General features: G+C 40.1%; 1 protein-coding gene across 6 annotated transcripts; it reads left to right on the top strand.

The window, feature by feature from the left end:
- The first annotated feature begins 24,890 nt into the window (after nucleotides 1-24,890).
- On the top strand, nucleotides 24,891-58,673 carry Clxn (calaxin). 6 transcript variants are annotated; one of them, XR_007340530.1, is made up of 8 exons: nucleotides 24,902-25,128; nucleotides 29,640-29,798; nucleotides 30,505-30,609; nucleotides 31,349-31,500; nucleotides 31,868-31,972; nucleotides 34,834-34,916; nucleotides 37,312-37,360; nucleotides 55,307-58,673. XR_007340530.1 is itself a non-coding variant. In XM_048782884.1 (7 exons), the coding sequence occupies exons 1-7, from the start codon at nucleotides 25,071-25,073 to the stop codon at nucleotides 38,438-38,440; spliced, it is 726 nt and encodes a 241-aa protein (XP_048638841.1). In that variant the 5' UTR covers nucleotides 24,899-25,070; the 3' UTR covers nucleotides 38,441-47,124. The 6 variants fall into 6 exon arrangements, 4 of the variants coding, with proteins under 4 accessions (XP_048638843.1, XP_048638841.1, XP_048638842.1 ...); XR_007340529.1 differs by lacking the exon at nucleotides 55,307-58,673 and adding an exon at nucleotides 38,343-38,420; XM_048782884.1 differs by lacking the exons at nucleotides 34,834-34,916; nucleotides 55,307-58,673 and adding an exon at nucleotides 38,343-47,124 and having other exon boundaries at nucleotides 24,899-25,128.
- Nucleotides 58,674-65,759: the final 7,086 nt, after the last annotated feature.

The raw sequence follows: 65,759 nt of genomic DNA, 5'->3' as shown, positions 1-65,759 counted from the left end.
ATATATATATATATATAAAATTATTTTTCAGATACCTAGATTTTTCTGTTCACTTTGCAGAATGAAAGTTTTCTTTCTAATGCATATAATCAGAGAAACCAAATCTGTACCTCAGCCAAGAAATAAAGTAGTCTACAAACCAGACTCAGAGCTGGACCTGGTGCTCAAATAACAGTGTATATATGTCTGCTGAAAACACTCAGCAGAAAGCCCTGTGGAAACAGAACATTCTCTTTGCCCAAAAAGCTCTGTCCACATCCATCTTCCAAGGGAAATAGCTCTCTAGGGACTACAGGCTGATAAGAAATGGCAAGTGATAAATGAAGCCCTGGCGTCAAGGACGAATGGCCCCATAAGAATGAGAAAAACAAAAATTTTAATGGGGGTTATACAGGCTAATACATGTATTTCCAAAACACCATACACACACACACACAGATGCACACACATGCACACACACACATGCACACATGTGTACTTGCGAGTATAATGAACACCATACATGACCCAGAATTCATCATCAGCCAATTTGGAAGGGAAAACACAACCCCTCTAACTTTGAGCTCCACACTTTTCTATCTTGTAACTAAGCAATTCAACCTCTCTGAGCCTCAGTGTCCTAAAATGTAGGGCAGATAAAATAGTAGTGATGACTTTATAAGGTCCTCATGAGAATTCCTTTAATACAAAACAATCCTGACCACAGAACCCAGCAAACAAGTACTTACTAAATATAGTTTGCACTTAAGATTGAAGTGTGGATTGCCTTTTTTTTTTTCTTTTGGTGTCTACCCTCTATCTCTAACGTTTTACTTGTTAAAATTTGAACACCTGATTATGAATATTGGCAAATTCCAATGAGACAAGCTCAAAATTGGTTCTTCAGACAGTCTTGCCAAGTTACCTCAGCTGTGTTTTCAGATGCTCGCTCAACATTAGCAACCCCAACTTCAGGGAAGAAAGGGGAGGAACCTCCTTTCCTTCTAGTCTTGTGGTCCCTTTTCTCCCAGGCATCAATATCTGGGCACTAGTAAGAGTAAGAAACCAGGTCCCAGCGGTTCCAGAGATCTCCCTCCCACGCACGCAAGCCAGTGAATCCCCAGCATGAGGTGAAGAGTACCAGCCAAGTCTCCCCGCTGGAAAGGCACCAGCTGTTTTTGAAACAAAGCACTTCCTGGCGACCAAGAAAGTCCATATTAGTAAAAGTACAGGGAGCTGCCTCTTGGCTCTTCCTAGAGAAATCTCCCTCTCCTTGTTATTTTTAGGAGTTCCTTTCTCCCTGTAGAGAGGATTCCCTGGGTAATACCTCGAACCTCACACCTTCTGCTTCTTCTGGGACATGGGACATCTCCTGGCCACAGAGGGTCCCAGAGGAAGGCTGTGAGTACAAAGCCCAGCTCTGCCACACGTGCCTTCCTGGGAAAGTCACTTAATCTCTGGGCATCCATGTCCTCACTCTGAATTGCTGTTCTGAATGAAACCACACAGTGGATAAAAGGTCTTCCCGATTTCTGCAAAAAAAGTAAGCCCAAATGTAGATTATGTATTTGGTAGTAGCAGTAGTGTCCTGCTGGGTCATTACATTCCAGGACCCCAATGGATGCTTGAAACCACAGGTGGGTACTATATCCTAAATATACTGTTTTCGTCTTTGCATCCATGATGTAGTTTAATTTTTAAATTGAGACATCATAATATATTAACAACAATACTAATAAAGTAGAAGAGTTATAACAATATACTATAATAAAAGTCATATGACTGTAGTCTCCCTCTCCCTGAGTCTCTCTTTCTCCTTCTCCCCCTCTCACCCCACCCTCCCTTTCTTTCTCTCACAATATCTTGATTCCCTTCTGTATCTCTACTATATAGTGTTAAGGTGCTTTTTTAAGGTTACACTCAACCATGAGTAAATGAAAACTTGGAAAGTGAAACTGCAGATAAAGGGCTTACTCTCCACGACAGAATCATCCCTTCATATCCCAGGGGTTTGACTCCAGGACCCTCTATTAACACCCAAATCTGCAGATGCTCATGTCCCTCATATAAAACAGTGTAGGATTTCTATGTAACCTACATGTATCCTCTCACACACTTCATGTCATTTTTAGCTGGATTATTTCTACACAAACATCATGAAAATCTTATATAAATAGTTGGTTTACTGTCCTTTTAGAGAATAATAACAAGAAAGAAAAGTCTGTATGTGTTTAGTACAGATGTATTACTTTAAAATAATATTTTGAACTCATGGTTGGTTGACTCCATGAACAAGGCGCTTGCAGACACGGAGGAGGGCCAGTGGTCTTCACTGAGGCAATCTATTGCCAATAGTTTTGGAGATTCTCTAATATAATTTTCCAGAACCTGAAGAATGATGAAAACAGTGACAGAGTCTCAATAGGACCCAGCAGACCCATAGGCTTAGCTCCGGTTGTTCCTGGATTTTGTCATCCTAGTTTACTCTTGGAGCAGAAAGTCTATAAAGATGGCCATGGAGATTCCCCCCAGCCCCTCCAAAGTTGCCCTTCTTCCCAAAGAAGAAAGCAACTTCCCACCCCTGGCATCTGGGTTGGTCTTGGAACTTACTTTAAGAAGTAGAATGTGGGGCTTTGGGGACATGTGGCTTTCAGGAGCCAGCAGCGGCCACTTGGGCTCTTCCTAATATAGAGAAGCCTGAGCTGGCTTCTTTAAAGATGAGGCACGACCTGGTGAGAAAGACCACCCAACAGCCTGATCTAGCCCCTGGAGGAGCCACTCGGATCATCTCCCAGCTGTAGAACCATTGGTTCACCTGAGACCATCAGCACGGTCCAGGTGAAAGAAGTCCACATTGCCACCCCGTGGAACTGAAAGCTATAAAGGACTGTGACGTGAGCCACTAGATTCCGGGGTGGTTTGTTTTGTAGAGCTAGATCACTGACACTAATGTTGCTTTGGGTGCAATGACCTCCTTGTGGTTTCTCAAGCTTGATGAGCCTGACTCAGAGCCTTGCTCCCAGCTCCTCCTGCTCCCTCAAGTAACTTCTACTCATATGTATTCTATGATTAAATCCTTTGTGGGCCTAAGGAATTTGCTCAGACCTTTTTCCAGTGATCCCTAATCCCCGTCTTTACTACCTTATCCCAGGACACTTGTCACTTTACAGAATACATGTTATATTCTCTGGCTGTTTGCGGAAAGCCTCACACAGAAGACCTCCAAAAGGGAGGCTGCCATGGGTCTGGTCCTAGAATGCCACCTTCTACCATAAGCTACATTAGCTGAGTATTATGGTTCAGATCTGAGGTATCCCCAAAACCTCCTGTCAATGCAGGAATGTGCAGAGGAAAAATGATAGAATTGTGAAAGCTGTAACCTAACCAGTCCATCCTAGTTTGAATGGACTTACTGGGTAGTAACTATGAGCAGCTTTCCTTGTCCACCATGGTTTTCTACCTCACCTCAGTCCCAGAGCAATGGAGTTGATTGACTATGGACTGAACCTCTGAAACCATGTTCCCAAAATACACATTTTCTCCTATAAACTGGTCTTGTCTTTTAGTTTGGTCACAGCGACAAAAAGTCAACTAACATATTCAGGAAAACTTAGCTGCAATAACGAAGAGATTCAACAATAATCTAGTGACTTAACGTAGATTAATCATTTCTCTTGCATCCAAGGTGAATTTTACAAAGTGACAGGTAGCTCTGTTCACAAAAGCCTTTGGGGAAGGACTTAAAATCAGCATACTACAGCAATGCAGCCACTTCAATGTTTGCAGCAACTTAATTCCTAATAGCCAAGCCATGAAAATAACCAAGATGCTCTACAATAGATGAATGGATAAAGAAAACATGGTATATATACACAATAGAATATTACTCAGCCATAAAGAAGAATAAAATTATGGCATTTACCAGTAAATGGATGGATCTGGAAAATATCATGCTAAGTGAAATAATCCAGTCCCCCAAAATCCAAAAGCAGAATATTCTCTCTGATATGTGGATGCTAACCCACAACAAGGGAGGGTAAGATGAGAAGTTCATGGGACTAAACAAAGGGGAAAGAAGGGGGAATGGGAATAAAAGAGACAGTAGAATGAATTAGACACATCTTTCCTATCCTTTTATATGAGTATGTGACCAATGTAACTCCACATCATATACAACCACAACAATGGGATTAATTCTATGGATGTATGGCATGTCAAAAAACACTTTACTGTCATGCATATCAAGAAAGAACAAGCTAATTAAAAAATAAACAAGGGCTGGGGGCATAGCTCAGTAGTAGAGTATTCACCTAGGCTGCATAAGGTCCTGGTTTCAATCCCTAGCACCAAAAAATAAATAAACAAAGAAATAAATTTAAATTAAAGGAATTATAAACATCAACATCCAAAAACCTTTAAGGACCTGAGTTCCTCCATGTGACTCTTCACCATATCCTGTAAGGTTGAGACTTGGCAGAAAATCCCTTTTTCTTAGCTCATGAGAAGGTACAGGGAACTTGCTTGGATATCTTGAATCTCAGACTCACAAAAAAATCCTGCTCTTATGGCCAACCCTACCAACAAGGCAATATGAGGCCAGAATCTGGCTGGGCATCCATGTACCCAGTCACAAGCTCAGGAGCATGTGGAGGAAATCGGTTTTCAAGTAACAGCAGGAGACGTGGCCACAATTTCATCACAAATGGATAGCTTTCCCAGGAATAGTTCTATGGAACTTGTACCAAAAGAACTAGCATTGGAATTCATAATAAGCAGAGGAGATAAATGATGCTCATGCACCCTCTTTTCTGAGGTTCTTTGGGTTTAACTGCAAAGTGGATTAGCTAATGCGATCCACAAAAAATCTGCAGAGAGAAAAACAAGCATACAGACTTGCACAGGACAGAAATCAGGAAGACGGAGATATGAGGCACGGGAATATGCAGTGGATGAGGAACACTATTCCTGCTTCAAGTCCAACTATGCCACTGACTGATGGCTTGTGAACTAATTGATTCTGATCATTAGCTTCTTTTTCTAGAAAATCCCCCAAATAACTTTAGAAGGTATCTTTGGGAATTAAATTATGAATATGAAAGCAGACAAGAATTCCAAAGGCAGAATAAATATTGGATGTGATTTGAGCAGACAGGAAATGGCACTAAAATATGGCCCAACAACTCAGAGCTGGCTTGGGGATAGAGAGCTCTGGCCATGCCTAAACCATTGACTATGCAAAAATTAAACCTAAGTCTTGTTGTAAAGAAAAGGAAATAATAACAGCCTCACCAGAGCCAACCAGTGTGGAGACTCCCATCATGAAGAAATCATGGTTACCATTTCCCTTCAGAGGTTCATATTAAATAACAACTTTTCAGCAGAGTAACCTCAAGTGCTTCAAAATGCATCTGTTCATACAAAACTAATAATTCTACCACTAAGGCTGGCATTTATTTTCCAAATAAAGTCTTAGAGACGATTGTATGCAAAACCTAAAGTAGGGATTCTGTACATTTGTATTATTATAGGGCTTTTATAAGTCAGTTACCCTTTGTGTTGTATTTGTCTATGATACAGCACTTTCCAAATAAAAATAAGACTTGCCTATCTGGTATCTGGTCAAATTCCTATACAAGATGTATGTGGATATATACACACACATTGTGACAAAGACATTTTAAAACCTGAAATCCAGGACACAAAACACTGAGGATTCAATCAACATGAAAGACTTCTACAATACAAGCTCAAATTTCTTTTTAAACTCTGATCACTATAAAGTGAAAAAAATTAAGTTCCTAGACTGAATTTGAAATTATAGGATTCCCCAATTAGCTGACTCTAACATGGTTAGATTGTGAAGGCCCTAGTTAACAATGAGCCATTTAGTGTCCCCAAGTAGACATTATATTGAATCATTTTCTTTATATTAAGGGTGACTAGTCTCTTCTATTTCTATGGAAATTAGTAGTCCCATAAAAATTCCTAAATTTCTCAAGAAACCACACTTTCCACCTTCCATAGCTAGCTTTTCAAATGCTTCATCACCATCTGCAGAAATCAATCAATTAATTAATTAATGCCATAATAATTATAAAACAGCACTGCTTAATCAGTAGCTCCCTTAAGTAATCTTTTGCAGTTGTCTTGTTAACTATGCCATCTAAAATCAATATCAGTCATACTTTGTTTTATAGAGCCCTGGAGTGAGTGGTGCTCTTTCAAAGAAATCCAGAAAGACACATCTAATGTGCTGTTTCATTGACACAGAATGAATTGATTTACATTTTCCACACACTGGAGACTTTGGCAGAAATAGCAGAAACATCAACCTTTGTATGTTGTATTAGTCAATTGTTTTTTGTTTGTTTGTTTTTTTGGATGTGACCAAAAGTCCTGAAAGGAACAATTTCATAGGAGGAGAAAATTGATTTGGTACTCATGGTTTCAGAGGTCTGGGTCCTTGGATAGCTGACTTCATTCCTCAGGGCCTGAGCTGAGACAGAACATCATGGCAGAAGTGTGTGGTGGAGGAAAGCAACTGAGAGCATGGCATCAGGATGCAAAGAAAGAGCTCACCTCACCATGACAAATTTAAAACACAAAGTCATGCCCCAGTGACCCACCTCCTCCAGCTACAGCCTATCAGCCTACAGTTACCACCAAGTTAATCCCCATCAGAAGATCAATGTACGGATTAGGTTTAGTTTTTGTAACTTAATCATTTTTCCTCTGAGCTTTTCTTATATTTTTCTCCCAATAAGCTTGTTGGGGACACCTAATATCTGAACCATAAAAGCCCCCCAAAGTTTATTCCCATCTTGCAATTCAAAATGAATTTAGTCCATTTGAGGAGTCCCATAGTCTCAACAGTTTCAGGATTACCCAAAAGTCCAATTCCAGAGTCTCATCTGAGACTCAAGGCAAACTCTTAGCATGTGCACCAGTAAAATTCAAAAGCATGTTACACATATTCAAAGCATGTTACACATATACAAAGCATGTTATACATATACAGTATGTAAAGGTACATATTAAACATTTCTATGTGAAGAAATAGGGGCATAGAAAGAAGGAATGGGACCAAAGCAAGATGGAAATACAGATGAGCAAACAAACCCTATACTTCCATTCTGGCATCTGGAACCCATGGCATAGTGATACTCTCTCCAAAGGGCTTGGGTAGCTCTGCCCCTGTGGCTTCACTTGTTGCTGCCCAGATGGCCTCTCTCTTGGCTTGTATGTGCTTTATTCCTGCAGCTTTCCTCAGCAGACATTCCGTGGTACTGACATTTATTAATTTGGGGAGTCACCACTGCAGCTTTGACTTCCTTTTCACATCTGTACTCATTGCCCTATCAGCAGCAGCCAACAGGGGCTCTGACCTAATTGCACTTTGTCTGGTTTCCCAGGCCTTCCTTTAAAATCTCCATAGAACGCCCCCATGACCCTCTGACTCCAGCATCTTGCATTTTTGCAGAACCAGTACCACATGGTTGCTGCCAAGGTCTGCCACCATCTCAAGAAGTAGCCAGTCCTCCAGGGACCACAGCTACAGAAACTCTGAATGCCTGAGTGGTTGAGCAGGGTGAAACAACTTCCTATAACCCCCCCAACCCCCACCCACCTCCTTCTCCACCCCCACCCCTGCGGCAAGTAGGGTGACACACTGGTCTCTTCTTAAAACAATTGTTACTTTAAACCCTTGAGGGGGAGATGGGTGTGGTCTTGCCAATTCCTGAGATGCTCTCAAGCTATCTTTCCTATTGATGGGGTAAAGCGTTGGGTAAAGTATTCATCAGTGTCTCTTTAATGGCTGTATCTTTAATAACTGCAACTTCCTTAGCCCCAGTTTTGCTCCCACTTTTCAAATCCAAGTTTTTCGAATCTCTCCACTCTGTTTTCTGCTCCTTATTATCACAACAAACTTGGCTAGAAGATTCCAGCAGTATCCATGCCAACACCTGAAGCCTATGCTACTTTGAAATGTCCCCACTAGATTAATTAGCCCATCACTTTTAAATTCAGCCTCACAGAAAGTCCCAGGAACAGACAACACATAGACAACTTCTTAGCCAGAATGTAACATGAGTGACCTTCAGTCCAATTTCCAATAGTATCCTCCTTCTGGTCCTCCATCCTCACAAACCCTGTCTTTACTGTCCATAGCCCTGTGGGCATTCTGGTCTCCTAAGCTCCCACCGGGAGAGCTCTCATCCGTTAAGCTCTACTTACAGCATTCTAAAACTTCTCCAGGGTTCATCTCTAAACTTTCCAAAATTCTTCTCACAATTTTCAAAGAGTTCAAAAAGCTTCTGAACCACATGGTGAGGATAGTTAGAGCAATGACATCACTTCTGATTCCAACTTCTGCTTTAATCAGCTTTTTCACTACTCTGACCAAAATGCCTGACAAGACCAATAAGAGGAGCGAAAGTTTATTTGGGAGCTTACAGTTTCAGAGGTCTTTATATGTAGGTAGCCAACTCCATTGCTCTGGGCCCAGAGTGAGGTAGAACATCATAGTGGAAGAATTGTGCCAGAGGAAAGTGGCCTAGGGCAACCAGGAATCAGAGAAAGACTTTGTTCATCATATACAATATACCCAAAGGCATATCCCCAATGACCCCACCACCTTCAGCCACACCCTACCAGCTAGTTAATCCCTACCAGATAATTAATTACCGATTAGGTTAAGTCTCTCATAAACCAATCATTTTACCTATGAGTTTTCTTGCATTGTTTTACACATGAGCTTTTTGGGGACTCCTAATGTCTAAACCATAACATACAGTAACCCCTTGCCTACTGAGATGCTTGAATAATCATGGACCTGCAATCAGAGGTTTAATAAGACTGTTATATTTGCCAAACTAAAACCTGGACCTCAATCAGGAACTGATTCCACCAGGGATAAATGAAGAAGGAGGAAGATGTATTTGATTCTTACCAAGCTCTCCCAAAACAAACTAAGGTCATTGTGTGGCCCCTATAAAAATCAATACTTTATTAAAGTAAAGAATCTCTCGGATTTAAGTCTTCAAGTGTAGCTCAACTGTTTGTCCAGTGAAAGAGAACAGAAGATGAATAATGTTCTATCTGTTCATTATAAATTCAGTGGGGAATATAAGGTCCACTTGTCTAGAGGCTGAGTTGCCACCAAGGCTTAAAAAGAAGGATGTACAGTCATAAAACTGTAGGAATCTTATTATCCACAAGTTCAAACCCAACTTTGACCTGTTACATGATGTCATTTTAATGAAAAGCTCTTGTTGGAACTTTTTATTGTTTAACATGATGTATCTTTAGTACAGGACATGAAATCACTCTATGGAACACAATGAAGTTCCAGGTAGACAGATGCTCAAACACAATAGAAATGAGAAAAAAAAATAGAAAGCTGATTTCCAAAGTTTCAAAAACATCATCCAAAAGTATACTTAAATATGTTAAGTAACTCAAGAGAATTTTACTTGCATTTTGGAAACTTTAAGTTGTTTTTGTTATCGTATTAGTCAGCTTCCTGTCACTATAACAAATACTTAAGATGATGAATTTATAAAGAGAAAAGGTTTATTTTGGCTGAGTTTGGTAAGATTCTGTTCACAATCAGGCAAACCCTTTGCTTTTAAGTCTCTGGTAGGAGATAGCACATCATTCCAAGAATGTGAGGTATAGCAAAACCTGCTCACAACGTGACCAGGAACAAAATAAAGAAGACAAGGGACTGAGATTCCACTTTACCCTTCACAGGTACACCCTCAATGATAGAAAGACCTTTCATATGGTCCCTCAAGTCTCCACCACCTCCCAGTAATGTCAAGCTGAGGACTAATATATGGGCTTTGAGGGAACTTTCAAATTCAAACTATAGGAGCCAGGGAGAAAATATTCCTTCTGCTGTGACAGGGAGGAAGGAGGGATGTAGTCACTCAGGGAAGGAGGGAAAGAAGTAAAGACTTAGGAACTTTATGCAGAATGACCTCTACTTTTATTTAAAGTTGAAGGCCAGGCCCTGCTCTGAAGGATGTGACCCCTGTACAGTATTGCAAAGAACAAACAAAATACATCAATGGATTCCACAAATTAATGAAAGGAAGAACTGTCCCCCCACCCCACTGAGAAGTTATTAAATGAGGTGAAGTTTTGGTTGCTGTTGTTGCTGTTTTGCTGTGTTCTTAAATTATAAAGTGGATTTTAACGAATGTTCTCAAAATAACAGATGATCGGGTATGCAAAATAGCCGTGTCTATTATAGTCCCTTTAGACTGCTTTAACAAAATACCATAGACTGGATGGCTTGAACAACATTTATTACTCATAATTCGAGAGGGTGGGAAGTCCAAATCAAGGCTTCTGGAGGTTCCTGCTTCACAGAAGGCCATCTTCTTTCTGTTTTCACATAAGACAGTCAGATGAAGACATTCTCTGGTGTCAGTCTTATAAGGACATTAATCCCATTAGCAACAATTTCACCCACAATGAACTCCTCCAAAGGCCCGACCTCCAATCATTTCCAAAGGCTCCACCTTCTTCTAAAATCATAACATTGGGGTTTGGATATCAGCATATGAATTCAGGGGCGAATACTCAACCCATGTTATGATTTAGATATGTGGTGTCCCCCAAAAGCTCAGGTGTGAGACAGTGAAAGAAAGTTTACAGGTGAAATGAATGGGTCATGAGAGCCTTAAAGTAATCGGTGCATTAATCTATTTGAATGGATTGACTGGGTGTTAAGTGTAGGCAGGTAGGTTGTGGCTAGAGGAAGTGGGTCACTGAGGGGACATGCCTTTGGGGTTTGCGTTTTGTCCCTGGTGAGCTACAGCTGTCTCTTTTTCCTTGTTGCCATGTCCCAAACTGCTTTCTTCCTCTATGCCACCTTTCTCTCCTAAGGTTCTTCTGCCTTGTCTCAGGCCCAGAGCAATGGAGTTTGCCATCTGTCAAATGAGACCTCTGAAACTGTGAGGCTCGGATAAACTTTTCCTCCTCTAAAATTTTTCTTGTCAGATCTTTTGGCCACAGTTGCAATAAAGCTGGCTTTAAAAGTCCACTAGAGTGTTTTAAGACAAGTATTCTGCAAAAGTGGAAAAAAAGAGGATAGCAGCTTTGTGAGTTTATTTGCTTTCAGAATACCACGGGTCTTGTGCTAAGCACATGCCTGGTAATGTGGATTTATGGATTAAATCATTAGTTTGTATTTAAGCCAATCCTGACCAAAAGACAAGTGGGTCAAAATCAGTCCTTAACAGAGACCCTGAGTTGAGGGAAAACAACGAACAATCAAAGCACGAGCCAACAAGGACCCAAAGTCAGCACAGTCTGCTCACCCACTCCCAGCATGAGCTCACTGTCAACAACAAGAGTGAGATTAGCAGTGATCAGCCAAATCTGGGAGACACTGGCCAAAGGAAAATGTATTAGCAAGATTTTATGATTTATGGGGTTATAAATGAATCACTAAAGTGTGCAATGTGTTTTAAAACATAAACTAATGATCACATGATTGCTAAGATAATTGAAAATCAATGAGCAGAAATGAAAAAAATATTTACAATTTTTGAAAGGCATTTAGAGCTATGAACACTTAACATTGCTTTTCACAATTTTTTCATTATTTTAATGAGATACATTTGTAAGTCTTGCTTGAGTTGTAAACTTGTAAACAGGAGAGCCAAACAGCTTTGGGAAACAGCTTTTCTTTCCTGTCACTACAAAAGTCGTAGAAATAAGACATGTGAATTAATATGTCAATCATACACAAATCATTCATTTGTCAGAAATACTACTAGAAGACATGCATAAAATATCTCTGCTCATTAGAAAAATTAAAAGAAGGGGGAAATTCTATTACCCATTTGGAAGATTTGCTACATGAGTTTGCTTATATAAATATTTAGTAGTCGTCAGGATAAGTGATTTGAGACATACCACCCCAAATCCCTGTCATAAAGCCACAGAGATACATTTCTTCCTGCTTCAATGTCTTCTGCCCAGGAAGCTCTCCAACCAGCTTCCCCACAGAAAAGTGCAGACACCCGGTTTCTTAGCATCATGTTCCTGACCATGCAGCATCTTTAGCTTTCCTTGAATGGAGAAAAAGAACCTAGCAGAAGATAAGAGATGTTGTGCGGCCAGGCCTGGATATGGCTTATCTCATTTATGCCCATATTCCATCCACCAGAACACAGCTATGTTGCACTATTTCAATGCAAAGATGCTGAGAAGTGACCATGTGACTAGCAGGAAAGCCAAATGTCTTTCTTAATATTCCTCCTGGTCACATGGGCACCAAATATTTGCAACATGTCTATGCTTATGGTATTTGATCAATTCTGTTTCAGGATGGAGACTCTAAAGAACAGAAATGCTGTAATATTTGAGGAGATAAAAAGCTGATTACCCTGATTTGGACATCAGAACTTGTATACATGTGTCAAATGATAACAGTATGCTTACATAAATAAGTACAAATGATATGTATCTGTTAAACATAAAAGAAAAAGCAGACATGCCATAGAAGGTATAATTCTAATACAAAAGGAAATAGTAAATGCAAAAGAAGTCATTTTAGTGAAATACTGTGAAGATATAACCAGAATGAAGAGAAAACAAGACAAAAACCACTGGATAAGGCTGTAAGAGATAGTACCACACATAAAATCCATCTGTACATAATTTGTAGGCAAAGTTAAATTCAAAGTGAAAAAGTAAGTGATGCAGTTAGTTTTCTACAAACAAGAGCTTCATAATGTTGGGAAATATTACCAATAATTCATAATGAGAGAGGGAGTCATGATAGAACTTTTTAGTACTGCACTGATGTTTGACGATGAATGTGGCAGTGTATTTAAAAAGGTCACATTTAAAAAGTTGTAGAAGAAGTTGTATATCATTTTTTTTCCTAAAAGTTAGTATTCAAGGTTGGTTAAAGTTTTTCTGTGATATGCATCTATGACTTAATAAATACTGTGAAGCTTTCAGCAATGATGAATGAATAATAATAAAAAATTCAGCTTCCATTGTTAGGAAAAATTATCAGGAGACTTGGAGTAGAAGACAAATTTCTCCATCTAATATCATACTATATATATATATATATATNGAGACAGTATATATATATATATATAGTAGTTTTATTCAGCCATAAAGAATAAAATTATGGTTGGCCAGTAAGTGAATGGAACTGGAGAACATTATGCTAAGTGAAATAAGTCAGACTCAGAAAATCAAGGGTCAAATGTTTTCTGTCATATGTGGAAACTACATCAAGCTAAGGCAAAAAAGGAGAGGGTCAGATCTCACAAGGATAGAGGGAAGATCAATAAAGTAGAGAAGGGAGGTTGAGGGGTGAGAGTTAGCAAAATAGAGGAAATTCAGAATGAATTTGACAAAATTACACTAGTAACATGTATGGATACGCCACAGTGAATTCTGCCTTTATGTTTATTTATAAAATAGCAATTTACAAAACAATAAATAAATAGACGGAAGTCAGCTTAGGAGAGAAGGGAGAAGGGAGGAAAAGAAGGAAGGAAAGAGGAGGAACTAGGGACTGGGATGGAGGAAATCATGCATGCATGTATAATTATGTTAAAATGAACCAAACCTTTATTCACAAATTATTTTTAAAAAGAATAAATTTTTTTAAACTACAAAACATTGCCAAGATAATTAAAGATGAAAATAAAAGGAGTATTGCATGCATGTGCACTGGAAGATACGATACTGTTATGGTCCCAGTTTCTCCAAAATTAATCAATATACTTGATGATATCCAAATTACAACCTCAACAGTATTTTTATATAAAAATTGGCAAATTGATTCAGTAGACTTAGAGATAAGAACCATATGATCACCTCAATAGACGCAGAAAAAGCATTCAACAAAATACAGCACCCCTTCGTGTTCAAAACACTAGAAAATTAGGGATAACAGGAACATATCTCAACATTGTAAAAGCTATCTATGCTAAGCCCCAGGCTAGCATTGTTCTAAATTGAGAAAAATTGAAAGCATCCCCTCTAAAAACTGGAACAAGACAGGGATGCCTTCTTTCACCACTTCTATTTAACATAGTTCTTGAGACACTGGCCAGAGCAATTAGACAGATGAAATTAGACAGACTCAAATTAGCAATTAGACAGATTCAAACTAGCACTATTTGCTGACGATATGATTCTATACCTGAAAGACCCCAAAAATTCCACTAGAAAACTTCAAGAACTAGTAAATGAATTCAGCAAAGTAGCAGGATACAAAATCAACACCCATAAATCCAAAGCATTTCTGTATATCAGTAACAAATCCTCTGAAAGGGAAATGAGGAAAACTACCCCATTTACAACAGACTAAAAAAAAAAAAAAAACACCTTGGGAATCAACCTAACAAAAGAGGTGAAAGACCTCTACAATGAAAACTACAGAACACTAAAGAAAAAAATTAAAGAAGACCTTAGAAGATGGAAAGATCTCCCTTGTTCTTGGATAGGCAGAATTAATATTTTCAAAATAATCATACTACCAAAAGTAATATACAGATTTAATGAAATTCCAATGAAAATCTCAATGACATTCCTCATAGAAATAGAAAAAGCATTCATGAAATTCATCTGGAAAATAAGAGACCCAGAATAGCTAAAGCAATCCTTAGCAGAAAGAGTGAAGTAGGTGGCATCACTATACCAGACTTTCAACTATACTACAGAGCAATAGTAACAAAAATAGTATGGTATTGTCACCAAAATAGATTGGTAGTCCAATGGTACAGAATAGAGGACACAGAGATTCACCCACATAATTACTGTTATCTTATATTTGACAAATGTGCCAAAAATGTACATTGGAGAAAAGATAGCCTCTTCAACAAATGGTGCTGAGAGAACTGGAAATTCATATGCAACAAAATGAAATTAAATCCCTATCTCTCACCATGCACAAAACTCAACTCAAAGTGGATCAAGGACCTAATAATACAACTAGAGACACTGCATCTAATAGAAGAAAAAAGTAGGCCCCACTCTCCATTATATTGGATTAGGCCCATACTTCCTTAATAAGACTCCTATAATACAAGAAATTAAAATCAAGAATTAATAAATTAGATGGATTCAAACTAAAAAAGCTTCTTTCAGCAAAAGAAACAATCAGTGAGGTGAATAGAGAGCCTATAGCTTGGGAGCAAAATTTTTCCACTTGCATGTTAGATAGAGCACTAATCTCTAGGGTATATAAAGAACTCACAAATCTAAACACAGAAATAACAAATAACCCAATCAATAAATGGGCCAAGGAACTGAACAGGCACTTCTCAGAAGGTGATATACAATCAACCAACAAGTATATGAAAAAATGTTCAACATCTCTAGCGATTAGAGAATAATTGCAGATAAGATCAAAACTACTCTAAGATTTTATCTCACTCCAGTCAGAATGGCAGCTCAACAGTAATTTTATATAAAAATTAGCAAATTGATTTCCAAATTGATGTTGAATTAAAAGTATATTTAATCATATTGTTCACTAAGCTATAATTTTAGTAAGACCAAAAGTCAAAATAACATTTAAATTTTTATTTCCATATTTTAATATTTCCATGTTTATATTTTATGACATACAAATGTATTAACATAAAGTAAATGAGCATTAATGCTCATTATCAATAAGCTTATATACTAAACAAGCATATATTTTGAAGTATATGCATATTTTTTCCCATAGGAATATTTGGAAACCAAAAGTGTGGCAATTGAGTCTGAAGAGTTGTACATGCTGAAAAGTGTATCAAGGCACCTTTTAATGAGAGTATCATAAATTTAAAAAATTATTATTATTCTATTACAGGTTTCAAAAACCTCAGCCTTCAAGCACCTAACACACAATTCATCTTTTTAAAAAAGAGAATGGGGCTTTCTTTTGCTTCTGATTTAAATAGAGGAGCAGGGATCAGATTTACCTTCCTGACTGAAGCAACAAGGAAAGCAAGCAAAATACATTAAAAAATGGCTCGGGGCTGGGGATGTGGCTCAAGCGGTAGCGTGTTCGCCTGCCATGCACGGGGCGCTGGGTTCGATCCTCAGCACCGCATAAAATAAAATAAAGATGTTGTGTTCACCAAAAACTGAAAAATAAATATTTTAAAAAATATCTCTCTCTCTCTCTCTCTCTCTCTCTAAAAAAAAAAAAATGGCTCAGGCTTTGAACAGGAGGCAGCAGAGGATGGTGAATGCCTAGATATGGTAATGAAGGGCTGAGTCCTGCAACATCCTGACTTTCTCCTAGAAGGCACTGTCCAGGCCAGAGGCAGGCACAGGCTGAATCTCATTGAGATGAATGACATTCAGATGGGCATTCTTGGGAGATGAGATGACTAGAAATTGGGAACCACATTGAAAGATGGGTATCCTTGATTTTTAGCTCAATTCTGATCTTATCTGCAAGAATGAGAAAAAATTGCCCTCAATAGAGAAACTAAATAATAAAAATCAGAAAGAAAAATCATCACTAGAACTCATAGAGCTAGGGTTAGTGTTAGGGTTTAAATATGAGGTGTTCCCCCAAAAGTTCATGTATGAGACAATCAAGGAAGTTTAGAGGTAAAATGATTGAGCTATGAAAGTCTTAACCTAATCAGTACATTGATCTCCTGATAGGGATTAACTGAGTGGTGACTATAGGTAGGTAGGATGTGGTTGGAGGAGGTGGGTCATTGGAGGGGGGCTGCCTTTAGGGATAATATTTTGTCTGTGGTATGTGGAGCTCTCGCTCTGTCTTTGCTTCCTAGTGCCATGTCCTGAGCCTCTTTTCTCCACCACACTCTTGCACCATGATGTTATGCCATATTTTGGGCCCAGAGCCACAAAGCCAGCTGTCCATGGACTGAGACTTTTGAAATTGTGAGTTCCAAATAAACTTTTCCTCTTCTGAAGTTGTTCTTGTCAGGTCTTTTGGTCACAGCAGCGAAAAGGCTGAGTAAAACAATTAATCATTTCACACATCTGATTGAAAGGACTTTAATTGAGGCAACAGGTAGAATCCTCAAAGAAGCATTGCCCTTAGAATGTGACTATATTAGCTCTAGAGGAAGACCTTCAAGATTTTGTCTAACAAAATATAAAGGACAGCCAACTGATTCCAAGTAACATAACTTGGATGTGAGAACAAAATGCAACTACATGTGAGTGACACAGAAAAGCAAGCAACAAATGACGTAAATGCATAATGTTCTGATCTATTCCAGCTTACCAGGAATGAAAAATTAAAACATCAGATCAAATTCGTGGAATGAAAATTTAATTTAAATGTAGAACATTAGATGTTTTTATCAGAAGAAATATCTCACATTGATATCCGACTTTCCACCCAGAGAACTAGAAAAATAAAAGCAGGGTAAACCATGATAAAGCAGAAGAAAGGAAATAATGACAAGAGAAGAAGTTACAGAACGGGAAATAGAAAGACAATAGAGGACATCAATGAAACCAAGATCTTAGTTCTTTGAAATGTTAATATAATTGATAAACTTCTTTCCAGACTGACAACAACAACAAAAAAGAAATAAGACACTGATTAAGAAAACCAAAGAGACAACAAGAAGACCAGCCATTTCCGGGGCTAGTGACCCAGGAGAGGTTTGCTACTGTGGGCGCAGGAGAGGGCTTTATGGGGTGATGGAACATTCTATAATATGGTATTATGGACAGACACATGAAAGGATCCATTTCAAAACTCACCAAATAATATTCTTAAGATTGGTGGTCTTTGGTTTATGTAAATAAAACTTCCCGAAGGTTTTCGGGGATTTGGATAAGATTTTGTTTTTGTTACTATGCATGTTGCAGTTTAAAAAAAATGGGAAAAGGTGATATATTTATTTTCTATTGCTGTATTACAAATTGCCACAAATTCAGCAGCTTAAAAACATTCATTTATCTCCTGCTTCAGGAGATGAATAAATTCTGAGTTCTCTTCTCAGGGTCTCACAAGGCCAAAACTAGAGTGTCAGTCATCCCAAAGCTGAGAGTATGGTAGGGGCCCTGCTTCCAAGGTCATTCAGGTTGTTGGGAGGATTACTTTCCCCATGGTTGTATGTATGAGGTTCTCATTGCCCTGAGGTATCGCCAGCAATGGCACAAGCAATACAAGGTGGGAAGGGGAGCAATCTATCTGCTTTCCTTCCCACCATCCTCTTCAGCTTTCAAGGATTTCTGTGGTAAAACTGAACCCACTGAGATAAACTCTTTATTTGAAGGTCAGTGGATCAATAACCTCAATGTCATTTGCAATGCCTGTATTCCCACAGAAGGTAACATAGTCGGTAGGATTAGGGTATGAATCTTCCTGGGGACTGTAATGTTGCCCCCACAGGCTGGGAAGTAAATGGGCGGAAGGAGATCCACCCACAAGCCCACTGCTACAGATAATGATCATAGCTAACTGATGGGCATTGCGTCCAATTTGCTGTCTCCCAGACGCTGTACTCAATGCTTTGAAGTCTCCTTACAGTTCATCTCATCAGCCATCTCATAAAGTAGGCTCTATTTCTTTAGTTATTGTGTGGCAGATGATCACAGAAGAGGTTTGTAAGTTGCTAGGATCATTCCACTAATGAATGGCAAGGCAGATGCTGCAATTCATATTGCCTGATTGCAGAGCCATCAAAGTATTTCGGTCACTGTGCTATTATTGTTGTTGTTGTTTTGTTTTGGTACTGAGGATGGAACTCAGGAGCACTCAACCACTACCCAGCCACATCCCCAGCCCTATTTTGTATTTTATTTAGAGACAGGGTCTCACTGAGTTGCTTAGTACCTCACCATTGCTGAGGCTGGCTTTGAACTCATGATCCTCCTGTGTTGGCCTCCCAAGCCGCTGGGATTGCAGGTGTGTGCCACCACACATTTTCTCCTAGTTGTCATCCTTTTGAAGGCAAGAGTAATGGTCTGCGTTTGGCCATCACTATGCTATTCTTGTTAGTTGGTCATTAACATATTTTAATAAAAAGTGACTGTGACCTTCCATAACACTTTGCACAGCTTGTACTTACATTTTTTCCAATTAATCAGCAACTATCTTTTCAGTGAGCAATCATGGCCTGAGAGAGATTTTCTCTGCCTTTGCAGTATTATATATCCATGCCCCATTGGCTCATGGTGTGGGCTCAGTAGGAGGTTATTGACTAAATGAGTAAATACCATGTAGTATACAGCCCTCTCCTATGGTCCTCTTCAAATGCAGAACATTAATCTTGCCTTCAGAAGGATGACAACTAAGAGTAAATGCAAGCCAAAATACCCATGAAGTCCCAAGTTTGCTAATTATTGAATTAATTATGACATCCAAACAATGCACCTTATGGTAAGAATAGCTAGGACCTGACATCTCTTGAGTTGCCTTACTTCCCCCAGAGATCCCATTCTTTTATCTTAATACCCCATCACATCCTGTCTCATCATCATATTTGAATGGATAAATAACAGTGGACACCTAAAACTATGGTTTGGATGAATTCAACAAATGTGGCACATGGAAGCTGACTGTGAGCCTTGTATCATTTTTTTTAAAGTCTTCCCTGAAACAGATTGAGGATATAACCACAATAAAAAATACAATGTTGACCAAATCCTTCCTTCAATTCTGAATGTGAAATCACCTTTCTTCATCGGCCAGTATTTTAGTACTACAAAGAAAATGTCCCTTTGAATGTCCCTTAATGTGACCTTGTGTTGCAGATTATATCGGGGCAGGAAGATGATTTTCCTTAAACACAGTTGCATTTCGCAAGTTTTAGAATGCATGTAATTATGTGTCTTGGTTAGCAGCATCCATTTTAATGAAAGGTCAAAAATATATCACCAGGGTTTCCTCTGTTAGTCATTCACAGACAGATGACAGTTCATCTAGGCAGTGAAAGCAGAGCAACATCTGCTCTGTGTAGACATTTAGTATTGCCCACCAATGCCAGCAACAAGTTGAGAAGAAACACATTCCAAATTCCATCCTAGAGCACACCAGAAGTTTAGGATGGGAATCTCAGGGAATTTGAATGATTGGAAGATCATGTCACCACTTTAAATTTGCAGATAAATGTTGGCCCTGCTTAGATAATTTGAAATATTGGGAAAATATGAAAAGATGCAACTATCCATTAGGGTGATACACAATTGTAGTTCTTTTGTTGGTCAAAATAGTGAACTACTGACATTTTCATAAGTTTAAGCCTAGTGAAGGGAAAGTAAGAGTATTTGCATATCAACCATAGTTTTGTTTCCAAGAACATCCAACAAGAAAGAACCTTAAAGGAAAGGAAGTCCAGCTTTCTCAGTTTAGAACTTGTGTTTATACAGTTAGATGAAAATATGTGAAAGCCCTCAAATGTTGATGGGATAAATGAGACAGAAGCAAATTTCATACTCTTGTCAAGCAGTTCCCACAGTATAAGAGTCACAGCCCCTTCTAGATTGCATTCCATTCTTAGTGGCTCCCAGTCCTCAGTGAACCTCATGGTCTAAGGTGGCTGCTAGAGTTCCAGCCATTAAGTAAACAGGGACAGTTCAGAGAAGAGGTTTACAAGCCTGACAAAGGTCGGACTTGGAGAACCACAGAAACCTGAATTTCATCTTGCAGTTGCTAGGAAGCCTCTTTAATATGAAGATATGATTGGATCTCTATGGCAGCACCACAGATGGTTTTGAGGAGCACATGAAGGAAGACAGCAGGTCAATGCAGGAGCACAGAAGGTGGTAAAGAGAGAGGTGTAGCCGTAAAGGCAGAAAGCATAGCTTTCACTTTCTGGGAAGTGTAGATGTGAAGAAAGCACAGAGCCCGTATGGAAATGGAAAGGTGAAGCAAGGCCATGGGGATTATAACTTCTTTCTGAGCATAAGTGAATTGGTATGAGGAAACAGGGAGCGTCTGCCAAGAATATTTCCAGAAGAAGCAATATCTTCAAAGAGAAGTTGATTTAGAGAAATTGTGCAAAGACGGAGCATGGAAGGGTAGATGCTCACAATTGAAGAGGGGTTCTGCTAAATACAGTTAGGTCTAGGTTAGAAATAAAATCTTATAAAGGGCTAGGTTATTTGGAGATGGGCATTTCTGGGTGCTTCCTTTACTGAGTAATCAAGAACCATGGAGTTGTCTGGGCTTGGTTGGATATCCACTGTCCCTGGGGTAGCAATACAAAGAGTTCAGTTGCCACAGCCTTCACCATGAGTGCTCATGACCCAGAGCTCCCTTCACTCCAGCCTAACAAATTTCACAGGATTTATTGGTGGGCTCTTTCAGGCCTATAGAAACCAGTTTCTTTACTTAATATACTTCCAATATAGTTAATACAAAAATTACTCATCACAAGCCACACTTAATTCACAACTTTGTAAATTACATGTAAGATGTAAGAATTCTATCTTTAGTAAATCTTGAGTATTTAACTTAACCAGCTGGTCACTTGATTATAACAAAAATAAAAAGTCTAGATTTGTGTTAACACTAGGGCAAATTGAGTGTATATTTGTGGGGAAAGATCAGTTTAAAGGAAAGCTCTTCTTAGCCTCCATGCTCTATTTTAGGGCCCTACTGTGGGCACTGTACCTCTCCCTCTAAGGTGCCCCACACTGCATTTAGCGGACTATCCACCAGGTACCACAGGGAATTTGCGAGTTCATCCCTTGTTGAGAGCCACAGCTGAAGGGGCCCCAGCAAACTTCCAGCTGATTGGCTCACCTTGGCCCCAGAAAACTTCCAGCTGCCAGCTGATTGGCTCCTCTGCAGTGATGCTCATTGGGCTGTTTCCCCGCCCTTTCAGACCATGGAGCTGCTCATTGGGGGACTCTTGTGGCTCCACCCACGTGACCCAGCCAATGGGCCTCAAGAACAGGAGGAGTGGGGGGGGGGGTTGAGAGGCTCCCCAGAAGCCAGTGGTGGCAGTTGGGCTCTGAGGGAATTCCTGAAGAGTTGGTGTGGTGCAGCATGTGTGTTCTAAAAATAAAGTTTGTTTCTGCTTGATAAGTGGCCCTGAATTTTGCCCAGCCAGACCTCAGCAATCCCTGAATTTGGGCATCTCTCCCACCAGTTTCCATTAATACAGCCCATACAACATGGTCTGTGTTGTCAAACTTCAGAGATACAGACAATGGATAGATACAGTAGGTAAAACAGACTTGAACAGGAAGAGAGAGCGCATGCCATGTAATGTACAGTCTGGTAAAGAGGAGAGATTAAAGAGAGCAATTGAAATTGTTCCACACAGTGGCAAGGACTAAAAAGGAAAAGGTCCTAGAACAGAGAATGACTGGGGAGGAGAGAGTCAGGCAGAAATGGGTCTTTGAAGAAGAATTGTCATTGGAGGTGAGTAGAAATAAAAAAAAAAATAGGATAGAAGTCGTGAGTGTGACAGTGGTCAATGGGTTTCAAGTGCTAAAAGTATTTTGTCACTACAGCATTACAGCAAAGGAGGAAGAGGCCAGAGGTAGCAGTGTCCATTCAACCAAATAGTTGGCTAAACTTAAGTTCAAATTTTTCATCACTGTACTCTACAAAATAAAGTTTGTAAAATTGAATTTAAATGATGCAGATAACCAACCTTTCTATTTTCCTTCTATTAAAGCAATTTCATAATAATTTTGTAATACACAGAATTTGGAGATCAGTTCTATGATGTAATTTCCTAAACAGCTTTCAAATGCCTTCATTATAAAAGGTCCATGTTAAAGGAAAACACTTTCATCAAGTCAAGGTCCAAGCTATTTATCATGGCAACATTCCAATGAATGGTGAGTCAAAGGGAAGATTGTTTTGCACACAAAATTAAAGGAAACATTATAGCATTAATAGTCACTTTAATGTATTTTTGTATTTACAAAAGCATCCATCTGGAGGTTGCTTGAATTTTGGAAAGTTCTGTGATCATTTAATGCACAGTAAAATTTGTGTCCAATACAAATTAAACACAATCTTTATTGATTGATTTGATGTGAGGTAACTATTTCAACTTAATTGCCTTACTCTGAGAAAACCCTTGGGGAAAAGCAATCTGTCTCTACTCAGCAAAAGCAGCTAAAAACTACAAAAAGAAATTTCCATTCTGACTTGAGATGTGATATGCTGACTCTACAGGCCTCCAGATTGTTTCTTACATCTAAAAATATTAAGTTCAATAACTTCACAAGAATAGAATGAAAGTTCTGATGTTTATCCATATTCTGACAAAATATGACCAAAATAAATATTGTACTTCCCTGATAAAGATTCGTAAGACTTTATAGTGAGGTCAATTCTGCAGCCCACAGTCTTAAAGCCATGAGTTTCACACAACAATTTGTTCAGATTCTTTTAAACTAAAAGACCAGAATAGAAGAAAGAAGAACTGGCAGATATGCCGGAGAGAAGATACCTCACAAATGTTGCTCAGCAAACTAAGAAATTGTTGCCTGCTGTAACAAAATGCCTATTGTAATCTAAACAGGCTGTGATATTGTTCCTACATTATTTTTTCTACTTTAAAGGAAAATGGATGATAGGTCTTGCTGAAGTAATACCTGATTAGATCACCTACCTACAGGTGCTCCCCAGAAGGTGCCAATATAGTCTGCCTTCCAAGAAGCCTGGGCATGGTCATCAATGTGCTCACTACCAGTGGAGGCCTGTTCCCTAAAACACATGCACAGGGAGACTTGCACCACACCTTTATGCCCATTGCTTCTCTTATTAACTACTGACAACCACTGATTTCCTGTCTTTTGAAATTAGCACCTCAACAGTCTATAAATTCAACATTTGCTACAACTCTTCAATCTAAAAAAAGCCTAACCCCAGCTCTGGTTTCAGATAGCATCTCAATCTTTCATTCCACAAACAAATGAAACAACAAAAGAAAACCAGAGACCTCAACACTGAATCTATTTCATTTTGGATTGTTAAGGCATGGTAGGCAGGGGTCTTTTAACTTTCAGTCTAAAGATGATAGCATGTATACTATAAAATAGTTTGGATTTCCAAGGCATTTTCCCCTCTGAAATTAAACTAGAAGACAATCCGGAGAATGTTGTACATTTATCCTACTGGCTTAGCTATCCCCAATCTATTGCCGTTTTAATTAGAACAGGGTTGTACCATCTGCAGTTAAGAAAAGCAGAAAGTTCCCCTGACTCTACAAGTTTAAGAACTTTTTTTTTTTTTTCTTGAAGACACTGAACCTGTCTGTACCCCACACCTAAGTGGCAGTTAGCCTGTTTCCATTTAGGACAATGCCTCTTGAACTGGTTTAAAATGTGACACTGACAACCTCCACGTCCAAAGAATGGGATGGGGGGCAGAAGGAGAGGACAAAAGGACTCTAGTTTCTTCTTACTCTCAGAAATGTAACCATAACATGAAGATACTTCGTACCAGTCTTCCTCCTTGTGTCAGACCACAAAAACTGACAATCTCCTAGGTAGTTCACCAGAACAAGCTCCTCACCCTCCAGCATTCCACAGCGAAAAGCTAACACTTGATATTTCGTGAAGTTCTCCCAATTCCCCCAGATCTCCCTGAAGACCAGAAGCATTCCCTTGAGATGTGAGGCTCACACCCTCCCCAGACATTTCTCACACAGCATGCACATCATACTCCTAGATTTTGATGATTTACAACGCAGAGAGGGACTGTGAACCCAGAAGACAGTGACCACTGGAAAGGAAAACTCCAACCTTAGCAATCAGAATACTGTCTGCAACCTGCGCCTGTGCGGGAGCTGAGTGACGGGCCGAGGAGCCAATCAGCGGCCGCCCCAGCCGTTGCCAAGCCCACGTTGTATTGGGGGCGTGTCCGCACCCTGTGCGCCTCCGCCCGGGAGCCAATCAGCGGCCTGCCCAGCCGTTGCCATGGCCTCACTGTGAGTTGGTACCGTGTAGGCGTCACTCGCGCCCCAGCCCGGGAGCCAATCCGCGGCTGGCCCAGCCGTTGCCCTGGACGCTCTTACTGTTAGGTCAGCGCTTGCACGGGAAGGGCAGAGACCCAGCCTGGCTGTCCTCGTCCCGGGATTCTCCAGGGTCCCCGCTGCCACGCGCACAGAGACACTAGCCACCGCCAGATTCCATGAGCTCCCAACATGAACCGAAAGAAATTGCAGAAGTTGACGGACCACTTAACTAAAAATTGCAAGCACTGTAAGTAAGAATCAAGTGCTGAACAAGCCGAGGTTCCTGGGCCAAGTCTGCTCCTACCCAGTGCAATTTCCCTGCTGTGCCTACTTCCTGCCTCCAGGACCTGTGTGACCATGGGCCCACCCCAAACCCCTTAGAGAAGTCTGAAAGAGAATCCCATCCCGGGATGCTAGCTCCTTGGGCGGGCACCCACGCCCGGGACCTTGAGAACTACTCTCCATGCATTTAGTTCTACCTACATTTGAGGACACTACACTTTTCTTCTTCCTCAGACCCTCTTTGCCCTTGGTCCTGGCCTTCGGTGCTGAGATTGAACTCAGGGCCTCTCACGTGCTACCTAAGGTGTCTATCACTACTGACCTACATCTCCAAGCCCACCGGACTCCCGCACCCTTTTCTAAAATTTTGAGATTGGGTCTTGCCATATTGCCCAGGCTGACCTCGAATTTGAGATCCTCCTTTTTCTTGCCTCAACCTCCCTAGTAGCTGGCATTGTTTGGCATATGACAGCATGCCGGGCTCTCAGACCCTCTTCTTAATTTACTTTTATATTATAGAAGTGAAGTAATATGTGTTCATGATACATGTAGTTTTAGCCTCAGACATGTTGTAAAAGAAGTACTAAAACCCACCGGACTCAAGAAAAGAGCATAATCAACGTACATCGTGCACCTTAGCCGGCTTTTCAGCTCTTCCTAGACCAAAATAAAGGACAGGTCCAAGTTCTGGAAGCTTAACAAGAGATCCACAGGGGAACATAGCCATAAACAACTGATCATCTTTAGGAAAGATGAGTTGAAGTGGCACAGAAACCTGTCTCAGAGCAAGATTTGTTTGGAAATAAAATTGCTCAGCAAAGCTAAACATGTGGTAAACAATCTGCTCCCAACTTTGCACTTCCACTTTCCAATTGCTAATATGGTGGGAAGGTAGAGAAGACTTTCTAGGTGACAAACTGAATGTTTATTAAAGACAGCTGTTCTAATCTCCCCTTTGGAAAGGCAGTCCTAGAACTTCATAGAACACTTTAGTATTGTATTCCAACTGTACTTTGGCTAGAAAGCAATAGATTTGGTTTAGAAGAGGATGATATTGTCTGGTTCCCAGACTTCCAAGTTGTATGCTGATTGCAAAACTACTGGCCACTTGAGGAAACAGGAGAAGCCATGGTCCTCAGAGAATACCCATTATGCAAACAAGGAGGAATAAACATGTTTAAGTGTGATTAAAGGATCTAGTGCCTTCTCATCATCATTAGTATCTGATGTAAAGAGTGGTAAGAATGCTCTCTTCGTGGGTTGGTGTTATAAATAAAAGTTATATTGAAGGTATTATTACAGACCTTTAATTTGATGAGGATTTCATTCTGTTATTTTTCTTAAAACACTTTCATTTCTGGGAAAAGACCAGATATTCTTAAAACATCTAGTAAACATTTTTTATAATACTCATAAACAATGCAATAACTACTATACACAGTACTGATTTTGATTTAGTCTCCGTTCAGTAAGTTTCCAATGCATTGAAAACATTCTGTGAACAATTGAAAAGTGAACATGTATTTTAAAAGATAAATGAAAACACGTCAGAAAAAAATCAACTCTTGATTTTTGTTCTTACAAAAAAAATTTTAAGTGAGCCTTAATAACTTTGATGATTAAAAGTAAACATCACTACGTTATGTAGAAATAGTTATAGGTCATGGACATCATAATAATTTTAAATTTCTTTAAACAGAAGGCTTTTACCTAAAGTCACATTTCTTTTATAGTTTCCAGATGATAATGCAATAGATGAAATGGATACATATTGTTGAATCAGAAAAGAAGAAAAGAACTTAAGTGAGCATCTAGTTAATTCTCCATTCACCGTCTTATGATTCTACACATATGATCTATAGGTCACATGTAGAGTTTTCCAGAAAGATGAAAGCCATTCTATATCAATGTCCCATAATTTCATGCAGTGTGGTATTCTAGAATGTAAGAACTATTTCAGTAAGAAAAGTACTAATGGCAACCTTTGATCCTTGAATCAATTTTTTAACTGAAAGTCAATTGATATATTCAGCTTATGTTCTTTAATTTTTATTTCAGTTGAATGGAAAAAATGTGTGTCTTGGATGTAACACAAAATTTGCCATTTTAACTGTTTTAAGTGTATAATTTTGTGATATTAAGTATAGAATTCCCCCCTTATCAATGGGGAATGTGTTGCAAGACCCCAAAACAGTGTATAGTACTGAACTGTATAGTACTACCATATATATATATATATGTAATAAATTTGAATTTATAAATCAGGAACAGTAAGAGATTCACAGTATCACAGTAATAGAACAATAATGACAATATACTGCAAAAATGTTATCTAAAACTTATAAATACTTTATTTCTGAAACTTTTAAAAATATTTTCAGTCTGTGGTTGAGCATGGGTTACTGAATCCTTGAAAAAAAAAAACTTCAGACTTAGCAGGGAGACTACTGTGCATTCATACTGTTATGTAACTACCATCCATCTCCAGAAATTTTTCATATTTCCCTACTCAAACACTGTACCTTGAAGAATAACTCCCCACTCATTCCTTCCCCCAACCGCTGGCAGCAACCATTCTATTTTCTGTCACCATGAATTTGACTTCATATAACAGGAATCATGCAGTGTTTTATCTTTTTATGTCTTGAATTTTCACTTATCTTAATGTCCATAAAACTGATCATTTTGTAGTATGTGACAGAATTTTCCTTCCTTTTTAAAGCCAAGTAATATCCCATCGTAAGAATACATCACATTTGGTTAGCCATTTATTCATCAACGAATGCTTGGGTTGCTTCTATTTTCTTGGTGATCATGAATTATACTACTGTGAATATTGGGGTACCAGCATCTGGTTGAGGTCCTATTTTCAATTATTTTGTGTGTAGATTCAGAAGTAGAATTGCTGGGTCATATGCCAATCACGTTTAATTTTTTTTTATTTATTTGTTGCTGTTGATGGACTTACCTTTCTTTCTTTCGTCCTTTCCTCCTTCCTTCCTTCCTTCCTTCCTTTCTTCTTTTCTTCCTTCTTTCTTTCTTTCTTTCTTTCTTTCTTTCTTTCTTTCTTTCTTTCTTTCTTTCTTTCTTTCTTTCTTTCTTTCTTTCTTTTTTATATGCATTGCTGAGAATTGAACCCATTGCCTCACACATGCTAGGCAGGTGCTCTACCACTGAGCCACAACCACAGCCCTCATGCTTCATTTTTTGAGGAACCATTATACTCTTGTTGGGTTTTTGGTTTTTTTGGTTAATTTTAAAATCATAACCATTACATTTTCTGCTATTTAACTTGTTTAATCTTTTTAAAGTTTTAAATTTTCCCCTTAAAATGTGGTTCTCAAAACCAGCAATCACTGGAGGCTATCCTGATCTATAGGATGAGGTGTGATTTTTTTCCATTTTCATGTGTTATCTTCTCATAGATGTATACAGGTTTTGTCTTTGTTTTTGAAAATATTCAACCATAATTTTACCTGGTTTTGAAACAAAAATATTGCCCATCTTCTTTGTATGCTTCATATTTAGATTCATTTTTATGTTCTTAATGCCAAGCAATAACCCTTCCACCTTCATACTTCAAATGGCAGTTGGAAAATATAATTAACTCAGTGTTTGTAAACATTGTCCTTTATGTGATCATGGGTACCAGCAAATATCTGTGTTTGTATATATGCTTTAGATACAAATGTCCTCCCTCCAAAGTACTAATTGTTCAATGTTAATTTTTACATTGTCCTTAAGGGGAGCTCAAAACTTCTTTTTTGTAAAATAGGTGTTTTTTATTTCAGAAATATGGCTTATGAATTCACAAAGGTTAAAGTGAAATTAAAAATGAAAACCATTAATTCTCAAAGTATGGTATCTATTTTCTGGGAAAGCCAAGTTGTAAATCTGATAAATGCTTACCAAAATGCTGGGAAAAATTAACATTGTTAAACATTACCATTCTTATTTTAAATTATATATCTACAAACCTTATAAAATTTAGAATCTGATACCACATTCATCATTCAAATTACTAAGCTAATATTACCTTCGCCCCCCCCAAACATGATTGAATTTGCATCTATTTAATGTATGACTCTTGTTTGAAGGAAATGCTAGTTTTCTTAAATGAGTAATGTATCTTTGGCTATCTTCATCCATTAACTTAAGGTATGAATCTCAAACCAGGACACACACAGGCATATATATATATATATATATGTATATATATATATATATATATATATATATACACACATACATACACACACAATATACAGTATACTATATATACAGTATATATATATATACATGTACTATATACATGTACGTATGTATATACAGTATATATATGTAAATATATATACTGATGTATTTATGTATATATATGACATAGTCTTAATGCATATAAATATGCTTCAATTGCAATATTTAGCTTATAATGTAAAGATTGAAATACACTTTTGTTTTACCTTTATTATTCTACAGTTAATAAATCTGAAGTGACATGTCTCATAAAGCTTTTCTATAACTTGGTTGGAGATGTAGCAGAGCGACCAGTTGCAGTTGTTGGACTAGATCGTAACGCATTTCGAAACATCCTACATGTAACATTTGGAATGACAGATGACATGATTATGGACAGAGGTAAGAGATATACAAAATTTAAATCAGTCAATTCTAGCCACCAGAAAAAAAATTTAAAAGTTTGGAGTTCGGTCATAATCTTGGTAGGAGGCTTAATGTTCTACATTCTCTATTTATTTGAATATAAACATTTAATTTTCCAAAGATAATTAGAGAAAGATGTAATATTCTCTTTATATGTAAGAACATGACAAAGGTTGGGTAATTAGATTTCCCTTATATTGAAAAGCTTGGAATATTTCTATTTTTTTCTTAGTAAACATAATAAATATAATGGCTTCTAAACTACATTTAAATTTTCTTATATCCAAATAAAAATGGAATACAGTCTTATCATGTAATAATGTTCCTTGTCTTGAGTAACAAAAATATGAAATTGTATATTCTATATTAATATGTTTAGATTATCTAATATAATTAACATTTTAATATATCACAATATTGTATTATTAATTAATAATGTATGTATTTAGATATTCAGAATATTCTTTATTCCCACAAAATAGGAAGAGAAAATTCAAATGCATAATTAAAATGCATATCAATGTTCTGATAACTCAATTTCCTCCTTTGTCAAGTGAGAATATTGGACTATAAAATCCTGACGTTTTCTCTAAATTATAAAAGCAAGCGATACCGATGTAAATACATTATTGAGAATTCAAACGCAGCACAGCTGTTACATAGTATCTCTTTCTCTTTTTAGTATTCCGAACTTTTGATAAAGACAATGATGGCTGTGTAAATGTATCGGAGTGGGTTAATGGATTAACCGTGTTTCTTCGAGGATCCTTAGATGAAAAAATGAAATGTAAGAGTTCAGGTTGTCTTAATGTTCATACATTATGATTAACATAGCCAAAGCGTTTAAATTACTGTCCCCCAACCAGCCAGTGGGTGAGTGAGTTTGTTGGTTGGTTGGTTTGGAATGAATTTGAGTCAACAGGGGATAAAAGAAAATGACTAAAAAGGAAAATCAAGTAATTCTGAAGAGTGATTATGATGCCTGGGAAGTTTGCGTAGGCGTTGCTGTACACACTAATTATGTACACATGTATTTATGCACTAAGGACTTAACATCATTTGAATTTTAAACAGAAAAGCAGAGACTATTGATTTAAGTGTTTGATTCTTTTTTTCTTTTCATTTATTTTGAGTGCAAGAGTAGGATTTATTGAAGGATAGAGACAGGGATAGAACTCTCTCAGTGCTAGAGAGGAAACCATAGCAGATTTTCCAAAAGTTCTAATGTTTAATAGTTGACTCTGATGAACTCTAAGTCATATTTTTAATCAGTGTTCCAAGAGTTTCAGGATTTAAAAATGTCCGATGTATTGTTCCTTGATGTGGTTTTTCATAACTGAGAGTAAAGAAACTTCCTGAGGATTCTTGGATGCATTCAACATTTACCATGAAAACCAGGTGATGCCAAGGTCTTCAGGGTTGATGAAGCATCAACAAGATAGACCTCAGCCCTCAAAACTTGGTCAGAGAAAATGTTGCCTTAGTGATAATATCAAATTCATAATTATTTGACATTTTCTTTAAAGATTGCTTTGAAGTATTTGACTTGAATGGGGACGGCTTCATTTCAAAGGAGGAAATGTTCCACATGTTAAAGAACAGCCTTCTTAAACAGCCATCAGAGGAAGACCCAGATGAAGGAATTAAAGATTTGGTTGAAATAACACTTAAGAAAATGGTAATGATTTTGACTAATTTAGAGTTTTATATTGAAATGCACATGTCACATATGGAATGGAAATAAGAATTTGAATAATGAGAATTTTCAGTTTCCTTTTTAGTTAACTAAACACTTGAATGGTGCTATTACAATATCCAAAATTCTTTTGAGCTGGGGGGATAGCTAAGTTTTAGAGTGCTTGCTTAGTATCTGCAAGGCCCTGGGTTCCATCCCCAGCAAAACCCCCCAAAATTCTTTTCAATTCTATGACTCAGTCACTTATTTCTCTAGAACCTTTCTTCCATTAACGTTTGACTATGAAAATAACAAGCAGTTGTGGTAAGCATGTTACATGTTAACTGATGTATTCCTGCTGTCCCCTCAGGATTATGACCATGATGGGAAGCTATCTTTTGCAGACTATGAAAAAGCTGTGAGAGAAGAGACTCTTCTGTTGGAAGCCTTTGGACCATGTCTACCTGATCCAAAGGTAACAATATTGCTTTGGCTGAACTGTAACTAAAGTGTAATATAAGATATGCAATCCAGAACTTCTTGCTTATAGTGGACCAGAGGAATCATGTTCACCCCAGGGAGAATAGCTTCTGAATACTGAAAGGCCACTAAAGAAGAAACTGCCAGTTCATCTCATGTACTTATTGTAGCCAAGTGCTTTGCCTTCCATTCATAACTTACTCACTCACGTTAGAAAACAACTAATGAGACTTAATGTGTGCCAGATGAAAGGCTCAGTGATTGCCTTGAGAGAAAAAGACAATATGAAAATAGTTTTATAACAGCGTGATAAGTGTTATTATAATAATATTTAATGACTTATAGGGTGCTTCATCTGTGTCAGGCAGTATCACAAGTACCATATCACCTCAATGAATCCATCTAAAACTCTCTGAAGTAGATAGTACTATTATCCTCTTTTTACAAATGAGAAAACTAAGGCTCAGATAATTTTGGTCAACTTTTCAAAATCCATTCACTAATTGGCAGAGTGGCCTGGGTATCCTAGTGTCAGAGGAGTCCATAGAGATGTATAGAACATGATGATTGGCAAGAAGAGGGGTATCTAAATCAACTGTATGTATCAGGAATTTGTGAGATCCATCCATCTCATAAATGCAGAGATTGGAAGAAGGAAGAGATTGAGCTCTGGTCTGGGGAAAGGACTTCCAGGCAGAGGCAACAGCAAGCGCAAAAGCTGTATGGGACCACCAGAACATGGGCAGTGACATAGGAGGGCTTATCAGAACTGGGTTTTGAAGGAGAAAATAGCCAGGTCAAAATGGGGGAAAGTAATCTAAGCAAAAAGAATGACATATATATATATATATATATATATATATATATATATATATATATATATATATATATACACAAACACACACACAAAAGAAAGAGGGGGAGTGAAAAAGGAAACAGTAAGTAAAAGATGAAAATACATCTGTCTTGGATGAGAACTTGGTGCATATGAGGCTGGAGATCAGGTGGCAGATACAAAGAAGGACCATATCTTGTTGTCTTAAAGATGATGAAAATTCATTGGGGGTTTTCAAAAAGATAGAGTTATGTGATTTATTAATGTTCCCATCCTTTGAAGCTTTAGTTTATATCTCCAGCTGCCCACTTGACATACCCTCAACAAATTTCAGGTTTTTCCTAAAACTTCACCTCTCCCTCAGTCTTCCCTATTGTTAAGTGGCATTCCTATGCACCCAGGTTTTTAATTGAGAAGCCTGAGAACTAGATTACTATCTGTCTCCTCCAAAATTTATGATTGCAACCTCTTCCCATATCAACATGTATCAGGCACAATGATCTGTCACTCAGCCCAGATCATTAGCTCTCTTGGATCCATTATTTTCCCCCTACTTCCTTTGCTCCAGAATACCCAGTATGTTCAATAATGCCAATGCTATCATGCTCTATCCTTGCTCAGGACCCGCCTGTGGGTTTGAGAGTAGATACAATGGCCTCTTTCTCTCTCTCCCCCAGTCACATCTTCTACTGTCTCCCATTCTCACATGGCACTGGACCACACCAGCCACCTTGCTGTTCTTCCCTGTGTGCTTTTGCACTTGCTGTTGCCTCTACCTGGAAGTCCTTTCCCCAGACCAGAGCTCAATCTCTTCCTTCATCCAATCTCTGCCAAATGTGTCTTGTGTGCAGCACATAGTAGATGCCCAGTAAATGATGGAAGGACATATGGATGGATGGATGGATGGATGAATGGATGAGTGGATGGATGGATCTCATAAATGCATGATGGAGAGTTCTGGATCTGTCTCCCTCCTCCTCTTTATCATTTACCTTTGCTCCCTCATTTACCTTTACCTTGACACAACCTATTCCCTCTCTAGTAAAACCTTCCCATTAGGACTTTAAACATTTTAAACTGTCCTGTCTGAAAAACAAAACTAAAGGAAGGATAAATAAATAAATAGAGATAAATAAATAATAAATAGAGAAGAAATAAATAAAGGAAGAAAGAGAAGAAATAAAGGAAAGATGAAGGGACAGTGGGAAGGAAGGAAGGGAGGGAGGGAAGGAGGGAAAGGGCAGAGAAATTAATTTTATAGCTGTTTCTACTTCTTGTCTAATGGCTCCATCTCACAGTCAAGGTTCTTGAAAAGATTGTCCAGATTTGGGACCTATATTACCCTCTACTTCCTCTCATCCATCCCTGTATCTGCTGTGGCCAGGGTCACCCTGCCCTTCTGTTAATAAAGCCTATGAACACTCTTGGGTCTTCACCTTACTGAAGCACATCCTTTCATTGTCCAGAGCTCTTGGTCTGCCTTCCTCTGCTCCAGGAAGTCTCGCCACTTCCCTCTACTTTCCCTCCCACTTCCCTCCACTTTCCCTCCCACTTCCCTCCACTTTCCCTCCCACTTCCCTCTACTTTCCCTCCCACTTCCCTCCACTTTCCCTCCCACTTCCCTCCATGGTCTAACTGTCTCGGATTCCTCCTCTAGGACTCCCAGAATTCAATATGCGCTGATTCCTGCTGCAGTCCTCCTGGCCCTCATCTGTCCACCCAGTTTCTGGCCAGTCTTTGATACTAGGTTGGAATCCTTTGGAGAGCTGTGTCATAGGGTCTTGTTCATCTCTGTGGATCAAGAACCAAGCATTGTGCTTGTAATACAGTTAGTACTAATGAAGTCTATGGAAGAAGACAACCACATAAACACTTGAAAGTCTTGATGCCCATTCTCCCAGCTACCCTTTCTCTCTATAAACGTTAGAGAGACATGCAGAGTATTTTGTTTTGCTCTACCTGTTTTTTGGAAATTCGTGTGTGTAAGTCGAGTCTGTAAGTTGAGTATGTTTGTTTTGCAGAGTCAGATGGAGTTTGAAAGCCAAGTATTCAAAGATCCAACTGATTTCAGTGATATGTAAATTCTAAATGTGCATTGTTTGAAGTGAGTACTAAAGAAGGTACACCTGTAGTTTATTTTTTCTACTTAGCTCAGAAAGATGATGTTGAATTGTGCATCTGGGGGTGGTGATGGGGCTCGCTTCCATATATCACTTAACTCTGGTATAAGGTGCAAGTAAAACAGAGTAGACAACAAATTTATTGTTTGAGGGGATCTTTCTAACAAATATTAATATTTCCAATATTAGTTTAGATGGGTTGGGTATGGTTAGTTAGCATTCCTAGATATATTTTCTCATATAGACTATCTTTCCAAGAACATAACTGTTGTAAAATATCTGGATTCATTAAATTAATGGACGGATTATGTAATTATCAATTATGAATACAAATATTCTTCATGTCAGAAAGAGGTTAGGTATACTTTGAAAACTCATTGAAACTACTGAATTTCCTTTGGAGAAGGTTGGCATCGAAAATAACACTTGCATTTAGCACCTAAACACACTTCTGACAGGAACTAGGGCAGATTTAGAGAAATGAAAGTTACACTGAGGCTTTTTAATATGATTTATGTGGTTGTGTGAGGCTTTGCTTAATCATTTTACCAGCTTGTAAGTGTCAAGGGCAGGGATTTTATCCTCACACATCTTTATATCTGCCATAGCAGTTAGTCTTCTGCATATCATGGGCCCTCTATAGATGTTGTGCATCGGATTGAAAGCTGAATATCACTACAATATAAGTACAGACTTATGGTGACCAGAGAAAGAGGAACAGGTTCTGTTTCTTAGCCTTAATGGATAATGAATGGGCAGTTTTCAGTTAATTTTGGAGTCATTCACCTTCAATGCATTAGGGCGTCAAAGTCCTCCTCTCCTCTGTTCCCAGTGTCTCTCCACCCTAACCCTCCTTAGGGTCCCCTGGAACTGCCTGACTGCATTGCAGTGTCATAGTCCCCCACTGCCTGGATTCCTCTTCTGAATGTCCTCATCAGGGATAGTACATATTTTGTGCTAAGTGTGTCCACAGCTGTAAACTCCAGAAGACACATCTTCCTTCTTCCTTTAGCTATGCTGCAGCAGACGCTTGTGGGCATTATAAGCAGGAGAAAGAGAGGGCCTAGTTAGCTTTGTGTGAGCTCCTTTCTAACACATGTAAGCAGCTGAGAGAAATAGACATAATATCTGCCCCCTACATGGGCTATCATTTAGATTTTGTTACTACACATGCATTATTAAATGTAAACAAATAAGTATATTCTGTGAAAAACTGAACTGTTAATAATGAATAGAATAAGCAATTCTGTGAAATAAAAAAATATTTCACTGTATTTTCTAATAAATTTAGCTGCTTGTATAGATGGGATTTGACACAATTCTTCTATTTGCAATTGGTATAAATAATACAATGCACAGTGTTTTAAATTTTCCACCTTTGCTGAGATACAATTAACAAATGAAAATTGTGTATGTTTAATTATTGTGTGCAATTTCATGTCTTGATATATATACATTGTGAAATAATTACCAGTATAAAGGTCACTAACATATCCATTGCTTCACATAGTTGACATTTTTTTTTCCTTTGGGAGTACAATGTACCCTCTTAACAAATTTCAAGTATCTAATACAGTATTGTTAACTATAGTCACAGTGCCTGTCCCTAGAACTTGTTCATGTTGCATAACTGAAACTTTTCACCCCATGACTGACATCTCCCCATTTCCATAACCACCATTCTATTCTTTACTGCTATGCATTTATTTCCACATATAAATGAGATTATTCAGTATTTGATTTTTTTCTATGTGGAGCTAATTTCACATATCACAATATCTTTCCAGTTCATCCATGTTGTTGAAAATGACATGATTTCCCTCTTTTTAAATGTTGGCTAGCATTCCATTGTTTGTGTACAAACATATACATCTATACACATAATGCATATGTATATATCATAATTTCTTTATCCATTTGTCCATTGATGTCAGTTTAGATGGTTTTTATATCACAGCTACTGATACTGAAATGAACGTGGGGCTAAAGATGTCTCTTTGTGATACAGATTTTATTCCCTTTGGATATATACCTAGAAATGGGATTGTTAGATCACATGGTAGTTCCAATTTTAATTTTTTGAGGAACCTCTATTTTCTGTAATTTACATTCCCACCAGTGGTTCCTAAGAGTTCCTCCTTCTTCATAACCTGGCCACCACGTGCTATTTGTTTATTTAGTTATTTAATTTTGTCTTTTTAATAATAAGCCATTTCAACTGAACAGAGGTTTCTCATTTGGGTTTTGATTTATATTTCCCTGATGATTAGTGATATGGAGCAGTTTTTAAATATCTCTCTTGGCCATTTGTATACCTTTGAAAAATGTGTAGTCAAATCCTTTGCTCGTTTCTTTAGATTTCTTGCATTTTTGCTACAGAGCCCTTGGAGTAAGTACCAGCTGACAGGAGTAGCAGCTCTGGTTCCAGGTAAGGACAATGGCTTGGACTCCAAGCAGCTCCATCAGATTCATTCATGAAGGCTGCGGGTGTCTGTGATAATGGCAATGTCTGGGAGCGTCAGTGGGTGTTTTTATTCAGCTTCTTCACTGCTGGAACTTAAAGACCCAATCAGAACAACTGTAGTGGGGGAAAGGACTCATGGTTTTTGAAGTTTTAGTTCATAGAAGGTCCGCTCCATTCCTCAGGGCTTGAGGCAAGGTAGAACATCATGTTGGGAGAGTGGCAGAAGGAAGTAGCTCATATCATGATCAGAGAGCAGGGAGAGAGAGTTTACTCACCAGATACAAACATATACCTAAAGCCACACCCTAATTCCCACCTCCTCCAGCCACACCCTACCACTTCAGTTACCACTCAGTTAATCCCTATCAAAGAATTAAATCACTGATTGGGTTAAGACTCTTATGACCCAATCATTTCTCCTCTGAAACTTTGTTCTCTGTCTCACACGTGAGCTTTTTGGTAACACCTCACATTCAAACCATTACATTTGCCCCTGGCTCCCAAAATCTCACAACCCTCTCACAATGCAAAATACATCTTCCCCCATTTCCAAGAGTCCCCACAGTCAATAGTTCCAAGATTCCTCAAAGTTCACATCCAAATTCTTTTCTGAGGCTCAAGGCAATCTCTCATCGTGAGCTCCTGCAAAATTAAAAGCAATTTACAAGTATATAATATACAAGGTTACAGAGTACACATTTCCATTCACAAAATTAGGGGCATAGAAGGGATAGGACCAAAATCCAGCTGGGCAAACAAGTCCTGTAGATCCATATCTGGCATCTAGGGCATATGACATCATGATGTTCTCTCAAAGGGCTTGTGTGGCTCTACCCATGGGGCCTTGTTTGTTGCAGCCCAAGTGGCCTCTCTGTTGGCTTGCTTTACTCAATTCCTTTAGCTTCCTAGGATGATGTCCTACATTACTGGTATTTCTTAATTTCAGGGGTCTCCACTGGAGCTTCGGTTTTCTCCTCACATTTTGACTTCTTAGGGGGTACCTGCACTGCTACAATTTGCCTGGCTTCCCAGGCCTTCCTTTGAAATCCTCCTGGAAGCCTCCATGAACCCCTAACTCCAGCATCCTGCATTCCTGTAAAATTAGCACCATGTGGTTGACTCCAGGGTCTGCCGCCATCTGAGCAGTAGCCAAGCCTCCAGGGGCCCTGGCTACAGCAGTCTCTGAGTGCCTGGGTGGCTGAGCATGTTGAAAACACTTCCTAGGCCCACTTGTGCAAGAAAGGTGACCCATTGGTCTCTTCTCCAGAGAATTTTCACCTTTATCCCCTGGAGCCTGAGATGAGTATGATCTTGCCAGCTCCTGAGATGACCTCAAGCCATCTTTCTCATTGTCTCTAGGAAAAGTCTAGCATTTCTGTATTGGCAGTAAAGTCTTTAACAACTGCTCTAGTTTTACTAGCCCTAGTTTTACTCTGGCCTTTCAAATCCACATTTTCCAAGTCTTTCTGCTTTGCTTTCTTTCCCCGATTATCACAATAAATTTGGCTAAAAGCTACCAGCAATATTCATGCCACCGCCTGAATGCTATGCTGCCTAGAAATTACTTCTGTCAGATTAGGAAGTCCATTACTTCTAAGATCAGTCTCACAGAAAGTCTCTGGACAGGGCAGAATGAAGACAGCTTCTCAGCCAGAACATAACACAAATGGCCTCTACTCCAAATTCCAATAGAGTAGTCCTCTGAACCCTCTTGAGACCCGTCTTCATTATCCCCAGTCCTATTGGCATTTTGGTCTTCTGAAGTCCCACCAGAATCGGCCATTAAGCTCTGCTTACAAAAACCTAAAGCATTTCTAGCTTGCACTGTTAAACATCTCAAAATTCCTTCCACCAATTCCAAAAAGCTCAAAAAGCTTCTGAACCACATGTTCAGGTTAGGCACAGCAAGGACCCCACTCCTGGTACCAATTTCTGTTTAAGTCAGCTTCCTTCACTGCTGCAACTTAAAGACCCATCCAGAACAACTATAGAGGAGAAAAGTTTATTTGAGGGGTTCAGAAGTCTTAGTCCATAGAAGGCTGGCTCCTCGGAGCTTGAGGCAAGGCAGAACATCATGTTGGGAGACTGTGGGCAGATGGAAGCAGCTCATGCCATGATCAGAAAGCAGAGAGAGTCCACTAGCCAGATACAGTGGGGAAGGCTGCTGGGGTCTGACTGCTTCTTCCACAGAGAGAGGTCATGGCAGAGAGACTCCCCCTTGTTACCTGTGTCAGCCTAAGAGATGTGGTAACACACGTTAAATGCTGCCCACACTTTTCAATGCAGCCATTCTGGGTTTTGTGCCTTAATGGATTGCTGAACCTTCTTTACTTTACTCTCTAGCTCTCCCAGAGCTATTTTTGCTGGTGACTCATTGTTAAATTATTGCTTTTGCCAGGAGAGCAAGGGCCAGGGCCTCTTTATACATCACCTTCCTGATATCATTTCCTGGCTTTTAATTTTTTAATTGATTTTTTTCTGATTACAAAGTAACAGGTTTACTGAAAAAAATATTTCAGAAGTTGAAGAAATTAAAACAATAAAATGATCTATTGATTCATAATCTGATATAAATTCAGGCTTTTTGTAAGGCATTTGTAAGTGTACCTATATTTTAGCAAAGTATACCTACAATTTTGAGATGATAACCTTGAAAATGCATTTTTAGGAACTGCTTTTGTAGTGTGCCACTATCCCACAAACATTTTTCAGGCTGTTGAGTATCTGTCTACAGCCTGGTTTATAATGGCTGCCTGCTGTTTCATCACAACATACTGTGCAAAATCACTTGTCTGCCATTGACATTTTGGTTGTTCCTACAATTTTTGCTATTATAAATAATTCTAATAGTCTATATTCTTATAGTTTAATCTTTTCACATGTCTCATTACTTACTCTCTTGGTCTAAGTTTGTAAAAGTAAATCACTGGGTTAGAGACTCTGTGATTCTGAGATTTCTAGCATGTGCTGCCTGGTCACCCTCCACAAAGGCCCCTCAATTGAACTGCCTTGCTCAATGTGTGGAATACCTATCCCTTTGCCTACAGGGAGCTTGCTTTTACTTTCCTTGCAAAATTCTGGACGATCATGAGTGTGATTTTTATTTGTCATTTCAAGATATATATTTGTACCTAAACTTTTTATTGTAGGTTGACTACAAATTGACCTCCAAGTGAATAACCCTCTTCTATTTCTTGACATTATTTTTTAAAAGTTAATAACCAAAAAAAAAAAAAAAAAACTAATTTCAGTGCAGCTTAAGATGCTTCTGGCATGTGATTGTAAGAACTCATAAGATCTAAGATCTTCTTGATGTATATACGTAGAATATATCCTCTCTGCCAATGTGCATCACAATGTGCCCAGAGTATTTCTATCACTATACCTACATTGTAAGAGTCCCTTATTTTCACTACTGTAGAAATTAATAGATAATTTTAAAAGGAGAAATTTCCCACTGTATAGCAAGTCCCTCTGCATACACACAGAGTCCCTTTGAAGGACAGCACTCTCCCCTCCAGCCCACTCTGGGCTCTCACCTTCTTGGGGCTAGTCTTGGCACCACTTAAATTGCCCTTAGTACAACCAACCTAGAGCCCAGTTGTTGCCTACCTTTGGGGTGACTGAGTTGGGACTATAATCAAGCAGTTAAAATTTGGAGGGTTGGATATAGTCTTCCTCCTATGGGCCCCTCGGTACCCTGGCTTCCTCCTCTCCCATCATTCCAGGACTAGTAGAAAGTCAGCCTGAGCCCCTTTGGGAGAGGTACACATCACCTCACAAGCAGCACAGAGAGATTCTGTTTGGGAAACACTCAAGTAATTTTTTTTTTTAACTACAGGATTTAAAAACCACCACTGAAAACTGGTAGTCCTACATTCTTAACCCACAAATATCTCTGTGTACAAGACTGCACTTGTAAGAAACCAGGCCTGCAATTGCTCACACCATAAAATCATCCAAAACATTCGCTAAGTTTCCACTCTGTGCAACACTGTGAGGGTTAATGAAGTCTAAGTGAGTTACCCCTGTCCTCAGCTTATTTATGATGGAAAATGACAATTATATACCACGCACAGATTATCACCTGTTACTGTTTAAGTTTATGGTAACAGCTCCTCTCCTTCCAACATAAGCATAGTTATCACATTTTAAACTAAAGACAATTGATAAAAAGAATCAAAATCTAATACAAAGTCTACTACCATCTGGACAAATTTCTCTGAGCTGCTCTCAGATTCTCCCTATTTTCAGATCCTGCACTTAGTCTAACAGGATCCTATTTCCACCCGAATGATTCCCAACCTCTTCCACAGTTATCCAGAGCTAATGGCTAATTCTCAGCAAGTGTGGCTAACAGAGGTTTGGGAATTGCAATTGGACATAGACTATAAATGATACATAATAAAACAGAAATCTAAACCACAAGTATATTAGTTACCATTTAGCCAACTGTAAGGATGTTTGGGTGATATTTCGAAAATGGGCCACAGCAATAACTGTGTGTTTCTGGTGACTGCCCCTTCCATTGGAGTGGAGTAGATGACCTCCTGAAATGTTTTTCAGTCTAAGTTAACGTTAAAGAATAAGCCGACCCCTAAGCATATCAAGTAAACCAAAGCCCTCTCCTCATAAGACATATCTCAAGGAAACCCACTTAGTTTCAAGGGAGAGTAAAAGAAAGAAGGAAATCTTAACAGTGACGTGTCCTGAATGAAATTAGGCATGGTTCTGCATTTGAGATGTTTTTATCAGGGTGTTATTAACCTGAGCAACAGCTAACTGCTCACAATTCCATCCTTGGTAATTTGTGGCTTTCTGAGTACCTCATGCCTCCTGCTTAATCCATCAAGAAAATATTCCTCCCCCTAAAACACACATCCTCTTGTTTATTTTTACCTCCCTCCCGCCTGCTTAGCTCCACACTGCCCCTATTATGTGGCCCCAGCCAGGCTCACAGAGAGCTCCCTGGGGTGAGGACTTGACAACTTAAAGGACCTTTGAATAGATTGGGTAAAATACAGGCTGTCCTTCCCATCCCCTGTCCACATCTCCAAAGCTTTGTGTAGATGAAGGGTATCCCGAGCAAGCTGTGACCTAGGTGAGGACAGACCCGTGCGGCACTGAGCCTGGGATAGAGAAAATTTCAGAAGTCCTCCCTGCAGTGGGTGTTTGGAATTTGAGTCCCTACCTACCTCCCAGGATGAACCATTAACACAAAAGCACAGAGCAGTCTAGTGTACTAATTAAAACCATTTGGTCAAGTCTTCCTTAATGAATCTTTCAGAAACACGGTAAAAGTCAGAAAATGGAATGAAACAATCCACGTAATTCCAGAAACACATTATATAAAAATCCAGTGAGCACTCATGTGCCAAGCTCTCCACATTCATATAGCATTGACTTCTCACAACTACTCTAACAGGTAAAAATGACCATTGTTTACTATTTTCATCTTAGAGATTGAGGAAATTGAATTAAGGGAAATCAAGAAACTTATTATGTGTCCCAGACTGGCAAATACAATGCCAAAATTCAGGCCTTATCTCATTGTAGTATTAAATATTTTTCTCTATCTGATCTTCTAACCACATATCCTCAAGCCATGGAGAAATCGAGTGCCACAGCTTCCTGGAGAGTCTTCAGATAGACAGTCATGGCTGTGGGTGCTGGTCACTGTGAAATGTACAGGTCTTGGGAGTGAGACCATTGTCACTTCCATCCATTCACACTTCTTAAATGAATACACTTTGGGACTTTAGTTGAAAGTTTCTTGTTTAGATGTAAAGACCTTCATGTTTAATACTAATAGGAGTCTAGACCTTAGACTGGAACCTTGCATTACCAAAGTCCAGATGTGATGAACTCCATGAAATGGCCCCCAGGATGTCAAACCCTAATGGCTCCAAGGTCAGTTAACAAACAACAGAGAGAGAGGGAATACCAGCTGAGACCACCACTGGTTTGTGAGAAGAAGGGCAGAAGCTGAATTCTCAAATGGGAAAGGACAAGCAATGGGTCTTTGGGTCATCTTGGGTGATGAAAAGAAGGGCTGTTATCTGGAGAAGAAGATGCCAGTAATAAGAGGCCAGGTGATCAGCTGGCCAACACAAGAAATCATGGTGCTTAGTAGATGCTGTTAACTAGCCTGCTATAGGTTGGATTTGCTAGATCGGAACCTGCAGCCCAGGCTGTTAACAACGTCAAGCCTGACCCCGCCCCCCCTCATGGTCAAAATACCACATAACATTGCATAAATCACATGCATTTTAAAAGTCTGACATAAGTTAAAAGTGATTTATAGATTGGTTGGGGACAGCGTTTATCATCCACACTGAGAAGATATTGAGATTGGAAGGAGAGATTATCATAATTTACATCTGGACATGTACTCTAAAGTTGTTCCAGGAAAAGCAGGATTATGATCACCAATGTGTGGGCTATACATTACTCCACAAATCACATTTTCTGTGAAATGGGAGTAACACTTACTCTCTTTGTCTACATTATAGGAGGACTGAATGACATGATAATGACAGTTACATATTTTTGTAAGCTATAATGTATGATATAAATAAATAGATTATACTATGTAAGCATAGAGTGATTTACCATGGAGTATGCTTTGCTCTGAATAGATGCTCATATGCACCAATATCATAGGCATGAAAAACCTTGGCTTCTGGGCCTTGCCTTGTGCTAAATGTGTGATAGTTCTGTCTCTTCACCAATATAAGGAAATTGAAGGATATTTCTAACATATGTTTAATAATTGAATTAATTTAGATAAAGTTATCTTGTCAGATCAAGATGATATTTCAATGTAGACATCAGTAGAGTTTTCACGAATGTTAGCCTCTTGGACTTAGTGAAATTATAATCCCCCATATGCACACAAATCACACACACATACCTTCCTCATCACAAATTCACAAACTGAAATCATATAGATGCACACATGATAGTTTATCCCATTTTAAACTAACGGGTTTATTAAGATTCTCTGAATTTCTCTCTCATTCTATCAAGATACCACTGACTCTAAAATAATTGGTGTCACTATGTAACTATGGTTCTGATGAACTTACACTCAAGATTTAATGTATTTGTTATGCTGGCCTCCAAGCACCAAAATGTCAAAGAGATGTCCATTGGATGCATGACTTGTGTGATAGCAAAAAAAATCGAAAATCCCATTGAGTTACCATGAACTTCATCCAAGCTGTGTGAGCTCCAATGAGCCAAATTTATACTGTGGTCAACTTGCTGGTTCCTTAATTTGAATGGTGTTAATCAAAGTGCAATGAAGGTTTCTTCTCTCTTTTAATTTCTAGTTACTTGTTACTATATTTCAATTCATATAAATGCAGAAGGAGCACACCAGCCATAGGAATGCTAGTTACTCACTAACCAGAAAAATGGTGCTCATTCTTTATTTACAAGGTCCTTGGGAACCATTGTCTCTGAATTTAAGCATGATGCATACATATACCCCTATCTTCAATAACTGCAGACTATATTTTTTTAAAAAGCAATGAAATGAAAGAACAACCTCCCACCTTCAAGGAGTACACAATTTAGGAACTAAGAGTTGCCTTTGTCTTGAAAAAGAAGAGAAGGAGGGAAAGAAAGGAGAACAACAGAGGGAGGGAGAAGGAGCTAGAAAAAGAAAAAGATTAACTGAGTAGGGGAAATAGTTTTCATGCATGAATTTTCTTTTAAGGGAAACAGAGAGAGATAAGCAGGAGGGCATTTCTTTTCTGTTTCTTTCATGGCCCCATGATTACAGAACATCAAATGGCGGGGGGCAAGAGTGACAGGTTCGCCTCACCAAGGCTATTGAGAAGGAGGGCAGCAGAGGAGATAGAATCACAGCTAAGAGCAGGATGTGGAGCAGGCCAGGGCCTGCACAGCACCCAGGTATGTGGCTGAGAGGCAGGCGCTGGCCCGCGGCAGGTGCAGCACAGCCAGTGCCTGGCGGCCTCAGGAAAAGAAATCCTGCAGGTGCAGTCAAGACATGTCCTGAGCCTCCCCAGCCATGCGTTTTTTTTTTCTGAATAGTTGTCCTATCTTCACTGTCTGCCAGCAAGATTATGATTTGCAGTGGGAGGATGCAAAGCAGGGAGTGGTTGGTGGAGTCTCCAGTTCTAGTGACTTTGATGTACTACACAACGGCTCTGACGAGGTGAAGTGGGCTTTGGGGGTCCCTGGGTGATCCTGAACTGGCTGAGGCTGTAGCAATGGAGGTGCCCTCTGCCAGCCTCAAAGCAGCTCTCTGCCTGCTGCTTCCAAGCTATATGAACACTGTGCAGTGTCCTGGCTGAAGCTGTGCCTGCATCTTCCTTCTGAAAGGCCACTAGTCACTGTCCTCCACATCTGAGGGTCTCTGTCTGTTCTCCTTCACCATCCTAACTCAGTGATCACAACCCTGAGATCTTCCAGGCTGCCTGAATTCCCCTCGCACATTCCAGAAGTTAACGTGGTTTAGCACACACTGTAGGTACTCTGTATTTTGTCCAATTATCTCTCAGCCCCTGTCATGACCTGTAATCAGAGGCAGTTTTGCAAATAAGCAATGGTCGTCTTCAACTGGAAACAGGAGAAAGAAATGAAGACAGGGTATCTTTTGCCAGCAGTGAATGCATGGTCACAGGAAGCTCCACCCTGTTCAGAAAAGTCTAGGATATATGGGGGGAGGGCGCTGAGAAATGAAAAGATGGGAGCATTTTATCTTTTATCTTTTTGGAGCATTTCCTTGAGGTAAGAGAATTGTTGTAGCAGTGACGGTGACCAACAGAATGAGAAGGAAGGAACGTAGGGGAGGTTTTGCTCACCCTAGACAGTGACCCAGGGAAAAAAGAAGGCTGGAGGTTGTGCAGGAAAGGAGGTACTGACACTTGCAGAAGGTTCTGGAACAAAGGTTAGAGAGAAAGCAAGAAGCAAGTGGGTCTTTTCAAAATAAAAGAGCAGCTCAAGTCACGGAACAATCCAAATAACTCTGGAGAGAGGACAGAGGCACAGAATGACAAGGAAATATGGAAAGAATGGGTAGCTGGAGGCTTTAGGGGGGGCAACATATAGGTACTTGATGGAGGAGGTGGTGAAAGAGCTTTGGGACAAGAGGAGATCAGAGGACCCAAGCATATAGTCAGGTTGGCACAGATGCTGTGGGTGCAGAATGCTAGGGAAGCTCTGCACATTGGGTCTGGTCTTTCCTCTGACACAGAGGCCAGGGAGTTCCCCAGTGACATCAGGTGTCAGGGTGGAGTGAGGAGAGGTGCAGGAAAGGTAGCATCTATGCGAAGTGCACCAGGGGTTATTGTAGTTAAATCCCTTCTTTCTTGGGCCCTGGGCTCTGGCTGCCCCGAGTCTCTCCTGGCCCCTGACCCTTTTTGGCCTCCTCAGTCCACTTGAGTCATGTGGGCAGCAACCACACACATCCTGTCAGGACCTGTTCCTTCTGGAGAAGAGTGCAAAAACAAGAAATTGCTTCGAATGCTGCAAGAGACCAGCAACACCTGCCGAGGCGGAGGGGGGCGGGATTGCAGGGATAGGTAACAGCACAAAACCAGAATACAGAACAATTTAAGACCTGACCCCAATTGAAGAGCTGATCCCAGCATCGAGAAAGAGAGAGAGAGAGACTGAGACAGACACTTGGACCACGAAAGCATAAAGAAATGGCAGAACTCCGCTCTGGGCTACAGGTGGGCTAAGCCCAACAAAACTTCCAATCCCTTCCGTTCATCCTCACCTCAACATGGCTTGAGCCTGCTCTTAAACTTGGTGCCCTGAAACCTGTGCTCTGCCCTACACTCTGAACCCAGCTCTCACCAATGCATTCTTCAGGATCCAGCAAACAAATGCACCTTTGTTCTGGCCACGGAGAAAGACCTCCTCAGCGCCATCCCAGGGAAAGTTTTTCGTCCTCCAAATCCCATCAGACTGCAAGGTATTCCCATCCTGCTGCCTCATTGTTGCTCTGCTTCTAGGCCTTCCTGAGGGTCCCAGACAAGTGCCTGGAGCACACTGTACTTAGCTTTCCATAACTACAGTGTGTGTGTGTGTGGTGGTAGGGTGGTTCATCAGAATACCTTCAACCCTGTAGGGTAGGAAGATGGAAGTAAAAAAAGCACTTAGAGGGAGTCTGGTTCATAGGAGATGCTCAATAAATATTAGCTCTCATAATTATCTATCATATAAATATCTGTGTGTTTTGGCTACATTTCAGAGGTTTTGACCTGTCTGATCCAGTGTTGCATTCTCAAGAAAAGCCATGATATCGGTTGCTGCAGGGTTACCCCTTATAGCACTCAGATTGTGCTCAGTAAGTGCCGCTGGCCGCCAGCCCACCTGCCACAGTTCCTGAGCAGAACTGGAATTCCTCCAGGGATCAGCGTCCTAAGTGGGCATGCCTGGAAGGAGCCAAGGCAGGTGCAGTTCAGCTGCTGTGAGTAGGTGATTAAGAGATTCCTCATTATATGATACATGAAAAAAATCTTCCCAGGAAAAGTGCTCAGCAAAGAACACAATGGTCTACTTTTAGAGAATTCTGACTCTAAGTCAAATTGGGATCCCTATCGATTGAGAACAGCAAAGTGTTCTTACAAAACTTTGCTTACGGTGTCCCCTCAAAGCACACCGGTTGCTTTGAAGAAATTCTTTCTTAGGAGCTGGGTATGTTGCTCAGTGGTACAGTGCTCACCTAGCAAGTATGAGGACCTGGGTTCAATCCCAAGTACAGGGTCAGGGGGCAAACAGGAGGGGGAAAAAATCTCTTAGACTTGTTACTAAGTGCCATACTGCAATCCATTGCTGTATGAGTTTTAGAGAAGCTTGTTATCTGGTCTTAATTTAAGGTCTGGTTGTATGTGCATGTGTTTTATGTGTGTGTGCGTGTGTGTGTGCCTGTGTGCACATATACACACATGCACCTACCTGCCTTTACACCCAATGGGACTTTTTCTTCTCTGAATCTCCCAAGTCCTTGGCTCCCTCTGCTATTGCAAATGCCTGCATGTCTTGCCAATAAACCCCATATTTATGCACATTGTCTTCTACTCACCTTGTTGGACTTTCCAGTCACTCCCCAGATTGTGGGAAAGTCATCTCCATGCGGAGCGCAGATAATAAAAGTGGCAGGCTTTGGATCAGGGACAACAGATATGCCTCTGAGCTTCTGTTTCTGCCTTTTAGAACATGGCTGCCCCTTAATACTGGTTCCTTCACAAACAACTACTCCCAACCATGAGGGCAGCAGGCAAGAGGAAGTAAGCTGGCAAATCCTGATGGCTGAGACCTAGGATCAGAAAGCAAAGCCTGAGCCCAACAGGTCACACAGACTCCACATGGCCACACTAAGCCACTTCCTCATAAACAGTTACAGAAAGAGTACTAATGGAGGGCCATGATACTAATTGTCACCTGGAACCATATAGAAACACAAAAAGCTATGCTTTCATGTACAGAATCAAGCTAGATGAATTTGAGCAGAAGAAAGGGAAAGCAAAGAAAAGAAAGACAAACCAAACAACATGGAAAAATAAAATGGTGAGAAAAGAGAGAACAGTCTGAGTGCCGTTATCTAGGAATTGCCAGGTGTGCGGTAGAGCAAAACAAAGAGGAGGTGGGCTCTTCCTTCTGGTAAGGAAAACATGCTTCTGAAGGACAGGCAGGAGGAAATGGCTAAGCCCAGTCTCCAGGAATAATAAACAAGCCAGACTGAAAACTCCGCAGGGAGTAAGTAGGAAGGGGTCACCTAGCTGACAGTGGCATCCTAAAGCATCCCATCCACATGGCACATGGACAAGCTCCACACCCACAAAGACCCACAAACGCAGTGTGGTACACATAGCTCTTGGGGATGGAGTGTCTGCTTTGGAGCTCATCCTTCTCCATCAGGTGTCACATGAATAACAAGTGGTGGGCAGAGGGGAGGGGCCGGGAATAGCAGAGAATAGAGCACAAGCACTCGGCACTGAGCAGGGGTGCCACTGTTGGGATCCCAGAGTAACCATGGTGTCCGTGTCTCTATGGAGAAGTTCCCTGCTCTTGAGAACTGGTTGGAATGCAGAGTCTCAGGCCTTCGATTCTGCAACAAGCATTTCACTAGAGCCACAGTGCCTGCCACACAGGTAAATGGAAGAAGCCCAGATCTGGATGGCTAGAGACACACCAAGCACAGCTTAAGCATGTGGCAAAAAATGTCACAGAATGCAAGAGGATTCACTTTTTGATCCAGAGAAATGAAGACGAGAATTTAATTTAATGGCATGGAGTTCTTAAAAAAAAAAAAATCACCACCACAACAAATGGGGAGTTGTTTAAACTCAATGTCACCTTAATTTTATATGTATCCAAAGAAACTTTGGATACATATAAAATTATGTAATAAAAGGAAATGGTCTTTATTGTAGCTAGAAATAATTTGTTAAGCCATAACAAGGAAGAGTATACTGATGAACTGGTAACCTACCAACAGGATGTGTTGTGTCCTCATTAGGATATGTTAGCACAGCTTAGGGAGGCAGCAAGTGGGAAAACCTGAGGACTCCATGACTTAGAGAGCAGGAAGGAACAAAATGCACGTTCTCTTGAGGGCTTGCTAGTAAACCTAATATTAAAAAGAGATTTTAACCCAATATGTCCATCAAGTGAACAGAGGTTTCCATATTGCCTTTCATTCTCACGTGTATTTCCATGTGTGGATCTCTCACGAGAACTTCAGGAGCAGCAACACAGAGTGCCTGGGACATGCCAGAAGCCCCTCAGTGCGTCATTAGATCTTCATGCCATCGCCAGCGGCATTTGCTGCAGAACAGTGTGGCCCTCTGCTTCAGTAATTTGTGGCTTTCTGTGTTCTTCATGCTGTCATTTAATCCACCAGGAAAAAATTCCTCCCTCTAAGACACACGGCCTCTTGTTTATCTACCTCCCTCTTGCCTGTTTGGCTCCACACTGCTCTACTATGTTACCCTAGCCACTCACACAAAGTTCTCCCACAAGGAGCTCCTTGGGTGAAAGAACATTTGAATACATGGGTAAAACATGGTCCTGGCTTCTCCCCTTCACCTGCATCTTCCCTAAATCCCTTCTTTGCACCACCAGACAGGCAATGATGTGGAGGACAGTCCCCAACAACCAATCACTCTTCCCATTGCAGTAGATAAAGCCTTCTCCTGGTCCTACATAAAATGAAATTCAAGAGAAACATATATGCTCAGGTGAAGAGGTCCAGGAAATCAGGAGCAAGATTCTAAACTTCTGTCACCAGGAAATACTTAGCATGTGTCAATCACTGCTTTGTTCTGAAAAGTTAATGCCACCTGCTCATTCATAGCAGAACTTTCTTATTGTTGAGCATGGAGTAACAAATCACAGAAGCCAGATTATTGCAAACTACGATTTCAGTCCTCCTTCGTGATTCAGACAGAGTGGTCTGAGAGCTCCAAGGAGGGGTACACTGGCATTGGCAGAGAAGTCTTCTGTCTCATATATATATATATATATATATATATTTTTTTTTTTTACCATGTACTGCTTTTGAGTTGATACTGCTGCTTATTTCTTAGAATGTTCCTGTTTTTCTCAATAAGCCCACCACACAGTCATCTTTTAGAGCTTGAAGAAACAGAAAAATTTTCTATCTCCAGTAGCAAATAGCCTTTGGTTTTATGGAACATTTATGTGTTAGTTCTGATAGAAAACAACTGGACCCTTCTTCAAAAGAACCTTCTAAAACTTCCTGTCTGGCTGCATGATTGATTTCTTCTCTCTTCCAAGATAACCTCCTGGTAAGCACAGTTTCAACCAGAATATGTGGGTTTGCTCCTTGAAACACCATAATCAGGAGAGAAATCGACAACACATTGAACCCAGGCAAGCAAGGTCTCGCAGTGGCCTGTGGCAGGGAGGGAGAGGCAAAGGGGTGTTCTTTTACATTTCTTTCATGGCCCCATGATTACAGAACATCAAATGGCGGGGGGCAAGAGTGACAGGTTCGCCTCACCAAGGCTATTGAGAAGGAGGGCAGCAGAGGAGATAGAATCACAGCTAAGAGCAGGATGTGGAGCAGGCCAGGGCCTGCACAGCACCCAGGTATGTGGCTGAGAGGCAGGCGCTGGCCCGCGGCAGGTGCAGCACAGCCAGTGCCTGGCGGCCTCAGGAAAAGAAATCCTGCAGGTGCAGTCAAGACATGTCCTGAGCCTCCCCAGCCACGCGTTTTTTTTTTTTTTTTTTCTGAATAGTTGTCCTATCTTCATTGTCTGCTGGCAAGATTATGATTTGCAGTGGGAGGGACATAAAGGAGGAGGGAGTGGTTTGGTGGAGTCTCCAATTCTGGCATCTTTGATGACACATAGGCTGCTCCAGAGGGGTAGCTGGCGGAGGTGGAGAAGTTCTGAGGGTTTGAGGGAGCCAAGTGTGGTCTGGTCAACACTGGGCCAGAGAAGGGATGATGGTAGGACCCTCCTCCCTACTGGCCTCATAGAAGCCCCTGGTCCCCCAGGGAAGGTGCTCCTCTCTTGATATCTTGAAAAGTTTGTAGGGGATCCCTTCTCCTCACATGCATTCCAATCCAGTTCTCTGATTCTTCAAAGGGTTTTGATCTTCTCCCCAGTATTTAACATTTTTCTCAGTTATTCTTGTGAAAAAAAACAAAACAGAAGACAAAGACAAATTAGACTAGTGAAACTTAAGAAGGTTAATGTAAAATTTGACAATGTCATCCTTGGGGCTTGCTCTGCTAATGGCTTTAGTACTATCAAAGGGAGAACAGGGCATTTGATCTATCCACAGAGGAAGGCACAGCTCAGCCAGCCAGTCTCCCATGTCACCCTGTGGTCACTCTCTGCTTTTTTTTTTCCTTATTTATTTGTTTCTATTTTTTTTAATGATGGGAAAAATCCCTTTTGTATTGCATCTTTACAGAGTTTGTGAGCTCAGGAGAATGTTGTTTTCCAAGTTGATGGGACATCACTTTGCATGCTTTTATTCTACCCATTATTGCGTGGTCTCAGTACTGCTCTGTTCATTTTGGTCATCAAACAAAATTAAAAATACCACCATAGAGAACAAAATGGTGGATACTTACATACCTAAAACTTTGCTAGGTTAAGTGCTTCTGTGTATATAAATTGATCCCATTGGATATACCCTCAAGAAAAAGGAAAGAAAGTAAACAGACTCCAACTACAGTGTACAGCAAATTTCATTTGAGGTAAACAAAGAGCATTCTAGCAATAATACTTAAAAAAAAAAAAAAACCCTGCCACAGTCCATTAAGAAAACATCCTTGTGTCTAGGTGTGGCGGTGCATGCCTATAATGCCATACACTTGGAATGCTAAGGCAGGAGGATCACAAGTACCAGGCCAGCCTGGGAAAATTAGAAAAAAAAAATTGTCTCAAAAGAAAAAAATAAAAAGAGCTGGGGATGCAGCTCAGTGGTGGAACGCAGCTGGGTTGAATCCCCGGTACCAAAAGAAAAAGAGTAAATAAATGAAATAAACATCATCGTGTAATTAAAAATTAAACTATCAGCTATGCTATAATTCCCTAAGGTGGGCCCCAGCAGGTGTAAGTAACTACAGGATTCCACTAGGGTGGTGATTCTACTACACTTCACCCCCTGGTAACATTGTAATATGGAGAGGTTTGAAGTGCATGGATTTTTGGCACCTGGCTGACTACGAAATCCTAACTTTTAAAGGAGGTGAATGATGGTCAACAGAACAAGAAATCATATGGTAAAAGTGACGCTGGCTGAGAGAAATCTTCCTTTCGTTCACAGTACTTTTACATTCTTTGACACCCATCCTGTGGGTGCCAGTCAGGAAATATAATGGCAGGTTGGGGCTTCTAAACAATTGCTCACAAATGTAGCTCTTTAGAACACACTGTGCATCTATACAGTTCCTTCAAGTCACCTGTGCCATGATGTTCAAACACTTGGTCCGTTCAGGTCCCTCAGTACCTCTACTCCTCCTTTACAATGGTTTTCTTTCTTCTTTCTTCTGCCTAGCCAACTCTTACTCTACCTTCCTGTCAAATTTTACCTCCTCTCTGAAACCTTTCCGGTTTCTGCCATGAAGTTGGGCCATGTATAGTTCATTGTCCAACCCTGCCTTCCAGCATCTATTATCAATGTCAATGTCACTAAGGCCTGGGACACACTCCCTCTCCTTGTCTGGTAAAAATCTCCATAACAGGAATGGATAAATGAAGCATGTTTTCAGTGCAAACTCATGCATGCGAGAGGTCTCTGAAGTGTCCCTAAACATCCCTAAATTTCAGCTCCTCACCCCTTATAAAAGACAAATGTTTGTGAGGGGATCGATCTTATACTAGCCTCATGGTGCTTGATGCTTCCACAAGAATGTCCCCCCACAAGCTGGTCTTCCTTGGAATACATTTCTGTCAGTCTTAATCTCAGCTATTTTATTCTTAAATACAATCTCCCAGTTTCCTGCCTCTCCAACGCCAGTCTCATTTCACTTCATCTTCCATGTCATAAACAACCTCACAGCCTTAATCCCAACATTTTCTCCCAATTTATCATCTTGCACTGACCTTACTTTCTCCTCTCTTCTTGGCATTTCCTGTCCAGCATTTCCTGTCCCTGCTCTTTATCTGGGGAACTCCTCACGTACCAAACTTGCTCCTGGCAGAGTCTCTGTCCAGATAATCTCTCTGCTGGCTTTTGTGAGCTGCATCCCCCAGTAGTGTCACCCACTCCAGTCACCCCCACAAGGTACTGAACCTTTCATAGTTCAATTTCCTATTAGTGGAACTTTACACTTTACAAAATATAATTTCTCCAGGACGAAATAGATCAGACTCATCTGTACTCCCCATATTAATAAATGATAGTTAACCTGTCACCTTGTGTAAAATTCTATAAGCTACCTGGGCAGGGTCTGTAGAGCAGTTGGCTAGATCCTTGGAAAGTTAGAGCACTCCAACATTATTGCTAACATCTAAAGAAAGTCAAACCAAACCCATCCTGTCCTGCACAGGCTTAAAATGTCAGTCCACACAGGAACTGATATGAATTTTACCTCCCCTTTCTTCCTTTACTCCCAATGCAATACAACCACCACTCCTTGGAGACTTCTGTCTGTTCCAGGTTAAACCTGAGTTTTCCTACCACTCCCAGCTTGCAGCACAGCTCACCACCTGAACTATGGGGTGCACAGACTCAGCACAAGACACTTGCCACCGAGGAAAGCAACCAGTGATGTGGTGTCTCAGGGCAAATTCCAAAATATGACTCACATGAATACTCCCAGTGAATTATTTGATGAGTCCATTCTTCTCTGTAGACTATCCATCCTTGAAGCTGCACCACAAATTCCATTTCTTCCATGAGATATTCATTGTTAAAAAGCAAGACTTGAAAATGAGAGGTGCAGGAATTTCCTTCTCATTCCTTTGAATCATGGTGTCATATGATTCAAGTCTTTATCACCAACTTGGCAATTTTTTCCCAGATATTAGGGATGCTGATGTAGAAAGGTGGTCTTCACCCACTGCCTCCGTGAACATTTTTATTTCAGCATTGATTAACACAGTGTCTTGCTTGAAATAGGTATTGCATAAATATTGCTTGGGTGATTAATGAAAGGAACTCATTGATCACTGATATAAAAGAATCATCTCCCAGAAAGCTGAAGGTCAGAGTTTCTAGTAAACAGGATGACCATTCTTCAGGGTTATCCTGGCCATCATAAAAACTATTTCCCAAAAGGTAGTTGTTGAAAGGTCAAATACTGAGTCAAACAGCTGATGGGGCTGGTTAAATGGTAAGCATGCCTTATCCAGGAAAACTATAGAATTTTTATTATTTGTGTGGCATTTTTATACTCTGCAGAATATTTTTATATCTATGACTTCATTTGATCTTTACTACCAGCCTGGAAGAAGATGGGGCAGATGTGGTGACTAATGGATGAACAAACTGAGGCCCAGAGAGGTCAGGAGACTACAGCTTCAAAGTCTGCAGAAGAGAAATGAATGAGAACAAGATGCAGCTCTGGCCCTAAGAGAGCCTGCAACTCGGGAGGAGATGCAAAATTCACACGGGGGACCACATTGAAGAGTGTGATGAGTGCTAACTGCTAGGTCTGTCTCCAGTGCTGGGGAAGTGCAAAAAGAGGATCAAAGATCTACTCCCCTGTTGTGCATTCTGTACCCCTGGAGAGGGGCCCTGACTCCGTGCAGCCTGAGCAAGAGACTCTGGCACACAAACCTTTCCAAGTGCTGCAGGTTCTGGAGGGATGAAAGGGGCTTTGAATACGTGAGCTCCAGTAATTATGTTTGCTTTAATGGAGCAATGCCTGCTTTTGTTGTGCTATGGTGCAAAGGCCCAATTATTCAAACGCAGCCATTAGTTCCCACACAGCAGAGATGACGGCAGATGTTATAAAGATACCATCTCTTGGCCATTTGCCCACCCAACCCAGCCGCGAGGACACTTCAAACGCAAAGGCAGCTCCTGCCAGCAGCATACACCACATGTCCTAAGACATCACACAGCCCAGAGTTGACCTGAGACATCTGGAGAGAAGAGGGACCAACTGGCTGCGATCGCTGCTCCTGCTGTGGCTCCCAGGTAACTGAGGCATAGCCAGGCTGGTTAGAAGGAAGTGACCTTGACTTCCTGGGGCCCTCTGTGTCCTGCTGGCTGTTTTCACCCAGGCAAGCAGCTCCAGGGCTGTGACACTGTGTCAGGGCACAGACACTGTGTCAGGAACCCAGTTCACACATACAGGGTTGAAAGGAAGTCATTCATTTCACTGGAGGACAAGATGTACCCAGAAACCTGTCCAACTTCTTACCGCCACCACCAGGAAAAAAAAATAAAAAAGTGACTTGCTGAATTTGTAGGTATACTATTGCTCAAACATGAGGACTCAGAAGCAGGCACTGGCCTGTCTGCATTTTTCCTATCCCAGCCCTTCTATGAGTAACTGTTAGGAAAACACAAAGGGCTTTAAAAAGTTCAAAGAATTAAAAAAAAAATAAGTGGCTGCATAATTATCATCACCAAACTGCTCCATATAGACTTGTGTAAACTAAAACAAGAAAAAAAAATACGTTGAGAGGAAAGCAGGGGTTATATTTTCCTCTGCACCAATCATAGCAATGAGATTTCCTGGAAGTGCAGGAAAATCTCTGGGTAACATGCAATCAGAAATACTTATCTTAATCAAGATTTCTGCCCCCTGGCCTTAAATTGCATTTCCCTCTGGCTTTTTCTCTCGTGTCTGCCAAATGATAGAAGGAATGCCTCATAAAAACTGCAGAATGGAGAGTTCTCAGTTTAAAAAAAGAAAAGCATGGAGGGACTGGGGTGTAGCTCAGTGAAAGGGTGCTCACCTCGCCTTCACGAGGCCCTGAGTTCCATCCCAGTGGTGTGAAAAACAAAAAAACATAACAGAGGAAAAATGAAGAAGAAGAAAGATCTACTGTGATAATCAAGAAAGCCATCCCTCTACCATTCCCGCCAGCAAAGTCTTTGTGTGAATAATGATGTGCCCTGTCATTCATGAAGACTCGCACAGCAGCAAGTGGAAGGAGTCAAGGAAGATGGCAGAGGTCCTGCAGGAAGTCCCTCCTCCACAGCTTACTGGCAGATTCTGTCTGGTGGGACTGCACAGCTCAATGCATTACTTTTTCTTTTTTTTTTTTCCCATGTGGAGATACACAAGCAATCACAGGCAAGGATGAAGTCCCCATTCTTGCTTTTTAGCTCAGGAAGGAGAAGACGAACTTCAGAAAGACCTACAGTATTCAAGAGAGCTCTGAAAGTATGTCAACTTAAAAATTTAAAAGCACCTGCAGTAAAAAAAGCACAAAAAGTTTAAAAAGTAATCAAAATATTAATGAGAAGGAGCAGTGAGCATGCTCCATAACTAACTTTCTAGCAACTAAAAAGAGAATAAGGTGAACCCAGGCCCTTTGCTAAGAATAGGAAGAATTTCACAGGTCTGAAAAGATGGAAATAGCACTCTAAGTCCATATTTTAAATCCATATTTTAATCAAGAAATCACTAAATGCCATCCTTAGAGGTAAGATAAGGGGGAGACAGTAGAGACCTCCCAAAGTGAAGGCTTATCCTATAGACAAGGAAAGCAAGCCCAGAGCTTCCCAGACATGTGGCTAGCTGCTCAGTGCAGAACTGAGAATAGAGTGAGTCTGCTCTTCTCTCTGTTCTGCTCTTCTCCCTGCTCTACAGATAAGGACACTCTGGCTGCGTAACACATCTAGAGTCATCCAGCAAATAACTGGCACACGAGAGTTCTGACCCACACTTGCTACCTGCAGAACCTGTACCGTCAATGTCCACACAGCGCAGCTCTAGGAAATGATGGCCCATTTTCTTTCTTCCTTTTTTTTGAAACAGGGTCTTGTTATGTTGCTCAGGCTGGCATCCAACTCCTGTAATCAGGAGATGCAGATGAAGATGGAGATGGAATAACAAGCCTCTCTGAGTCCTGGGTCAACTTCTGCAAACTCTCCCATTAAGGCCACCTCCCTTTCTCCTATCCAGCAATGCCCTGTCCCCTAGAAGAGGTTAAATTCCCCAAATCAATGCTTTGTTTTTCTGACTAGTTTCTTCTGAACAAATGCACTTGTTTCTTTATTTTCCACTTGGAACATATCAAAGCAAACCCCAGGGCAGCTTTGATATCTTCTTGCAGCAACACAGTCACAGGTATGATGGCGGTTACAGATTTTTCTCTGCCTTAATAAAGAGAGAAGATGCTGTCTGAAAAGACACAGCCCACCCAGGCTGGGTGTGTGGACTCCACCCTCCTTAATCCTGCAGGCTGAGTGCTCAGCTCCTTAGGTTAACAGAAGCATGTCCCTAAGTGACCATGTTACTGCCTGCTGGGACCAAAGGCCAAGCCCATTCTCCTGCGAGGGACAGAAAACTCTTTGGCAGAGGGAATTTTTCAACTACAGTCCTTGCAGGAAGAGACTAGTCATGGGGCAGGTTGAAAGGGGGGAATGTACACTCTGCTCAGGACCCAGGTGCCAGGCCTGAGGTGTACTGGGATCATTTGGGAAAACCAGAAACCTATAAGATGGAGCTTCCTGAGGAATCCCTGGCCACTATCCCAAGTTGATGGGGATGTCTGAAGGAAAATTTGGGGTTCTTAGACTGTCTTGGTGTGAATCACTTTGGCTTCTGAGAAGCCTGTAAATTCCTTCTTAGAATAATGTCATAAATACAGAAAACCAAGTGGGATGAAAGGAAAGCAATTCTATTGAAGTGGGATATATCCATGCCTTCCTTGGTTAAGAACTGCTTAGGGAACTAAAGAGGCCTACATTTTGACACAAAACATAACTGTGGGGAAAGAGTCCTTGTGAGATCTGGGTTTTGTAGTCTCAGACTGCCATGGGCCATTTGGACAGCCACTTGTGATAAAGACTACTTGGTTCTTGCAGAGCATCCAATTCAAGTGACTCAGTCTGAGTGTTGACTGAGTCACATAGATGTTGTATTATACTTGAACCTCAAATGGCAGGCTGCAATATGTCTTCTAAATGTAGAGACATTTCCATAGAATCAGATTTTAACTGTGTTGAATAGGTTTGTTTATGAAGGACATCAACACATTGTTTTATATTTTACATTTTAGACTACTTTTTTTATGAAGTATATACATCATAATTCAACCCAATTCAACCCTCAGAGACATATAAATATAGGGCATCAAAGACTCACTTTAACTTTGATTTACATCTTCATAGTGGTTTCCCAATGTCCAATGCTTGCTGTGCATTTAGACAGTTTCCATGGAGCCTGAGAGCTGCCCTATGCACATTGAGTTCCATGCTTAGTACGAATTACATTGATCAGGCTGAAGCTTTTGCTCACCTGCTCCTGTGGGGCTTTGCAACTCCAACAGGCACCTGCACATTCAGAGGTGTTGTCATTACCCTCAGAGCTATGTACACAAGCGAGTCCTGGCCTGTTAAGAGTTGCCTCCAGTTAGCACAGACCCAGACACATGGCGCTGTGGAGGAGCCAAGGAGACAAGCAGCACCCACACCCTACCCCACAACCAGCATCAGGACCCTGGCATACTCACTCCTCCCCATGCAGGTCTGGGTCACCTTCCCCATGCATCCTGCAGCCCTGATCCCAGGCCCAACTCTCACTCCCACACAATGTGGGTGACAGGCCCCCTCTGCCAGAACCATCCAAAATATACCGAGACCACTGTAGGGAAGACTTGAATCTAGCAAAAGGCCCCTCCTGGCTCCCAGCCAAAGGATTCTGCAATCTCCTACAATAACTTCTCTGCAGTGACCTCTTCAAAGGACCCTTCCTTAGCAGTTTACATCAATGCTTTTCATGCAATGTAGAAAGGTGTTTAAGACAGGTCTCTGGCTGAACTTACTTCATAGTGGCATCTATAAAAGACTTGCAGTCTCCCCTGTGGTCTGGGACATCCCCACTTGAGCTATACTCTTCCACACAATGTGTCCTTTTCAGAGGACTCACCAGCTAAACTGAATTTTTACAGATGGTGGTATCTGCTCTATGAAGCCTGAGGAATTGGTGTCCTTAGAGTGTCTCAGAGATGTCTACACTCAAGCAAGCCCTGAGTAAGGTCTGTTTCAGATCCTGGGTAAAGCATGGGGGTTAACATATTCAAGTTCTTAAGAAGTGCTGGAAGGAAAAAAAAAAACTTCTGCAGATAATAAAGTCTAAAGAATGTTTAAATATCAAATATGTCACTTCTTTACTTGGAAGTTGTCAAATGGAAATTGACAGATTCAAAGGCGAGAAAATAAATTTCTCATCTCTAAGAAAAATCTTGTTTCCAAGGGATATAAAAAGAATGATGAATGAAAGGAATTGAAAATCAAGTAAGCTCAGGGACCGATTTTGCTTCATGCACTCTATTCATCTGAAAAAAAAAATGCAATCATTTACTCACCTCTTTAGGGGAAGACAGACCTGAAGAGAATATTCAAGTGCCAATTTCCTATTACTAATCTTTTCAATGCAGAAAAATATGATTTAAGCAGTCTTAACAAAAGCGGGAGTAGATTATAACCTCCTGACATTGCCTTGTTGGACTTGCCGGTGGCCGCAGATGAGCCCCAGACACCTGTAACTTCTTACAAATAGTGTGACAGGTAAGCCCTTAATAAAACATCAACTCTAAAACCTTGGCAAAGGCCACTTGGCTTTCAAACATTCTTTTGTGTATCAAAGCTTAGGCCTGACGCTTCCAAAGGACACACGCTGCAAGATGTTTTTGGTAGATCTTATGGCAAAGCTCTTTGCAACACCTTGGCAAGGAGATCCTCATTCCCTCCAAAATACACAGGCCAATGCATGTGAGCACCGGCTCCCTCCCCTTCCATCTGAAGCATTTAAGATCTCCAAGCTTTGCTTAGGCAGCTCTCTCTGTTTGGAAGGCCCTTCTTCCTAGATCCTCTTCTGCATATATGAGATGCAAGGGTCCTTATCACTCTACTATAAGTAGAAGGACACTAGGCCATCATGCTGTGCCTTAAGATGTGACTCTTGTCCACATCCCGATGGAGCAAAGCATCTCACTCTTCCTGAAATCTCAGACCTCAGTTTTCCCCCATGGGGTTGGTATGTTAACTCACAAGCATTATTTTGAGAAGCAAATGAGCAATTATTATTGTGTTAGAGCCGTATATATTAAAGTAGTATCTGGTGTTAGCTATTATTTGAATCTTCCTTAATATTATTATCATTGTGTTCTTTTTTTTATAGGAAAGTTTAGTTAATTCTTCTTTTGGACCAAGTTCAAATAATCTAATTTCCTTTTTATCGGTCCCACTTAGAAACCACCGCCACTGCATGAAATTTGCAGAAACGTGGCAACTGCCCTGTGAAAAGAACACTGGAAGATTGGGGTGGCCCTGAATATCTCCCCTCTGTCAATGTTAGTATTTGATGACCTTGTTTGTTTTTTGTGATAGGTTTTTTGTTTTTTTTTTTTCCATCAGCCTGGGGAAAATGGAGTATAAAGAGGTAAAGCCAGGATGGTTTCTCCAGTAGTCACTAGGGCTAGAGTGGGAACCTGTTCCTACCAAAGGCTCCAAGTTCCACCTCCTATAACAATAACTAGAATATATGTTCTCGCTGTGTACAGACCAATTAAAGTAAACTACAGGATCCACTAGAGGAGAGTGAATCTGGGAACCCACTTATGGCATGGGAACTGAGCAATCAAGCTTTTCACAGTGATTGAAGGTGCAGGTTTAATAATGCCAAGGGGTGGGCCGGCCCAGTCTCCCCATGAATTCACTAATTGTGTTTATTTTACACACGGTCTACCTGTGTCTTTGAGGTCTGGGATCATTAAGAAGGAATGACAGTGCTCCTATGCAGAGCAGTTGATCCTGGAGTTCAAGGTCAGAGGGAATCGTGTTAGCAGCATGGCTTCTGGAGTCTCAGCTCTTAGGAGTCTCAGCTGTTGGAGTCTCAGGTCTTCTAATGGGTTGGCCAGTCCAGAGAAATCCCATGCTGAACACCCAGCAGCACCCATGCCAGCCATCAATGCATGCATCCTACCCCACTGGTGAAAGGGAAATTCCATGTTATCAATATAATTAGATCATCAAGGGGAAAAAGCTTTTCAAATTAGCAAGAGAATAATTTCTTTTTTTCTTTTTTTTTTTTTAAGGAGGGTACAAGTTTCACTTAAATTTGGCTACAGATCACACCTAGGCCACCTGGCCAGGTTGGGGAGCAGGGATAACACCCATGCTGGGGCCCAACATAAGCTGGTGGAGGGATTGCCTTGCATCAGGATTGAAGGCTCACACCAGCCTCACCAAAGTCCTGTATCCAGAATGCATTTTCAAGGGAACTAATCAGGCCTATGACCCAGTTTCTGCCCAAGAAAAAAAAAGTCCTACAAGCAGACTGTTCTTGGGGTTCAACCACTTTGTACACTATTCATTAGCTCTTCACTTTCTGCCTTCTGGAACATCAAGTGTACCTGTGCAAATCCACAGTGCTGGGCATCCGGGATGTCTGCACACAGGACACACAGCCATCCCAATTCACAATTAAGTGGCTAGTATTTTATAAAACAGTAGAATAGAAAGAAATGGGAACCAAAGAACTATTTGTGTTCTTTTCAATGGAATAATCAGAAAATCCCCTAGAGATTTTCAAAATGGCCTAGAGACTCATATTTCACACTTAGATAAAATATTCTGTATTCTCTTCATATCTACAATTATGCATTGTTTGTTAATTATTCAATAATCACTAATCACTATGTTCCAGACACTTAGTTCAAGGTCTACCTTTCTCTATTAACCTCACGATTGGTATTACTGTGTTAAGTGGTTTAAATCTGGCCTACACATTATCATAATGATAGAGAATAGAATCATACATGCACATTACCAAGGACATATATATATATGTGTGTGTGTGTGTGTGTGTGTGTGTGTGTGTATACGTGTGTGTGTATAGTTTTTTACAAAAAAGCAGAGGAACTCACATGGATAAAATTGCAATTCTTATATGCATAACATTGGCAATTGTTTTAGTCAGCTTTTTCACTGCTGTAACTAAAAGACCCGACAAGAACAATTTTAGAGAAGGAAAAGTTTATTTGGGATCTCACAGTTTCAGAAGTCTCAGACCATAAACAGTTGGTTTCATTCCTCAGGGCTTGAGTTGAGGCTGAACATCATGGTGGAAGAGTGTGGTGGAGGGAAGCAGCTCACATGATGATCAGAAGGCAGAGACACAGAGACTCTACTCACCAAATACAAAATATATACGCTAAAGCCATACCTGCAATGCCCACCTCCTCCAGCCACACCATGTCCACCTTCGGTTACCACTCAGTTAATCCCTATCTGGGGATTAAATCACTGATTAGGATTATAACTATCAACCCAATCATTTCTCCTCTAAACCTTCTTGCATGGTCTCACACATGAGCTTTCAGAGGACAAACCATAATAGCAATCTTCAATTTGTGTAATTCCATGTTCACTGTCAGTATGCTGTTTATAATATCTATTGTTAATAATAAAGACAATGAATTGTCTCACTATGGCAATATATCTATATTGATCTTTTCAATAAAAGTTACTATGTGCATAATACCATAAAAGAAATGAAAGCAACTAATCTTCTTGGGAGCCACTGTAAGTACAATCTGCAAATAAAATATTACCACTTCTTAAAAGTTTTTATAAAACTTTTAAGTTTATTTAATTTTAATTTTTTAGCACTCATCAAATTCAACTGGATGATTAGCAATAGCAATAGCTCATACTGGCTCACACAAAAGGCCTATTAAACTCCCAGGAATTTTGTAAGCTAATTGTTAAATTCTGACGTTATTAAATATCAAATTATACAGACTTGTAAGTTTGAATTGAGTTAAATTAAATGGCACTTGGTGATGTCTTTCATAGCAGAAACTGACTATGTTGGGAGTATTTATATCATAGAAATCAGCAAACATCACAAATCAGAGCCTGATTTGTTGTTTTGTTGAGTGCCTAGACTGAAGAATGTAAAGAAGGAAATGTTAGAATAAAATTAAACTTAAAAGTGTGTTGTGTACATGGCTGTTACATTGTGAAATAGCTCAACAAATTGAGACGATGTTCTTCCAGTATTCAGAGCCTATCATCCAATTCAACACTCACATCATTGAAGAGCAGACCCTGCAAGTTCCAATATATACATCTTCATTGTTTCATCTTCACCTTATTTGTTGACATAATTATGAAAACATCAATTAACATTCATGTTAAAATAATAGTTTTTACATCAGCTACAACACTAAGTCAGCTACAGATATGAGATGTCCACGAAAATCAGGGAAATCATTATATGGGAGTTCAATGGTATTCATGATATAATTATATTTATTTTATGTTATTGATAAATTGTGTGCAATATATCTTCATTCAAGGATAATTGGCAATAAAATTATATATGTATATAGGCGTACTTTTTTGTTCAGAAGAGATAATTACTAAACATTTACCAGTACTCCACTTAGTGAGTGTTTTCATTAATTTTTCTCTGCATGTATGAAAATTCTAGTCAATGTAGAGGAGATCTATTTGGTTGAGCATGGTGGCACATGCCTGCAACCCAGAAGGACCCATTTGAGGCTAACCTGGGCTACTTATTGAGACCTTGCCTCAAAAATGAAAATAAAAAGGCCTGGGAATATGGGTCAGTGATAGAGTACCCCTGGAGTCAATCCCCAGTACTGCTACCAAAATAAAAAGGAAATATATTCACTTAAGTATTTTTTCCCAAGACAAGATATTGATATGTGTTGTTCATTTAAAGAACTCCAATTAAGAAATAAATTCCTTTAGTGATACTTACCAAAATTTAAGCTATACTCAAAATGATTTATATACTACCATTCCAGCATTCTTAGCAAAAAAATATTATCCACTTTCGTCCATTTAAATTACAGAAGTTCCCCACTCCTCTTACCCATTGTTTTGTTTTCAGGGTTTCAATTACCCAAGGTCAACAGCAATCCAAAATTTGGAGTGGAAAATTCCCGAAATAAATCTTAAGCTTATATTGCATGACACCTGAATAATATAGTGAAATCCTGCATCATCTCACCCCATACCCTGGGGATGTGAGTCACCCTCTCTCTGTCCAGCATTATCCATCCTATCATGTACCCACCCACCAGCCACTTAGTAGCTGTCTTGGTTCCAGATCAACTGTCACTAACTCACAGTGCTGTGCTCAAGTAACTCTTATTCTACTTAATAGTAGCCCCAAAGCGTAAGGGTGGTGATACTGGCAATTTTACTATGCCCAATGGAAGTCATAAAGTAGTTTTTTAAGTGAAAAGATGGAAGTACAGAGACATATTTTGAGAAATTTACAAAATTTTTATTACAATATATTTTTAAAAATGAATATTTATTGCTGTCAATCTCTTACTATGCCTCATTTATAAACTGAACTTTATCATAGTCAAATATGTAAAAGAAAAATATAGTATACACAGGGCTCCATACTATCTGTGGTTTCAGGCATCACTAGGGGTCTCAGATTTAATGATGTTACATATCTCATTATTCCATTTATTTTTTAATAAGATTTTATTTTTTCTTTTACTTATATTTTTAAAAACTTGTGTGTGTGTGTGTGTGTGTGTGTGTGAGAGAGAGAGAGAGAGAGAGAGAGAGAGTGTATGTGTGTGTTTACATAGGCACACCTGCACATACTGAACTTTTTCAGAAGAATGAAAGCAAGGATATTCTAACAAGCTCAGTGTCCAGCTTCTTCCCAGAAGTCCAGGCAAGAGAGTCAGCCCAGTGTGGCAGGAAGGTACAA

The sequence above is a fragment of the Marmota marmota genome, unplaced genomic scaffold, assembly GCF_001458135.2.
Source record: "Marmota marmota marmota unplaced genomic scaffold, marMar, whole genome shotgun sequence".
Classification (NCBI taxonomy): Eukaryota; Metazoa; Chordata; class Mammalia; order Rodentia; family Sciuridae; genus Marmota; species Marmota marmota.
The sequence above is the reverse complement of the archived record's forward strand: the minus strand, read 5'-3'. Positions and strand labels throughout refer to the sequence as shown.

Coding starts and splice junctions, on each gene's coding strand:
- Clxn (XM_048782884.1), top strand. CDS start 25,071: ATGAACCGAAAGAAATTGCAGAAGTTGACGGACCACTTAACTAAAAAT. Junction 25,129..29,639: donor AACTAAAAATTGCAAGCACT/GTAAGTAAGAAT, acceptor ATTATTCTACAG/TTAATAAATCTGAAGTGACA. Junction 31,501..31,867: donor AAATAACACTTAAGAAAATG/GTAATGATTTTG, acceptor CTGTCCCCTCAG/GATTATGACCATGATGGGAA.